The sequence below is a fragment of the Anarhichas minor genome, unplaced genomic scaffold (genome assembly GCF_050575085.1).
Source record: "Anarhichas minor isolate MPS153535 unplaced genomic scaffold, ASM5057508v1 ptg000073l, whole genome shotgun sequence".
Lineage (NCBI taxonomy): Eukaryota > Metazoa > Chordata > Actinopteri > Perciformes > Anarhichadidae > Anarhichas > Anarhichas minor.
Window position 1 is genome coordinate 890,954 of NW_027466519.1, and position 61,728 is coordinate 952,681.

Consider the following 61,728-nt stretch of genomic DNA (forward strand, 5'->3'; position numbering starts at 1 on the left):
CAGAAGGCACTTTGCTGACTTGATGATAATATGAGATGATGTATTGCGGTGCAGGGGCACTCCTTAATATAATTTAGTTCATTGAACAATGCAGAAAATGAAAGAGGATTATTTTCCAGGATTTTATATTGACACATAAAGCACGTAGTTTTGCTTCAAATTCTATCATCCAAAGTGAAGGAAAGAGACCTCCACGTCATGCACTGGTGAAACTTGCCAATGCCTTCGGCTGAGTATCATAACTTCTTGTGGGAGGTTTGGACTTTTCAGTAAAATGCATAAAGGCAGAGCATATTTTTAAAATATTCAAATGTTCATCACAATAGCAGAGTTCAGTACAGAATGGCAGCATCTGCAGATAGGCATCATGACAGACTGAACAATTTTCCCTCCAGCGATCAGTAGTGCACCATAGTGGGTTTAAGGGAGGCAAAAGGCTACAGTGAGAGTTGCACCCTCCACCGAGTTGGGCGTATGTGATTAAATCTTATCATATGCAGAACCTTGTACAAAAGGTTACTGAACAAACTGGGTGAGCACTGGATGTAAATTGGACCTTTGGATCTCAGCCTGAGCCTTTCCCAAACTCTTAGTCAAGTATAATGAAGAGAGTCTTTGTTTCTCTTCCTCTTGTTAACAGAAAACTATCACGTAAAAAAGCTCTACATAGAGGAGAAAACAATTCCAACGGACTTAGAAAGAAGGGTGTAAAGCTTAAATGACAAGGAGCGGCTTAGGAAGAACACGCAGGGGATAGTTGGAGGTACAGAGGGTTAATTGAGGGCACGGAGGCGTCTAAGCCACCTGGCAAGTTGAAGGAAAATTCTTCCTTATTTAATTCTGTGTACATCCTTGCTTTGAGAAAGTTGACATTTTGCTGACTTACTTACTGATCTGGGGAATGCGGCCACGTAGCTGGATCAAAGTCATACACAGCGGGAAACACAAGTGGCCAGACAGACAGGGTATTCAAAACTGTTGTGATTGTACCATAAAAGAATAGCAAAGAGGGGGAGAGATCAGAGGCTGGACAGAGTGTTTATAGGTTTGGAAAAGATTCAAGGTCCCATCTTGACAAGTCTTCTTATAAACCACTTATTTATATCTACATTGACCTGAAAGAAGACTGAACATGAAGCAGAGACAATTGGAAGACCTGGCTATCATGACTCGAGTCCAGCATGTGAACAACAGAACAGATGTAGCTGCTTTGATTGTTTAGTCAGAAGTATTGGAGGGCTCAGTAAAAAAAAGAGCAAAAAGTGATCTAACCCCATCCATGTTCCTGATTTATTTTTGCTTCTTTATTTCTCTTCCCCGCATGGCAACAAAATAAATTTGATTGCATGAAAGGGGCCCAGATGTGCTTGGTCTTGAGTCAGCAAAACGGATTGGGCCGACTCTGATATGCGTAGGCCCGGTCTCAGCTCCAGAGCAACTCTGCCTTCTAGCTGGTGAAGCTGTGAGCCAGGCAGGAGCTTTTCCCTTTGAAAAATACTTCTATTGCGTGGAAAATATCAAATACAACTCTTTTACTATGAAAATGAGACTGATGGAATAAGAATCAGAATCAGAAATACTTTATTGATCTCCCGGGGAAAATTTGTACGTTACAGTTGTTCTTATAAGCATGAAGAAATATATGTAAAAATAGAAATAAAGGTATATGTAAATGAAGGACTGTGTAAAATGAAATGTACATTGTGTACATACTACTACAAAATAACACCATATATTCTGAGAATACAAGTAAAAAACAAGAAACAAAGAAAAGAGAAATATTATGCAAATATGTTCATCAAACACACAACATACAACCAGAGTGTAAAAAGGTTTAGAAGCGGGATCTGTGTGTTCAGTATAAATGCAAGAATAGCAAAACGAACATTACAAAATGTTTTGATATGTGGAATATGAATGCGGTATTGAAGGCAAAGTATTGCACAGTTGAAGTCAAATAAGTCCAAGGGCCATTCTATTGACTCAGAGTGTTTGACACTCTGAGGGAGGAGTTGAACAGTTTGATAGCCACAGGCGGGAATAACTTCCTGTGGCGCACTGTGCTGCATATTGGCGGAATGAGCCATGCACCGAATGTGCTGCTGTCTTTGACCAGCACTTCATGGAGTGGGTGGGAGACATTGTCCAACATGACACGTAGCTTGGACAAGCATCCGCCTTTCTGAAACTGCCTCCAGGGAGTCCAGCCTTTCGGATTAGTCTATTGAGCCTGTTAGCGTCCCTTACCCTCAATTTGCCGCCCCAGCTCATAACAGCAAACAGCAGATGTTGAAGGACCTCAGCCTCCTCAGAAAATGGAAATGGATCTAGCCCTTCTTGTCGGGCTTCAATGTTCTTAACCTAGTCTTTTATTGAGTTTATTGTCAATGCATACTCCCAAGTACTTTTTGACCTCCACAGTGTCCATGCTGACCCCATGAATATCATCTCATAGTACTGTAATGGGTTGAGTTTGCACAATTGTTTTAATTGTTTCACTATTGATTGATTCATTTATGTAGTCATTGTATCCTCATTTATATTATTTGTAAATGATATGCACACCCGTTTATGTCAAATGTTTCATACTTGGATATTGACATCAGGAATAGAGTTTTCCTTGGAACTTCAGGGTTTAACTGAAAGTCAATCATGTGTGCCTGAGAGAGCGACCAAACAGACTAACAAACAGAGATCTGGGGCAGACAAAGACAAAGTTTCAAACACAAAAGTCTGTCCTGAGCCAGGGTAGCCTCATTAAGAGCAGTGCAATAATTTGGGTCAATTTACTGAATGTGAATCACACATGAATGACATTCAGTCAGTTGTAATCTTTCAGGTGTGATTCTCCTGTCAAGAAAAAAATAAAACTGCCACTGACTCATTGCCCCAGCAACGACATTAGATGTCTTCCAGGTAGAAAGAGGTATTATTCTGTATAAATATCAATCCTAGAAAAATAGTTTTCCAAATTTAAACAACAGCTGAAAATCTCAGAGATAGCGAGGTTCCATGAAGCTGTAAGTTTATTAAATTAGATTGTATAACGTGGCGCTGCTGTTTGGATCTGTGGCACTGAAATCCTGTTTTCAGTTCACTGAGTGGATATGATGGACTTTTGCAACTACATTATCCATAAGTGGCTGTCAGCAGAAAATTGCGTTATACAGAATTGTAAAGATAACAAGATATCACACTGCTATGGGACGACGTGTAAAGTCCTTCACTATATTACAAATGTCAAAGAATATTAATAGAAATTAAATTGTGTGTATTCAAAAGAACAGCCCTTTCCGATTGATCACATTACACGACACGCTTTCAAGTTTACTTTAGAACAAATTATTCACTGCTGAAGTTGACCATGAAATGCAAGCATTTAAGTAGTGTCCTACTCAGTGGGAGAAGCCTGGGTTTGAGACTTTTAAAGATGAACACCTGCTGTCATACCCGAAGGCATTATGGGGGGAAAAAGACACAAATAAAACATGCAGGCACATATTCTATTAAAAATAAAGGCATTATGAAGTTTAAAATATGCTGTACACCAGTTACGGAGATGGTCAGGTCTTCTATCTCTTGCTCTCATAAGCTTTATGATAATTCTGATTTAATGTTTCTTGTTTTAGGTTCTTGATTTTGGATGGCAGTGCTGTTCAGTGGGTTGGTCTACCACTTTATTCCAGCCCAAACAGAAACTACGAGTTGGATTGTTATTATATTCGGTACAGACATTCATTGTTCCCAGATGATGAATACGAATGACTTTGGTGAGTCTCTGATTTTTCCTCTACCACCATGAGCTGACCCTTTATGATTTTTTGTGAAATGTCTCAACACATATTGGATGGATCGCTATGACATTTGTTACAGACTTTCATCTACCCGTCTGGTTGAATTGTAGTCACTTTGGTTATCACTTCATCAGGTACATATTTTCATTTGTCCAATACTTTGGTATATCACCAAATACCTGCAAATCTAATGACATCCCCATCAGCCCCAGCTGTACCTTGTGTTAAGTGCTTATTAGCAAATGTTAGCACTCTATACTAAGATGGGAAACAATACCTGTTAAACACAAGTATGTTATCATTGTCATTGTGAGCAAGTTTGCAAAATAATCTAAAGACTATTTATTCTCTTTCTTACCCTTTTGGAAGCCCTCGTAATCATGAGTAGGTGAGGATTATTGACATGAAATTATAAAACACCCAATGATAGATAATCATCCCAACATGGGCCCAATTACATTTTCTATTCGGGACTTCAGGAGGCAGTTATATATGTACTGAAGATACCAAAAGTGCATTCAGTTCAGTTCATTATCAACAATAACAGAGGGGAAAGATAGGTCAGATGGAAAAAGAATGTATTCAAACATTATCTTTCCATTTCAGAGAAAGTACAGAGAAATTTTATGATGATTCATGCTTTTCCTCCAATCATCATACGGTGCAAATTGTGTGTACCCCAATTTAAACCAAACTCTTTCATGAGGAACATTTCACTGCCTGAGATGGATGACTTCTGTCAAATACAGCTAACCCATCTCTGAACTATGGCCAAGACCCGACGTGCTTTTACATGAAAGTACAGAACAAAAACCCCAACTCCTCATCCTTTTTGTTTTTTCCACATGGCCCCTCCCTGACTGGCTCCTGAGAGCCTTCATGTCGTAGCTGGGCTGGAGCAACTGAATGCATCATCCCTCTCCAACTCTGCCGATTGCGGCTGTCTGATCAATGATACCACTAATAATAACTGCCACGCTGTCACCTCTGTCTCATCATTCCAACTGGCACAGCCGGGGGCAGCTCTCTGCAGATTGCCTCCACAGATTAGGACTCCATTAGAGAAGCCATTTACCCACCTTTCCTCCCCTCGGGCTCCCCTTCACTTTGTTTGCCCACCAAAAGACCCCATGGAGGACATGATAACCTTTTTCAAAGTGAGAAATAGCTGCTTTGTGTATATTGCTCCAAAGGTCTTATAAAATCTGGACTCTGGAGTTCTGTTTGAAGGTACCGCTACAGTATTAAAGTATCAACTTTGGGGCTTATGGCAAGAAATTGCATCCGACATTTCTCTCTGTGAGCGCCATTCATCATTTTGCCATCACACACCTCCATGGCATCACCCACGCTCTCAGTTAAAGGTTAGCTTGGAACAAGGCCACCCAGCTCCCTTTTCTCTCTGCGATAAATATGCATAATCACCCTTTGGTTTTCAGGAAAGATTAATATACTTGGATCTTGGGTAAATAAATATTTTTTTCTGAAAGGTATTACGAAAGAATGGCTGAACTCACCCCCCCCAGGCTTCTCCAATGCCATGACGACCGGAGGGAGTGCCGTAAATCACCGGCCCCGGCACCACAGCCCATTACAGCACTCACTTAAACCAATCATTAGAAAAAGAAGACCCATTGCATCCTTGCCCTCCTCTGCCATTACCACCCCCATATTAATCATCCACTTCTCTGCAGGAGGAGCAAAGAAGAACAAAGGTCCTCATTTACCCCCAAAACAACAGAACAGGGATCTTTTGACCTTTTATCTGCATGAGTAAGCTAGTTGGAGCCGTGGAGCTGCAAAGCACTGCTGCTCAGAATATAAACTGATGTACTATGTTACTGTGGAACCTAAATATGAGTGGACATATGTAACTTTGGGAATGATGAAGGCTCCCACTGGCTGCTTTAATTAAGCACAATGAGCCTTGTAAATCCAATATTCACCCAATAGGGAATGATTTGTGGAAGAATGGCTTCCATTACACAATAGAGAAATGGGTATTTAAGCGGATGCACATGATCTATTATGATAATGTTAGTCCCCTGTCTCTCAAATTTCCCAAAAGGGAATAAAAGTGTTGAATTTCCAATGCCAATCTGCCCTTACGGGCAGAGAGAAATTACTCGAGTGAATCTCGTCTCTGGCAGTCCATTATCGGACCAGCTTCTCTCCAGGTAATTTCACTGGCAAGCGACTAGTCCCGATAGACAGAATGGAAAAGAAAAATGTCATATTTCCTCCACCACTCTTTAATTCATGAGTCCTCTGCCTTATCAGACCACTCGAGTCCTGACCTGTTTTACTTTCTGCCGGCGTCCATTGTGTGTGCGGGTGTCCTTCCCCCCAAAGACTTCCGTTTTTCCCTTCCCCAACACTGTGCAGGCCAAAGTTCCCTTGCTTCCCCCAAGGGACTGATAACACTTCACATATACTGAGTCAAGGGGATGGGGTGGGATAAGGTCTTTCAGAATTCAGAATTGGCTTTCCTAAAATTTGATTAGCATTTCATGGTACTCCATTTTATCGCTGTGCACCAAGGGCAAGCAGTGGGATTATGCAGTCTGCTTCACACGTGCCAGATGTGCATAAAAATAGCATTAAGAAAAATACTTGATTTTAAACTGCTGGGGGCCATCCACACCAGACCATATAAGGAGTACTAGACCGCTTGACTTAAAAATACATTTTGGTTTATTACGACTTGGTCTCAATTGCGCAGTTTTGGCCGTCATTTCTATTGGCAATAAAAACATTGTAGTCACCAGGATAATTGCTGAGATATTGTACAGTTCAGTGCTCAAAAGAAGTCCTGTGGGGAAAGAAACAATAGCAGTCAGACCATCATGTATGTTTAAATGAAGCATGGAACAGAAGCGTGATAAAATACAACCCAAACTGTACTTTGTAATCATCCATGCCATTGCTGTGCTGTACCGTCAGATTTTCTGACTTCTCTGTCCTACATAATGTCTCCAATCACCCAAATGACACAAAGCGGGTTTGTGTTAATGAATCTCCATGTAAAGATATTATCCCTGTCTTTGATTGGGTTAATTGCACTGTGATTGAACCTAATCAAATAAGAGCAGAGCAGTTGAAAGATAATTAAGAAGAGGATTAGATTGTGGATGGGCTTTTAGTTAAACCCATAAGTCACGAAATTGATCAGGGAGGAAGAGAAAAGACGCCGACTGCCAAGGAAGGGAACGATAGATCACAGGTCTGACTGATCACGCTGTGTTGCAGTCATATCCACTTCAATGCAATCAAAACTTGTGGACTTGTCATAACTTTTGACATGTTAGTAAATGGATCTAGTTGTCAATGTGAATCAGTAGAGGAGCGAGAACCATCAGTTTACATCAGTTTTAATATAGAGGGAGCAATATTTTAAATACAATTTATGTTATTCATTCTGACAGAAACATGCAGTGGAATTGTGCGGGTAGGGCAGGCTAGATATCTCACCATAACCGATTACTGCTTGTGTGGAATATGGCAAGAGTGGGGTATTACCTGAATACAGCTATCCATCAATCATAGCAGGCAGACTAATGTTTTAAATATAGGGAGGCACAGCTGACAATACTGCAACCATCTGTCTTGTCCTTCAATATGGTCGTTCTCTATTAGCATTGATTGGCTACAGAAAATGAAGGCGAGCAGTGAGAGGAAGGATTTACGAAAAGCAAATAGTGAAAAAGAAAGAGATTGTGTGTGTGTGAGGGGGTAAAGGAGAGACGGGGAAGAGACAAAGGCAGACAGAGGTTAGAAAAACGAGAGCTCGCAGTAATAGAGGGGAAAGACAGACGGCAAAGGCATGTCAGGATTGGGCAAAAACAAAAGAGAAAGACAAAGTCAGAGTTTCGGAGTGAAAGAGAATCAAACACACACTTGCAGCCAGATAATGATCCAGGTTAAGCACAGGTTTGGCCCTCGTCCAGCAGCTCCTGGTCACAGGGAGGTCAAGCAGGCCACATCCATCAGGAAAGAAACTCAGGATAGACTCTTAAATGACTTGGTTCCTCCCCTTCCAGCCACTACAGAGTGATGACGGCCTTGTCTGAGATAAAGGCCGATCCATTGGTGTGATTTGTGGCCAGTGGGGCAATTTCAATACCCGTCTTTGGCTTGATAGATGAGGCCCCTGCTTGATAAAGGGCCAATTTGCTACGGGGCCAATAGGGATAAAATTGCAGCAGTCGCCTTTATTTTGTCCTCTCCTCAATCCACAGCAAAACAGTGCTGGAGGGAAAGAACCCCATAATGCAAAGCAGGCGCAGTGAATACAGCTGGGTGGAATATCGCTCTTTAGACTGGTGGCAGGGACTGAGGCTGTCTTTGATCATGAGCATGCATCCTGTTTCTTTAAAGAGCAGCAGTCAGATTTTAGCAATGTTAGAAAGGAAAAATCTTTGGGGGAAGGACCAGGCAGCTCAACGGTACACATGGAATATTAACTATCCCGATCGATAGGCTCAGTTCAGCTGCAGAAAAGCACCAGAAAAGGAAAAACACAAATAAGAACCACCTCAGCCGCCTGCCGATCCTGCCTCCAGACTAAAGCTCACACAGGATAACTGTTCATAACAAATGGGGAGAAGCGACAAACTCAGGCTGACAATCAGAAATCTGCAGATTTGATGTCCAGTCCATTCTAATTGTAAGGTGCGTGATGGAGAGGGTACCCGCCATTACTGCTGTAAGTACATGGATCAAGCTCCCTGATTCTAAATTTCACAAAAGGCACCGGCACACCGGCTGGAATCTCTGGAGAAATATACTTCAGAGGCTGCGTATGTATCTTTTCAATTTCAAGAAGTCAAGCACCCAAAATTGCCAAAAGCCTTCGGGAACACTATCTTCTTCTTCGTGCAGTCCCAGAACGTCTTCATAGTAATTAGAACCATATGTGCTTTAGCTGGCAGAATTGAGGACAAGGAAAACCTAGCAAACCTTAACGTAAAGCTTCAGTGTGCCAACTTTCTCTCACCTTTTGAATTTTTCTTTTTTTTGCCATCAAAATATGTAAATCATATTTTGGTGCATGCATTCATCTTGCTCTTGATGGTACAAAGATATAGGCTGTCAAGGTTTTGAAATGTGAGTTAGAGTACACACTTGATGTGGGGGACGGGGTTCATGTGGAATCTCTGCCTGCATTAAAAACACAAAGTTGTCGATAACCAGGAGTTGCAAGCGTGTTCTAGACTCAAGGAAATTTGTGACTTTACAGGTCACATATGATGATTGTTTTTAATGGGAAAAGAGGGAAGCAAACAGGTTAGTTAATTGATTTTTACTGTACATCAGGGATTCCCAAAATTTGAGTCAGATGAACTAAAATAATTTAAGTAGCCTTTTATGGACACGTTTTAAAGTGGCTATTATTTATTAACTATCAGTGTTATAAACGTGGACATAATAGTGGATGTTACCAATATTCTTTTCGATAAATAAACACACCTCTTGGAGTTGCTGAAGTTGAATGTTTCAACCATGTATCCATTACTTTAAGCTAACTCTTTCAACTGTTTATTCATTCATTTTTTACGTATACATGAACCATTACTTTTGGCTAAATACTTCCACTGTTTATCCGTACACTTTTAACCACGCTACCTCTAATCATTTTATCTAATTGAATCATTTATCCATTGCTTCCACTGCTCCTTTGCTATCTTCTTGTCACGCACGCTTTGTGTCCAGATGTTATAGCTGACTCAATATGTGGACATATTGTTTCAATCAAATCATAATTTTATCAAATAAGTTGAGCCACTCTATAATCTTTCCCACGTACCCGCTGGCAACGACATAAGTACCCCCTGTTTAGGGATCACTGTTTTACATGATTTGGGATTAACCACACCAAAAGATGGGAGTAAAATGACTGCTTAAATTGCATAAAAAAAGGCAAATGTAATGACTGTGTGTGAACAACCACACATATTAGAATACAGTGATGGGTGAACGGCCACAGAGATACAAAAGGCTTGTCAAAAACAGTACAGATTTCAAATGGGATTAGAAATTTCTAGTATACTTTCAATATAAAAGATTTGTGATTTTCGTCGGATTTGGACAAACCTTGAGAATACATTGAATACAGACATATTGCAAGAGGCAAAAACGCAATTACACCAACCATTGTTCTGATTGCACCACCTGTGTTCACTGCAGTCATGTCGTGGAGCAATAAATCAAAATTCTGCTCCTCAGACAGCGCTCATCAGTAACCTTGTTTCTGCCTCTTGTGTCTCATTGTACTTGAGAATTCCGCTTGTGTGCAGCCCACAAAACATCAATGGTAAATTCATTTTAGGAGTTGGTCATTGAGCCTATATTTGGAAGCAAATAACTCTTTAGGACACACAGAGAATGGCTTTGCACAAAGGAAAAATAAATACATTGAAGTGCTTCGGAGCAATCATTAGCCACTGAGACAAATGTCTACTAAACATCCGATATCATCTTCTCCGTTAACGGGGATTTGATTTAAAACGCCGGAGCTGGAAGAAATCGTACGTCTCCCATTCAAAATCAATGGTACTTGAATGTGCACGTTAGATCAAAAGCTTTCCTCCTCAAAACCAGATGTGATACCACATAATCACACTTTTCCCAAAAGTAGATTAAAGTGTAATGGAGGATATTAAAACTAATTTTACACACCCAGCTTCTCGTTCAACCTGTTTGCGTGCATGAGTGATCTCTGCTGGATGTTGCGTTATCCAGGCCAATCTTGTTTTCGTCCTGTAATCTTGTGAATCAATTCTGTTTTCCTCTGTGTCATGGCTTGTTGTTTTATCCGTATATGTGAATAAATAGGAACATTGGTGAACATTGAACACATGAAGCCTCTTATTCACGGCCACCAACTGAGAGGACAATCAGGACAGCTATTCCTGGTCGTGAGCCTGAGGGGGCCCTCTGCCTATTACTTTACTAACTAGACTCTGTTCAGTGATAGGGCAATTGGTTTTTATAAGCACAAAGCAGGATGTATTGTCCCCGTTTTCCACTCTATGTACTTACAGTGGCGGTTTTAAAGGTCCTGCACTGAAATGTCAACAGGCAACAAAAAACACAGCAGAGGTCTAATTTGCACACAAAGTGTATTCATTTGTTTACCCCGGGTATTATGTGTCATATTTGCCTAAAATCTATCATTTATCTTAAATCAAAGAGTCAAACATCAGATATGATTTTTATTTCTTTACAAGCTAGACTCAGCAGAAATGTTGTCCAACAACCTGTTTGGCTGGTAACAGCTTAAAATGAAGCTGAGCTCACATTCAATCCTACTCAGATTGGTTCAATGGAAGAGACCGAAAGTGGTGGAGGAAAGCGAGATTTTGTCTTACCCCTTTGGGTAAAAAAAAACAATCTTGCCTCTGACAGATGCTTTCCTTTGAAGATATCTGTGAATATTAGGGAAACCACTGCACACATCTTTTATAACTCGGCCCTTATACGAACAGGCAGGGGGATATTGGAACCCCGACTGGGTTGTGTCAGCTCTACAGTGACAAAATCAGATGTACTTACCAGCTATTTATTAATCATTTTGACCGGCCCACTAATTTCCGGCAGAACCAGGGGACTCCAGTGATGTTTGTGAGGGATGAGTGCATTTAAATCAAAGCAGGATGTAATCAGCCATGCAGGGTGTTGAACTGTCCCCGGGGGATTTAATACTCCATTATTTAAAGCAGGGCGTATCAATGTGCAAATAAAACACACTCTGGCAAAAAACTGTCAAAACATTAAACTCTCCGAATTTGTGATTTCACCAATTCTATTGAGGTTAGTTTCAATTGTCTCGTTCTTTCGTCAAACACTTTGTTTTAGATATTGTCCTATAGATACAATTAGAAATCAATAATTGCATCATGAAAATTCATTGTCCTTCCAAACTTTTCGTTTTCTCTTATCTCAAAATGCACCTTATGAATTTTTATGAAGAATTTACCCAGAAAACTGCACATTTTCCCAGTTTCAGCCTAAAGAAAGGCTGTACGCATATACATCCAGTCTAAAACTCTGCTGTTGCTCCCCCTAGAGTTGGCATATACACATAGTGAATAATTGTTGTCTGTCGGAAGATAATGAGCCTGTAAGCCCTGACCTTTGGTGAATCATCCTAATGTACGTTTTCAGAATAACGGGAGAGTCTATATCCTGGAAAAGCCATTGTGCAACTGCAAGATAGTTGGTGCAGGTCCCCAGATGATCAGGAAGGATGTTAGACTGGCAAAGTGATGTTCTTATCTCACACATTTACGTCACAGGAATCACTGCTGCTCTCCGGTGCGTTTGTCTTGCAAGATTGTAGAGAAAATTGCATGCTCAGCAACCTTCTAGATAGAATATAGAAAAAAATAGACAAATAGGCAAACTGTCAAAAAACTAAAAACAAGTCAAACCACCAAAGTTGCAGGACGTACTCTTAAACTCATCCATATTTGAAGCCTTCTATTTAAAATGTGGGTAACACTGCCATCTATTGAAAGGTAACGTCTACCTACAGTGCATAATGGTGCACTGGACCTTTTGAAGTGAAAATGAATCTATTTGTCTTTCTAGTCCTCATTCTCTTGTTCTTCTTATTCATCTATATATAATGACAATTCTACATCACTGGCTGCTTTTATATCACAAAAGTATTACTTATATTGATCACCCTTTTCTTTTGAAGTCAATTCTGAGGCAACTACAGATATGATTATAAAAAAAAAAAACATGACCGTTGCTTATTCCCAGACATATTTATTTTCTTTGCTGGCAGTTGAGTGGCGAGATGGGCTGCATGCAGTCCCCTATAATCAATGCAATAATGAATTTGACATTTACGGTATGTCTCATTTCCCATAAGGAAATGAAATTCCTCAAATGAACCCACTTTAGAAACAAGAAACAGCAAATGAGCCAATTTGCTGTTGTTGGAGATGATGGTGTTTACTTGAGCTGGATCAAAGTAGCTCAGTTTGATTAACAACTGCTATATTTGTAGCTGCAATAAAGTCTATATGTAGCTTATATTATATTATGTCTTATGTTAAAGAAGGTCTTGTGTGGATCTTTTGGGAATGATGGAAATAGTATGGTAATACTTTGATATTAATAAGACTTTTTGTCAATATCATGTTCACTAGTTTTTCTAAAAATCACACTATTGTAATACCTTTTTTTTGGATAGATGTGAAATCGGCTGTACACCCGTCAGTTATTGAGTGAAATAATGATATTTCATGAGCGTATTGTATTGATTGTATATCATAGAATATAAAGCGAAAGAGGAGGTCGTTAAGTCAAAGCTGCAATCGCCCTCTATGTCTCTCTCCATGGTGCTGAACCATTCAAGCACTTCTGCAGTATACGTTGAAATAGTTCAAGTTCAAATTCAAGCATTTGCATTCTAAACAGAGGCCACTGGTTCAATAGATTCTGATCAATTTCGCTAAATTTCATGAACAATGGCAGAGGAAATAGTCTCTACGTTGATCACCTTATTCTAGAAATGTAGCTTTATGGATATACTGAAACATACTTTAATCATGTTGTTCTTATTGGCTGGCCAGAAACGGTCAAGCCATTAATTGGGACTCCTGAGCAAAGAAACTGCAGCACTTTGTGGACGTACTTAACAAACGCTGCTGGAGGAAAAAGTCAAAGAGTCACTCAAATCAATAATTCTGCTGCTGCTTGAATGTGCGCTGCAAATTCCGTGGCGATAGTTCTGACACAATGTGTGTCACGGATTGAAAGAAAACCAAACAGATAGAGATGAGCGTACAATCTCTGTTCCTCTGAGGTTTTAATCTATTAATTACTTCACTTGGTTTCCTAAATAATAAGGTGCACAAAGTTCAGAATCCCCATTGGTCTGGGAAAAAAAACCCACTGTTGATGCCAGGCTGCAAATAGTTGTGACCCTTGTTACAACTGTCAAAGTCCCAAGAGAGCCAATAAGCCCACGAGCTCTCACTTCAATAGTAACAACTTTCTGATAATTGCTTTAGCACCATGACAATAGCTTTCTACCACCTTGCTATTTTGCAGTTTCATGACTAGCAGAAAATATCGCTAATATGAATCATCAAACATTATAGTATCAGCTGAAGCAACAGCATATTCCACAATACATCAAATCAACACTATGAGCAGCAGACTGTGTTAAACAAGAGTTTGCGAGACAAGAAGGAATGCGTATATGTATGACTGACTGCAGTGGCATTGTCAGCACACATGGGCAGAACATTTTCCAAACAAACTTTTGATGACTGTCGGCATGAACAAACTTAACTTGAAGCAAGCCATCAGGCGCATGTGGACAGGGTTTTGTTAATTAAATTCCCTCTAAAACAAATTTAAAAAATACAGCAGACACGGTCAAATGCACAGGTGAGACCATAGTTTGTGCACAACCTTGAGAATGTAGTTAAGCTTTGATCAGATTTTCACGTTGAGTAGCAAGTGAGTCAGCGAATGCTGGTCCACCTGGACTATATTTTATAAACAGCAGTGCCCAAGGCTCAAACTTGTGTTGGCCTTAAATTCCAAATTACAACATCACAGCATTACTCGCTGAGTTCAGAGAGCCCGGCTCTCCACGTGCATCAGACTAACTTTTATCTTTAGACTATAGGTGAAACGAATACATACAAGCATAGGAGAGTATGTGAAATGTAGCTCCTTGCTGTTCAAGTTACACATGCCTAACCAGAATGTTGTTTTTTTAAGCTAGTAATGAATGACCCTATAGTTCTGACGAGATCTATCTTTAACCATGCTGAAACAAACATAAATAATTCATTTAATTTCTCAGAGCCAGTCACAATCTCCCACTTGATCTTTTTTCTCATCAGACCTTGATGACATTTTTGAGAAAATACGGTGATTATATATCTCATTTCCAGGTTTCTGGCTTCTAAAGGTGCAATTCAATCACAGGTTAGTGTGCACTTTTCAAGACACTTTCTAAAGGGGCCTAATCTTCCATTTCATGGTTAATTCTCAAGGAAAGAGTTGCGTGTCAGCAACTTATTCCCTTTCTCATTTTAAAGAGTATCAATCGCATACTCCAATGGGGTTTCGACCTCAGAACGGCAATGAGACAGCTTTAATCAATGGAACAAATTACCTGCTTTTAGCCACTAGCCAGGGCTCTGTATCTTTTTCCTCCTCTGGTTTCAGTGCTTTAGTCACACAGAGGCAAATGCATGCAGCTTTTTTAACATCAATGTGCTCTATAGCACTGCTTAATGATTTACGCAGCATTTAATAGCATCATTGCGTTGTACAAATGAGACACCCCAGGGTCTCCTACTAGTTGAACGTGCCTTTAAAACCGCCAAAGCGAAGGTGACCAGAACTGCCCGATGCCACCTCAGCTTCCTGTGGCTCTCTGAGCTTCTTACCCTATTTCTAAGGGGGAGCCTAGCCACCCTACTGGATAAACTCATTTAAGCTGCTTGTATCCGCAATCTCATTCTTTCAGTTACTAAACAAAGCTCATGACCATAGGTAAAGGTTTGTAACCTCCCCTCCCATGTCTATCTTATTCGCTTTTTTGTCAAAGATAAATATGTGTTTTTAATGTGTTTTCATTAGCATTTTGCAATTCGTAAAAGCTTTAGGTTCTGTTAACATTTTATAGATAGTGTCAACTAAGTGTCAACTTCTGTGTATGGCTCATATTTACCAAATAGAAGATTGTATACACCTACCTTTGTCCTCTTTCAAATGTTGACAGTTTCTGCAGTCTGCAGGGATGCCAGATGATGGGGGCGATGTGGCAAGGATCATATGCAAAAAAGGCTTTTTGAAAAACGTAGGGTGACAGCAGGATCTGTCACCCTACCCTGGTGTGCATGGAGATACCACCCTCAAGACCTACCCAAGTGGAAACTCCCCCTGATACATATTTGATTAGAACACTCTCTTTTCTCTACATTTATCATGAGTGCCTGTGGGCAAAAAAACAACATCAGTCAGTAAAAGACCTGAGGTGACTGCAATGCCGGTTGAAGCGACAGAGATGTTCCCCGGAGGAGTCAGAGGTGTAGTAGAGGAGTTAAACAGATATATATGAAGGAAATTCAGAGGGCTTTGTCAGGCGACATAAGAAGACGCACGTGATGATGTCAAGTCAGGATACAAATGAGTTCAAGACAATGACATAGTGTGGCTATGTTACCTACATTGCAGAAATTAAAAGATGTATTGATATTTATGAGGATGAACTGGTTCTTTTACAGTTTTGTTGCACCGTGTAATGGAGGAAGGTAACTTGTGATAATGCAGATGGTGAAATGAATAACATCCAGACAGCTGCGAGAATATCCAGTATAATAAATAGTGGTAAGAGGTTAGGAAAAGTGGCCGGAAAACTATAATTTAATATCTTACATTGTTGGTGGCTGTAAAACATGAGTAGTTAAAGCATTGTTGGTTAAAGATGGGTATTAAAAATACAAGTATTATAAGATGGGGACACTATTGCTACATGTAACACAGAGAAAACTAACATATTTCCAGGAAAGTCTGAACTCGTGGGGATATATTAAGGGCTGAGGAGGAGGAGGAGTAAAATGTTGAGGAAACCCAATGCCTGATAAATTAGGAAAGCTCCAAACCATTGCTGGATAAACAGAATGGGTCAATATAAAGCTGGATCATTAAACTAAAAATTACCTTAAAAATGGGATGTTTGAGAGACTGGATGATGTAGTGTTCAATGTCAAGGGGATACATTGCAATTTTTCTATTTTAAAACCAGGAAAGGATGTCACATGAGCTGGCAACTGTTGTGTTTAAGATCATGCAGAGGGTAGTGAATGTTTACAAGCTGGAAAAGCAGGTTGGATCAGAAAGATTATATGCGGTTTCATTTCTCCACCAGTATGTGTTGAAACATGCAGGAGACCGGACAAGCTATAAAAGAAGACAGATGTGAGAGTATAAAACACCAATATGTGACTTCTATGCCATTCACGAAGACCATAAGCCTGCATGTTATATATTTGAAGTGCTATTAAGGCATACGAGAACAGGTGTAAGGAGTCAAGATGTACAACATGAGCCTGAGGTTCACCGAGAGAAACCAAAAATAAAGAAGAAAAGGGCAGCTCTGTGAGCACGACATGTATTGTGTATACAGGTATTTTCTTCAGCAGATGCACTGACAGCACTGCGAGGGGATGATCTTTGGTCAAGTCTGCATCGTTTTAGAGCTTTTGTATTTTTTTGAGATTGTAGCACGAGTAGGCTGTGATGTTGTGGATGTGGCAGATGAAGAATAGAGTGAGACGATGTGGATTTGAAGCTGCCTTAGAGAGATCTGAAAGCGGTAAATACGGAGATGGCAGAAGGAGTGGGGGAAGGCGAGTATAGGGCATGCCAGTGTTTCAGCAGGGGACACATTCTGTCGGCAATAAAGATCATTAAGACTCAGACATTGTTTTATAAGCTGCATAGAGTTGAGCTCAGGGATTTGCTCCCATTTAGCCACAAGAGCAGTGTGAGCTCAAGCACTGCTGTTGGTCAATAAGACCTGGGTTTTAGTTGGCTTTCCAATTCATAACAAAGTTGTTTGGTAGAGTTGAAGTCAGATCTCTGAGCCATAGCCATACATTTCTAAAAAAATTGATTTTGCATTAATTTGATTTATTTAGTTTACTGTTCAACATATTTTCTGTAAGGTTAATTTCCCATCGTGAGGATTCAAAGGCTGTTAAAGCAGGATTATAACTGAGTTTGGGAAAAACGGAATCATTTCAGAGTAATTTTAACTTCTGGTCCCTTGGTGCTGTATCTTCTACACAGGGGTGCAAAACGAGAACATGTAGTATTCATTACAAACGGTTGGAGGCAGTAATGCAGCAATGGAAGTATTGTCTGCTGCTAAACCACACGAAGAAGAATATTTAATAGAGAGTATATTATGCCCTGAGATTTACTTGAGAGGCGGCACATTCTACGCTGTGTGAGCAATAACTTCTAAATAATTTGCCAAAATGAACTGCTGTGTGTATCATCCATGACCCTTTGTGTGACATTAAGTCAGAATCAATCGGTGAAACTCATAGAGGACCAAACAAACCCTGGAAGAAAGGCCTGCCTGACAGGCTATACAAAGGGATTAATACCTCCATGCTATATCACCATTTTTTTTTTTTTCGGCTCATGTTATTTATCGGTCTTGACCACAGAGGCAATAGAGAAAACGTGGACGGTGTTAGCTTCATTCTCTGCCCAATGTTGAATTTAACCGTGTTGACGGTTTGACAGTTAGTTGGCGTTGATCGATACAAGTGACTGAGTCGGGAAATATAACGTTGTAGCTGTAAAATGACGGAACGTTCCTCGTTGTTGTTACGTAAACAATTAGCAGGTAAGTTCGCTCACTGGCGCTACCGGACCTTATTTCAACTGTACATGACGTTACAGTCACACCATTAGTTCATTCGTGAACGTGTTGTTTGATTAGCTTGTGTTCTTAGGTACATATACAGCTGGTGGCACGCACGTGTAACGTTACAGACAAGCGTACCAGACAGCTGTTAGAGAGGCTATGACTAAGGCTAGTTGTTGCTCAATAGCCAGAGAAGGGATTTCAAAATCACTACTGCGCGTGCTTGGATATTCAGCTACCAGCTAAGCATTGCTAGGTGTCTTTTCAGTATATCGGCTAATTTGATCAGCTTACTACTCGTGTTGATAAACCTTGATGTCAAACAGTTTAAGATAACAATGCATCAGTCTAATTGTGACTTTGCATTTTCAGAGCTCAACAAGAACCCGGTGGAAGGCTTTTCTGCGGGTCTCGTAGATGACGATGACATCTATCAGTGGGAAGTGGTGGTCATTGGACCTCAAGACACGTTATTGTGAGAGAAATCACTAACCAGTGGACTTACTTTCCCTCATATTCCCTCTATTATAGATATTAACACCATCCTCTTTGTGATTTGTAGTGAAGGAGGTTTCTTCAAAGTCGCCTTAACCTTCCCCCGTGACTATCCTCTGAGGCCTCCCAAGATGAAGTTCGTCACAGAAATCTGGCATCCAAATGGTAAGAACTAACTAGAAATATAGCCGTAAATGGCCTCATTTCAGGGGAATGGACTACATACTCTGTGTTGGTATTTTAATATGCAAACAGCGGCTACTAGTTGCTGTGAGTGTATTAGTGGTAATGGTATTACGATATTATTTATGGTAGAGATGCCTCGACGAGAGTCTCTTACTGTAACTGTAATTCAATCTGTTGGGTTTGACTTTTGCCGAGTGCAGAGCTGCAGCATGGAACCTGATCTTCTGCTTTAGTACAAACGTGTCGGTAAGGCCGGGCAATATGGCCAAAATCTACAATCCAGTTATCGGTATTTTTAAATTGAATTAAGAACTACATGCATGCACATTAATCCGGTTAAGACAATAGTTTGATTTAACTACACTGGGGTATTCCCGTGAGCGACATGAGTCCATTGAAAGACGATAAAATTGTCAAATTGAATTATCGCGCAGCCCGACGTGTCGGTAATCTCTGTGTGTGTGTTCCTGTTTTTCTACCAGTGGCAAAAAATGGAGACGTCTGCATCTCCATCCTGCACGAACCTGGCGAGGACAAGTACGGCTATGAGAAGCCCGAGGAGCGCTGGCTGCCCATCCATACAGTTGAGACCATCATGATCAGCGTTATCTCCATGTTGGCGGACCCCAATGGAGACTCTCCTGCCAACGTAGACGCAGCTGTAAGTAAAACATTTAATGTTCAGCTCTGTTGGAACCTTTTTGTTCAAAATGTGTTGGCCAAGAATTAGGTAGAAAGAAAGGACGAGGGGAAGTCACGGTCGCACTAAGGTTGATGAGAGTTTGTGTTGTATCCTGCAGAAAGAGTGGCGGGAGGATCCTAAAGGAGTTTTTAAGAAAAAGGTGGCACGCTGTGTGCGGAGGAGTCAAGAGATGGCTTACGACTAAGGCCTGACTGCAGCCATCAACACAGTAAGTACCACCAGCTGGCGGCATTCATCGCAGTGCTAAGTTACTGCTTATCGAGGCGATGTCTTTCCTTGTGACAACCATACATGCATGGTGCCGTAGGTTTACACAACAAACCTAGATGTTAATTTTTGTTTCAGATTGGAACTGCACAGGGGATTTGACAACTAGTTAAGTTGGCTAGATGACCACGGGGCCCTCGGCTAGTCACCCAAACAAGAAAAAGACTCGCAGGAAAAGTTTAAAGACCCCTATCTCTCTACTAATTTGTTTTCTTGCAGTTTGAGGGTTGATATTTATGAATTATGCTGAATGGCAGAGGCTGTCAAAAGTACAACATTTCCACCATCAATTGCACCAGACACTTTCTGGTCAAGCATCCACGTTTCACTCACAGGAAGATTAATGATACAGCCGGAGACTTTCTCTCATGTACATACTCGTCAGATTTGAGGAGAAATCCCCTTTTGATAAATGCATGTTATTTAGTTTACATTTATATTGACCTATTTATTTAGAGTGAGGCTGTTTTAAGATAGCATATCATCTGTTTATGGAGGTTTTTTTGTTGTTTTATTTTCAACCTGCCACACTGAGCCATCCAGTCCACAGCTATTTTAATCAAATATGCAATTTTGCAGTATTTGCAGTCACACTGGCTCTCATTTCCCTGCACACCCCAAGTGTTCTGCAGAGAAAGTGGTCCTCCTCCTCCCTGACGGGCAAACTTCTCACCCAGCGCTGCCTTAACGTTGACTGCCAGCAAAGGAAACGCATCTTCAATAAGGACTGCAACTGAAGGCCTGTTTAGAATCCAAAGAGAATACACCAATAAATATATATATTTTAACAAACATGCTGCTTTGTTTGTTTTTTTTACTCGTGTAAATATAATGGGCGTTTGTCGTTGCTTTGATAAACTGTCAATACTCTTTTGAACACTGCATGTGTACAGAGAAAATGCATTCACCGTGCCTAAGGGAGAGGCGGTATGTTATTGTACAGTAGTGCTTAAATAGGCCTTTTTACAGAAGACATTCTGAGATGCACAGGTCTATATAATGAAATTAATAGTGGCTGAATTCCATTTAGCTGCTCCAGTTTCAGGGTCCTGGTTCTACTCAATTTCACTGTATATATATATTTTTTTTTTTAACAGAGGCACTTGTACAGAATTTAGCCACTTTAATGTCACTTTCTTTTTCTACTATTAAAAGTCAGAATGTCTACTGTAGTAAAGGCTTATACCAACATGATCTGATGATCAAGGGACTGAATACAGTAATAACTGCAATTTGTATGCTTAGTATGGACATCATTTGAACAACAGGTATGGAGTGGCACCCACTTAAAGAACTTTACATTGTGAAAACTAGTAATAAACCTTATTGTGGACATGTGAGTGATTGGTGAAATATTTATACATCTTCATCAGTTCACTAAAATCTAACTTTGCAGATTTAACTTCATTCAGAGCTACTATTAATCACGACTCAGCGAATATGGGCACTGTTTTAAATGTGAGGTGCAATATAAAGAGAACACAGTACCACATCATTTTCCAATCTCCATGATTGCTTTATTGAATTAAGCACCAGCTCAATATGGTCAACATCCAAACAAGTGAAGACATATCCTTAAAGTCAAAGATTATAAAATCATTTTAGCAATGCAGACACAGACCCCCCCCCCCCACCCCAAAGAAAAACCCTTCCATCTTGCAGGTGTAGAACAGAAACTGAGTCCTGAGTCGCTCACTGTCCAGGAGCAGACAGACTTTTGTTCATGAACTGCCTTTTGACAAAGCACACCCACCACTGGAAAGAGAAGAAAAAAAACATATGTTAAGAAAAGTATCTGAAGCTCATGCACTCAAAGTACCTGGGGCAAAACAGGCTACAGATTATTACTCAATATGCATATTGATACAATGGATGTGCTATATAAATGCTCCAACCACATCTGGATGTACTCACAGGCTGATGTTGAGCCTTGAGGAACAGCTATAGCTTTCCTATATTGCCCTCCCCTCGTATAACAATGTGCATTTAAAGCTGTGGTGTAATACTGGACTCACCTTGCTGGGTTTGTCTGTCTGGGGATCAAACACGCGATCACATAGCCTCAAGCCGGTCTCCTGGCGGATCTGCTGGAGGTACGCCCTCATAGTCTCTGGAAAAGGTTGCGCAGCCAGTATTATCATCACACTACTACTACTACTACTATTACTACTACTACGGAGAAATGTCACACGATAACAAAGCATTTAATTTGTTACTAATACATCAAAACTGGGAAAGAGAACCGTAGGATCTAATTGTTGACTGTATAGGAACAAGGTTGAGCGACACCACACAAGCATGATACAGCACTTCAAACCTCAGATATTTAAAGATGATGGGGCTCTGGTCAACATTGCTATTTTTGGATTGATATTACTTCAGACGGGGTTAAATTAAATATGAGAAGGGTACAAGGGTACTGTCTCTATACTGGAGAACAGGGAAGTGACACAACAGAAGACCTGGTTGATTGTGCTGGTTTCTTACCGTCCTCTTGCTTGTTTGCAGGTTTAACATACATAGCATTGAGAGGGAAGCCAGGTTCTCCAGGAATGGGGAAGTTAGTGATGCCCAGAGTGTACATCTCCTTCTCTCCCTGGCTCCTGGAGCTGCACTGTAAACCGCAACCAAACACACCAATGCAAAGGGTTAGATCAGTCACCTGTCTGAAGGAAGTAACACCCATTTCAACAGGCATTGAAGCAGCTAATTCCTCCTCCCTGTGTGTAAAGAAAACAATACATTCTTCTAATTTAATGACTCCTTAAAATCCCTTTGGTAGATCTTTAGCCTTTGGCTGAGAACCCTGACTAACACACTGCTTTAAATTGTTGCTGCTAGTATTATGAAACAAGGGTACAGTGTAGATTTTCACCACTATAAACTCTATATATAAAAAAATATGCAATTTACCTTCTGTAGCCTCTTCAGGCATTCAGAGATGTACAGTGTGACATAGATCAGCGTCCTGTCCGCCTCATTCTGAAAACAACAACAACAGCACACACAAACAAAATAAGTATCTTTTCTAAAAGTATGAATGTTATTAAAATGAGTACAGTTCCAGCCAGGTCTGAACAGTAAAAAGGTAACTCAGTTTAAATCCAGAGCAAATATGCATTGCTGAAGGGGAACAGGAAGAAGCAAGTTGGGGCATGTTGAAGAAGCAAGTTGGGGCATGTTGAAGAATCAACATGCCCAGCTGGTACAAGGCCGAGAGAGACGGAAGAGAGAACAGAGAGCAACAGCCTACTGGTGAGGTACATACTTGTTCCTCGCTGTCAAAACAATTTAAAACTTTGTGGTTTGATTTAGCTCTGTCGGATATCTGCAAGCAACACGGTTCTGAAGGTTTGTGTACACAAATTAGTTAATGTTTCTCATCTTCGGTCACCTTAGATGAGGGATAAATGCAAGCTGCCAATACAAGTGACAGTACATGACTTACCTTGATTTCGTAGTTCTTAAAGAAAACATTGGCCTTGAAGTAGTAGATGGCCTCGTCAATGATGTCCGACTCTATACCTGAAATGGAAAAAAGAGGCATCGGTGAATAAAAAGGCTCTCAAATCAATTCATAATGATGAATTAGAGAATTTACATTTAACAAGTGTTGTCAAACTATGTTTATCAATGCAGAGAGTCATTTCCTGTTTCGGGCAGCACACTTCCTTTTTTGATATGTGGTAAAGCTCTATTTTGGATTTGTGATGACAAACTACTTTAAGAGACCAAGAATTTCCTGACATGTGGCATAACTTGGCACTGATTATTTATCTATGGTGAACATCAATTCATGAGCCCACCACAGACACCGACGAGCTGGAAACGGAGCGTCAAAAGACACGAATGAAGAAGTTGAACTCCTCAGGCCATATATGGAGGTGAAGCTAATCCGTGCATCAGGAACGTGTCACAACAAGGTAACAAACTCAATAACGTACAAACTAAACTCAGCGTGTGTTTCTGTAATATTTGTGTTGATTAGTATGACTGTACAGCCTTACCGTCTCCTCGAGCAGGTCCCTTGAACTGGGTTTTAAGAGGAAGCAAAGCCATGTTCCCCACCAGCCTGGTGTCGGGGACCATCAGCCCTGAGTGATACGCCTTAACAAAAAAGAAAAGAGAGAAGAAGAAGTTGCTTTAGTTATATTTACCAGGTTACATTTCTGGCAGTTAGCATGAGTGAGATTTCAGCTACAGCTCCATCCGCAAGGGCTATGCTATCACGATACCAGTGTGACACTAGACACTAAACAAAGATTTCCACAACGGAGAATTTAAGATATCTGACATGTACAAACATCACTTCATCGCGAGCAAATGCTAACATAGCTAGCTCACGAGACTTGTCATCACAGCTAACGTTCCCTCGGAGGCCCTTGTGTCAACCAGTGGAGTTTATATGCATTTATGTTTGCTCGACGCCGCACATTGGAAGCTTCTGCTGGTCAATAATCGTGTAGAATGTACTCACCGGCATGTTGAGTGATAAATACCAGTCCAACTGCACAGCGAGAGAAAAATACTAGCACGGCAGGACCCAGCTTCCGCCTGTCCCACCCTTCAGCTTTACAGGAAGTGGCCACGTGTCATGTAGCGTACCGTCCACACGGCGGCGCTAGAACACCAGTTTGTTTTCACACAGGAAGTCAAGTTTTATGTAATATTTTATTTTAAAAATATAGCATTAATAAAGGTATTTACCAACGACTCTTTAAAATTAAACATGGCCCTGAAATAATGAAACATGTATGGGTTAAAATCCCAAATATCTTCAAAAAGGACAGCAACAAAAACATATGAGCATAAACGATACAAGGTATTCATGATCTTCTGTCAGTCCTTTCTCTACACGTGTCCATTTCTTGTTGCCCTTGCAGTTCCATGCTATTCTCCATCTGGAGTTGATATAGTGTATCCAGCTCAAGTCTGTTTTTTGCAGAATTCCTGGAGTCACTCTACTCCTCAGCTGTCTCGAAAAGCCTCATCATAATTTAGGTCATCAGGATCTTCATCAGGCTCCTGTAGAAAAGGTAAGGATGGGAATAAAAACAAATGAATAGTAAATAATATTACAATAATGGCTACATGCATTGTAATTGCTTTACACCACATTTTCAAATTATATTTCATTGTGTTTTGTTTGTTTCTTCACCTTTGGCTCCTTAAATTCCAGGTCCTCTCCATACTGTATTGAGAAGTCAATATTTTGCAGTACTATGTTCATACCTTCCTCATCTGTGCGGTCAAAAGGCAGGAATCTCACCATACTGTAGTCATCAACCTGGACACACAGACATAAAGAAACATTTTAAAATTCTGATCCAAAATTGAATGCAGTATTAATATTAAGGCTTTCACTTACCAGACCACAGATGGCTTTAGTCAGATTCTTGAACTTTTTGCTTCTGATGTTATCTGAGTTATCTTCCATCATTGAGTACATGTCTGGGTCCAGGTATCTAGTGGAAAAACAAAGCAAAACACAATGAATGCTGCTTCCACGTGAAAAACTTGTAAACTTTTCTTTTTTAATAGCTTTAAGTTTTGAAAAAATTAGGTTCGGACAATTTTATAAAAGTAACATTTAAGTCACGATAACCCTTAATATATTAGTGCCTTAGTTCCAACATTAAGGGTAATCATTAGTGAAGTTTCACGTGAACTGAAGACACATAGCAGTGTTGTTCTGTACTCTTATATCGCTTACTTCTCAATCTCCTTCTTGGCTTTGGGACTAAGCAAGTCCATTTTCGTCATGATGTTGATTTGAGGGATCTCTAATAACACCATGGCACTCAGGGCGGCAATGACCCCTGAGATGAACTGTATGTGGAGAGGAGGGAAGATGTGAGACTCCATGTTTGCTTTCATTACCACATTAAGTGCACCCCAGTGCAGAAATAAGGTGTGTTCAGGCACAAACGGGAACCAAATGAACAGATGAAGCCACTCAAAGAGATTGCCTGTTACCTTAAAAGACTCCACCATGAACTGGGAGTCTACCAGAAAGACCCCACACACCCGAAACTCCCGCTGCTGGAGCTGCTCCACCAGCTGCTTCATTACAGGGAGGTGTGTATAAAGTTCAATCTGACCTGCGAAAGAAGCCACATGTCAAAACTGTGCTAGAGCTGTAAAAACATAGCTCCAATGCTGTATCTATACAGTGCTGACAGTAATTCATAATCACATGTCATCCCATCTCCCCACCATTTACTTTCAACTCTTAACATACTGGGCCGGCACAAACAAAGTGGGTAAATCCACCTTGCTCTGGCTTCAGCATGCGTCTTGCCAAGATATTTACCTGGGCAGTCGAACAGTATGTAGTCATCTTCTACATGACCCAGGCTCTCGTCTAGCCAGTCAAAGTTGTTGGCGAAGTACTCCATGCAGAAGACCAGGCCTCCGTTCGGGCCAAATCTGAGAGAAGGGTCCTCCATGACGTCATCCACCTGGATGAGCTCACGGATGTCTGCGGACACAGAAACAGTGAGATTGTCGGGTCGAACGAAAGAGCACCTGCTGTAAGTGTACTAAATGTAATAGCAAGTAACAAATATTAGCGTGTGAATCACGACATACATGTCATAACATTGTGCTGTGGTATTGTTTTGTACTTCTTTTGTCTTGTTAAGATTGAACATTATTAAGCCACATCTCAATGTTTTCACTGTAAAGCTTGGTTAGCCCTAAAAAACAATCTAAACCCAATATGTGCATGTAATAAATTAACCTAACTCTTGAATCTCTTCTTCCAGTTGTGTCTTTATTGTGTAACCCCTTTGTTCTGGGTTACATCCGGCTAAGATGTTCTCTTTGTAATGTAATAATGTTATAAAACATGCTGTATTCACCTGCCATGACAGGGTAGTCAAAGTGCTCAGCTGCTGGGTCCAGATTGACCACATGAGCTGAGCGGTTAAGGGACCCTAAATGCTGGACCATGGTGGAGCAGTAGGTACTCTGAAATGACAAATAAAACTCCAACAATGACAAAATGAAAAGGCAGACACAACTTCAACTTGATCTATGTGGATGTGGTGATAACACAGCCTCATGCCATAGCACATCGCTTTAGCCGCGTAGCATAACAAGGCATTTCAGCACGTGTGACCAAAGGACTGATGACTTACCTTACCGCTACCCGCCGGGCCCATCACTAGCTGCGCGTAACGAGGCATTTTGCCTCAATGAGAAGGTGTTGTGGTCAAGTTAAATAGCTTTTTTTCGCTAACTGTAGCTAGCTATGTTGTGTACTGATGCCTGAGTACTTCTTCTTCTTCAGGGACATGCACACCGGTCGTAAGACTCACTACTGCCACCTACTGGCTATAGACAGTACGACTAGAGACGTTGATAAGAGCAGAAGAAGAAGAGGGCGAAGAGGAGGAGGAAGCAACAAACTGACACCAGCGTGCAGGACTGCTGCAAACCTGCTTCTTATATACAAACCAAAACTGCTGCAAAACAAAACTCGTTACCAAACCGTCTTCTTATACACCACAGTCTCGGCAACGGTGCTGCTACTAGCTAGCTAAAAGACAATGTCTCGATAACAGTACTCATTGGTAGGTCCTCGTCACACTCCGTCTTGCACTCATATATTGCACCCTCGCAGGTCACGTAGACTTTATTTGCTCGATTGTGCTCTTGTGTTATACGTTGACTCTTTAGCTGCTAACCGCAGTGTTTAGACCCAAGTTAAGCGTCGGTTTAACCAGGCAGCAGCGTAGCGTTAAGCTATGATTTAACTACGAGCGACACTTCACAGGTTGAGCTCGGATTTAGAAGACCAGCCATTTGTCTCTCTTTGGTGTGTAATAATAACTAGCCAACGCTACTGTCCAGCTGTGGCTGTGCTTTCAAACGTTGGCTATCAGCGTTAGCAGTATTTATTTATTACAACGTGTTATGAGCAAATCGTGGCTACTCTACGCTAACGCTAAACGTAGCTAGCAGTGCGACTACAGTGACTAATTGTAAGCTTAAGGCAGACAGTGCTAGCTGATAATCTCAGGAAAGTAAACAACAACGGCTTCCCTAGATAAAGAATGTTACTACTACTTACAGCATTAGACATCGCGATACTTCAGTAACGTTGTATTATTAATGCACAATGTTTTCTTTTACTCTTCGATAGATAAGGATCAGAAACAGAAGACTGTCCAGAGAAATGCTAACCTCTTTCTTTTTGTTGTGCCTCTCTTTGTTTTGCAGTGTTTGTAGGGCTATGAGTGTGGGTGATGGAGGACAGTCAATGTGAGGACTTGGACTACCTGATCCAGGATGAGGATACGCTCATTGAAGGCATTAGCAACCAGGTCTTATTTGTTGTGGTGCTAAGCATCACCTTCCTTGCAGGCATCCTCACTTTACTCTGCAGGTAAATTAAAATAATTCAAATTAAAGTGGCCTGTACGGCAAGCTTTAGTTTAGCCTTTTCTTTGCCAGGTGTGTGTGTCACCTTTCCAAATAATTCAAGTGAAACTTGTCTCGTCGGTGTGCATAGCTCTATGTGCTGTTATGTGTCTATAATGTCTGCCTTTTCCACCTTCTTGCAGACAAGATTCGCAGAACATTCATCCAGAGAATCAGGAGCACGTTCGAGCCGTCCGACAACAGCTCCAAACCGAGCAGGTACGCAGGCACACGCAACGCTAGCCTCTCCGCCAATATATGGTTAACAAAGCAGACAAACATTCAAATCCATGAGATACACTTCTTATTTAAGTTCTACACATTTCAATGACATTTTTACTCAATTTTGCAGCTAGAGAATAAGGTCTTACCCTGTATGGTTTTGCCGGATTGATGACTGTTTTTTTTTTATTTTTCATACATTTGTTTAACGTATTTTTTTCAGTCAGGAGATGCATTTCAAAATTGTGTGCTCCATGACGACTCACATATTCAGCTTTCATATGTGTTTTTGATTTTTATGCATTTGATTTTTTTTTTTTTTTTTTGTCAGGATGAAAATCCTCAGGCGGAGGCCAGGCAGCAGTACTACACAGACATGTCTTGTCCTGTGTGCTTACAGCAGGCCGTTCTGCCTGTGGAAACCAACTGTGGACACCTTTTCTGTGGTAGGACAGTTGTACAGTTTCTAGTAATGTACTACTTGTTTACGTAGCTGTATTCTGTTAGCACATGCTGGCATATCTTTAGATAATACACAGAAGTCCCGATGACTATGGAATCCAGTTGCAAAAGTAAAAAATAATAGTTTTAGTTATATTATTTGTACTTATGCTATGTTCATGTTGTAAAGCGATGTCTTTTTTCCTGTATAGGATCCTGCATTGTAGCATACTGGAGGTATGGCACATGGCTGGGTGCTATTAACTGCCCCATCTGCAGGCAAATGGTGAGACGTAACACATGTTGGATGTAGAATGATTAACCTGAGCTTTCAAATTACAATTTCTAGATACCAGGCTTGCAGGATAGCTGTTAACATTGCTATCTTCCAAATTTACCCAAAGAGATAAATGCTGAATTCTCATCTCTTAAGACTTGTACTCACGTTTGTCTCCGGTTTAAATATTTCATTTTCAATGTAATTGTTTTCTGTTAGTTATTGTCAAAATCGCGGGGACACAGTGTTACTGTCTCCTCAGTCAAATATTTGTATTCATGTAGGTGTGCGGCACACATTTAATTTTTTTACATGAGTATTGTCATGTGCTAAGTTTTCCTCCCCCTTGCCCAGGTGACGTTGCTGTTCCCACTGTTTCATGAGCACACCACTCCTGAGAGGGTCCAGGATGGGGCGGCAGAGCCTCAGCTGATACTAACGGACATCATCGATTACAACCGCAGGTTCTCAGGCCAGCCGAGATCTGTGAGTATACCACAGCGACAATACGATATTCATATTTAAATGACTTGTTACAAAAGTCATTCAAGTATGTTAAAAGCTTTTGAGTGTTAAAAACATAAAGAGATGTTTCTTATGAATTTCCCTCCAGACTATATAATCTGTGGCCCTACACGTATGAGATACTAGTACGCAGATGAACTTCTCATAACATATTTTGTCCCCTCTGTCTTCTCAGTATATGGACAGGCTGCGAGATGTGCCCACCCTGCTTCGTCATGCCTTCAGGGAGATGTTCTCTGTGGGTGGCCTCTTCTGGATGTTCAGGATTCGGATACTTCTCTGCCTCGTGGGAGCAATCACCTACCTGGCCTCGCCGCTCGACATCCTCCCCGAGGCCCTTTTCGGTCTGCTGGGATTCATGGACGATTTCTTTGTGATCCTGCTCCTCTTTGTGTACATCTCTATCATGTACAGAGAGGTGGTTACACAGAGACTGAACGGCTAGAGGTTCACTCACAAGAGAGGCTTGCATCACTGCGGGCTCCGGGAGGAGTGAGCGCAGCATCTGAGGTGGACTTGTAAAGACGGAATGAATGAATGAACACAGTCGAGAGGTTTATTTTGAAGCCTGGAGAGGGGGTGTGAATATTCACTCTGTAGATATAATTCACCATTAATGCTTCATAGATTGAATGAGATCAAGGGGAACAACAATCCTACATAAGACCTATTAGACTCTGCGGTAAGCCAGTGGAATCGTTTTGGTCCATTAAATGACTTGACGGGCACCCTTAACTGAACACTTAACAGCAAGCTCTGTGTCAGCATTGCCAGTTATTTGGTTAATGAGCATGAAGACAACTGTAACATAATGTGGTCTTGAGTGTACTGTATAAACGGCACTGTCTTGATTATATGCATTTAAAGTTGGCTGCCTGCATTGAGATTGTTGTAGAACCATCTTCTTGTGGCCATTGCAGCCGGTTTGGTCCATTAAACTGATGTTGCATTTATTTAATTAACCTGTGACTATGCATATTCATGATGACAGCTTTTTGTGCTTGTGAGAAAATCATTTTTGCTTCCAACCGTTTACATTTATTGCTCAGATCTGAACCTCTCTGCATGTATCCACATGAACTGAGGATGCACAGGACAACCAGACTGGTGTGTGGTAACTTTTCAACTGGACAATTTTTATTCAAGACAGTAAAAAGTAGTGTTTTGATCATCAGAAGAAGGCAAACCAAAGGTATCGGATTAATTATTCGTCACGTTGAATGTAAACAGGCTCACGTCATGAATGTTAACTTACCTTGCCACCTAAAGGTAGTTGTGTGTTCGGAGTCGATGGGTGAACCACAAAGCTTTTCAGATTCATCACTTAATGTTTTGGAACGTCAGTGTCCTAATTTGTAACCTGTTAGTAAATTAAAAAAAGTTTATCAATATCTCAAAGTGAAATTAATTAACATGCGATATGTGATTCAGTTTTGTTTTTTTGGTAGATATTTTGCCACTTCTGCTGGCTCGCACTAAAGATGTAGTTCTCGTTCTCAACCTTTTTACCTTGTGACCGCTTACCTGTTAAGCTTTGCTTGGCACCCTAAAGTTACTGCGAGTCCAATCCTGATCCTCTGAAAACGGCTGCTTCAGAGTGGCGACTGAAACTGTATCCAGGCCATTTGCCTTCTTGAGGCTCTTATTTGCTGAGCAAGCACTGGCCTTCATGTTCATGAGAAGTAGAAGAAATATACTGCGGTTAGGGCTAATGTGGCGGATTAACAGTGAAATGTAAAATACATTCAGTGTGATCGACAGCTTCAGTTCCCTCTTGGAAATGTCATGTTTTAAGGTGTGGCACATGCCAAGCTTTGTCATTCCTTTACCCAGCCCTTACTGATTAGCATGTCTTCCAGTTTGTCTCATGGGGTGTTTGAGCAACCTCCACCCTTCTTGTTTTTGACAGCCAAACAGAAGCAGCATGTGTTGTAAAAGCTGCTGCTCATCTCCAGCAGAGAACCGGTCAGGTGAGAGTCTAACCCATGTGGGAAAATACTGTAGCTGCTGGAAGAGTCAGTGCTCCAATGTGACTGAGACTATGAAACAATATCATTGTCCTCTTCGATGGATTCCATAATGAAGTGTCAGTCAGGATACTTGCCATGACAATCACCATCTATTGAGTTTGGTGGTCATATGATGCTCCAGACCATTCTGTCCAAGTGTTACAGACTTGTCTTTGAGCGCAGCCCCCCAATCTTCCTTCAGAAGGGAGTCAGCTGTGCACTTTCCCAAACTTGAGTCTGACACTGCTCAATGAAGGGGAGGTAGACGACACAGCTATTAATACCATAGGCCACTTCCGTTTTTGCTGTAAGTCTATGGTGTTATTTTAGAAACCTGGAGATGTAAAATGATCTAGTAATTCGCAAGAATTAGACGAATGCCATTTTAGGGTTTTGGTTTTCTGCTTTCCTATGTTGGTAATCCACTCACAACCATCCCTATTTAGCTTGGTTGGGGATCACTACCTGACATTACCAGTTTTGCACCCACAGAATGCATTTTCTTTGACAAGCAAGGCTGGGTTACCTACAGGGCCTCGGGCCAAAGTAGTCTGCACGGCAATTACTTTATGCTTATTCAATACATTACAAAAGTCCTTGTTTTTTGCCTTTGAAAGTGGCTGTAAGTGCAACCTTCAACACACAGCTTCATATTTGTGTTACCAAGCTTGTTGGGCTCCATGCCATTGCCATTCCTGTCCCAAAGCAACATTTCAGATGATGGATTTTTTTTTTTCCCTTTATATGAAGTGCAGACTCCGCCCACCCAGCCCTCCCCCGGCAGACGCCGGACTTGCGAAGCAGCGAACCCAACTATTGGCCGACGTGACTGAGAGGTATCGGGAGTAACGTTACATGAAGCCGACTGTTAACTTCAGGCTCTGTACACCACGCAAAGTCGGTTTACGTTAGTTAACGATGACTACATCGGGGCCCTTGGATCGAATGGAACTCTGTGAAAGCCTCTTGACATGGGTAGGTGGTCAAACATGAAGTTCGGGGGTTTATTTCCACTGACTAGCTAGCTAGCGTACGAGGATACTCCTAGCTCGATGAGCTAGCGGCGGTAACGTTGGCAGGCTAGAGGAAAATGACACACAGGCTCACGTTGGTTACGTATACAGGCCAGCTGTTTGCTGCTTTAGCCGCTGATGTGTTGTCTGCTAGCTGCCAGGAAAGCCTTCTACCCAGCCATGAACATACCTTTGGTTCTAGCCCTGTACAGCCGGGTGTTTAGCTAGCTCAACTTTCTGATGCTCTGTCTGTGTGTTGTAACGGGGTGGATGTAACGGCAGAAACATTGGCCTTGTTATGGTTTATCGCTTTCTTAGCGACGTCTTTTTCCTCTGGATTGAGCATACAACGTTACACCTCGGTGTCTGAATTCCTGCCATTGTTGCCTAATGTATAAATATGTCTGATCTCTCGTCCCCATTGCTCCTGATAAAAAAAAAGAAGTGAAATACAGGATCGCATCCCGGGCTTGGCTTTGTAACGATACCCTAAATCTTTGTATGGATGTGTAAGCAACCAAGTGGAAAAGGGGCATCAGATCAGGATCACATGATACATATTTGTAGCATGTTTGTATTGTGGACACAACACACACGCATCTAAAGAAAAGTCCACAGTCTCTTAACTGTAATGTTGACTGTTAGACAGGGAAAAGGCAATACTAATACTGACTACATCCTTTGTGATGCTTCAACCTTCATCACACACATTACTCAGATGTGCACAGAACTGTGAATGCTGACATATCATTTGATCGAAACTGTGCATGGGTACTTCCATGTTTTCTACCATCCACTACTGGCTCAAATGACAGCAGTGCATGCTGAAAACATGCATGTAGGGCTGGTTTTAGTTAGAGCTCAGTACAAGCCCCTTACATGCCACATAGTCATACTGGAAATCAATTTGTGAGATTGAGACGTCAGAGCTTGTGGGTTTAAGCTTGTGGGTTAATGCGACATGTACATTCATCTCTGATGCCTCCGCCTCTTGTTTCCTTTCTTCATGCTCCTCGTAGTGATGTCGCTGGCAAACATTCCTCACATACCTGTTAACTGTGAAGTCACAGCACTGAGTGTGACCGATTGTTGCTGACGTGCATGAGGCTGTACCTCTTGCGAAATAGCAGTGGAGATATCAAGGCAACTGTCTTTAGACTTTAGTATCTGCTGTCAGCCATGTTATTCAGCTGATGGCTCTTGAAAAATTATCTCTCACGACATTGTAGTCACTTGGCAAAACACGATGCCTCATTTTTTCCCCCCACATAAACCTCTGTGGAATAGTATGTTTGGTATAGAAAATTAATTTCAATCAAGCAGAGCTCTTCATGTGGCCCCAGCTGCATCAGATATCTTGTAATTTCAGTTATCAATACTCATGCTAATGTAAATTCACCAGGTGTGTTAATAACTGTATTTAAGCTTTTCCTACAAATGTGCCCTATAACTTTAGTAACTAGTAAAGCAGCACTGCTGAGAAAGAATCATGTCTGACATTTACACCGAAATGATGCACTGGATCACACATCAGCAAAGCAACCAGGTGCATTGCTTGCATTTTGTTGTCTCTTGGCTGTTTTTGTAGCACATCACTTTGTAGCTGAAACCCCTTTAACTGGCACCTCAAGCACGTTCGTTTACTGTTACCGTCAAAATTGTCCATGGTGGGCATGTGTGGCGTTGGTATGCTGGTCTTCCTTTTGGACGCATACAATCAAAACAACGAGCTGACAGATATGCGGTATGATGAGACCTAATGTGGACATTATAGTTGAGAGGTAAAAGTATCTGCTTCCCTTTGATCGCTCGTCCTAGTCATGTGACACAAGTGTTCTCCACAGCTAGACTGTCTCCTTTGCAACTGTTTCCACAAACGCTTCCTTTTTTGTCATTTCAGCAGTTATTGTGCATGTGACTCAGAAAGCTGAAAGGGTATTAATGGAAAATGCAGCTTTTGGTGAAGCTTTTTCTGCGTGAAATTGTTTAGGTCTCACACACTGTCAGACATGAACGTCCTTCAGTTAAACTCAACTTAGCCCTCTTATCTTCCCTTTAAGCAGATTGCTATGGATGATGTGATCAAAGTGGACTGAATGTAATCTGGGAACATGAACCAGAACCTCAAAATCCCTCCGATCACATGATGCTCTGTATCCAGATTAATTGGTTTTCAATCATCACATTGCAGCTCACACACACAGAGTGGGCATTAACAGGACACTGTGCAGATAAAACAGTACAGTATGTTATGCGGTGTATGCTGCTTTATAATTGAAACAGAGCTGGCAAAAATGGGGCTTCTTTTACAGACAGCCAGTGCCGACACAATGTCCTACACACAGCATAAAGGAAGTCACCAGCACTGCTCCACTGTGGCTTTTCAGGAGACATCACATGGGCATACATTCTGTTTAAAGGCTTTGTATTCCAGTACAGCATGTATACCACAGGTTTGTTGACCGAGCATGCAGTCCAAGCATGGGGGAGCTGTGGCAATGCGAACCTATTTCTGCTTGGGGACAATAGTGTAGGGTGTAAAAATAGAGCTCTGTCAAAGGGGGACGCAATACTGTTTGTATGCAACAGAGCTGGATGTGTTGGACCTCAACACATGCCTCGGTTTAATTTGATTTAATTTAACAGTGTTGCTTACTATTGTGTTAGTATCCAAACACAGGAAGTCAGCATGTAAACCCACTCCACAATACAACTTGGCATCACAGGAAGGGTGTAGACTTGAGTGTGATGAGTCGTATACATTTTAGATTTTAGTTTCAATTTGGCAGGGTAATTGGAGTGGGTCAGGTATTCTTCAGTCTCTGGTAACCTGTGTTATGTAATCGGACATAACAAACGGTGTATCAAACAGTGATAGCTAGTTAGTTGAAATATGAATAATGATACAGATGTTTTTAGATCGGGTGCACCGAGGGTGTCCTCTTGTTGACGAGTCAGTCATTTGAAAGCTCTCGCAGTCATTCAGGAGCAGTACAACTTTGAGTGGAGGTTCCTAGAAGACGATCTCAACCACTTTAGGATATTTTAAATGTTTTTGTTGTTATTGGGTCAGTTTACTCCATGTTTAATAGTTGAAAGGCAACATTTCTTAAGGTTCACAGTTGAGCAGAGGTTGTACACTTGATGTCCAGTGGAGAATCTAAATTAAACATTTAGGTTGTCTGAACTTATCAACTGATTGGGTGTGTACTGTTTTGTGTGTCATGTTGACTTCATGCCATGTGAAGTGTGTCCTTGATTGTGTACCGTGTCGAATGTCTTCTTGTTTCCTGACCTCTGTCTCTGCTAATAAGGGATATTATCGAGCACTCGGAAGTGTTGCTGCTCAGATTACGGCCACACAGTCATTGGAGGTGTTCTTGCATCATCTTTATTTCAAGAGGAAATGTTCTACAGCCAGTAGTTTAATATTAGTGGACACAACACCAAGCAATTGGCATATTATGGCCTACTCAACACTTGTAGCTGCTTTTCACAGGGAAATATTTATACTAGTTTAATGTCGAACACAATGACGAGCTGAATATGTGTCCGGATGCATTAACGTCCAGCTTGAGTCTCGCTTAAAGCCCTCTGCTCCGTTCTTTTCCACCCAATAGCTTCATGTGGAGAGCTTCGTCAGGGTTCAACCTGTGTTGATAGGCCGTCTCTCGGACACTTTTGTCTGAATACCTTGTCTGTCGCCCTCTGCTCTTGGTAAGTCTGTGACTCGGGGCTCGAGAGCTGCATGTTGAGCCACGTAATGAAAAGTGAGACCGACGGAACGACGTGCAGGCAGAATTGAAGCCTCGTCATTTTCCTTCTGTCAGAATTCCAACATTCCTGCTCTCAATTTCCCCTCCTTTTGGCACGTGGCCAGAAAAATATGAACTTGTGTGTCTGGGCAACAGACTTTAAGCCTGGAGGAAAAGTGATAAAGAAGGATATAAAGGATGGAAAGGGAACAATGACTTGCCAAGTGAGAATAAAAGGATCGGAAAAAAGAGATGGAAATGGACCAAGAAGGACAAGCAAAGTTGGGAGAAATGTAGCAGGACCCAGCACTCAACACGTGTTTGTCTGTTTGTTGTTTAGATCCAGACTTTTGGAGTGGAGGCTCCATGCAAGACAGTAGACGACTTGACGGGCGGTATCGTCATGGCCCAAGCGCTACAGAAAATGTAAGTTGTCCTCTTCATCCTCGGTGTATGAGAAAATGCATCTTTCTAAAAAAAATACTTCTCTTTTTGTGGTATTTTACATTGTTGGTTGCATGATGCGTCATTGCCGAGCAGACTGAATTATATGTTAGAATGTACAGTAAACACAATAAACGTATTGAAACATTCAGTGAGACTCCGTCACTGTCGGCCTTTTTCTCATTCAGCTTCCCTAAAGCGCTATTCTCTTGTCCATCTGAACTTTCTAGAGATGTAGTGCATTTCAACGACGCTTGGATTAGTAGAATCAAACCAGAGGTTGGGGACAACTGGAGGTTAAAGGTAAGAATACGTTGTATTAGTGTGTGTGGTTTATGTTTTGTGAGGCCAGTTTCTTCTTCATCAGCGAATGACATAGCAGACTTTTCCAAGTTTGAATGAAACTTCTACATAAGCTCTCTCTTGTTTCAGATCAGCAATCTCAAGAAAGTTCTGAAAGGCGTCCTAGACTATAACCAGGAGGTAAGAAGAATCTACTGTATTCGTTTTGATTTGAGCCCATGTGTCGCTCGTCGGGACAAGTTGTGACTGCAGGCACTACCCTTAAAACCTTTAGCACAACCACAGACCATGATAATCCAGTTTTGTTTATTAAAATGCTTTTTGCTTCCCGTCTAGATCTTAGGCCAGCACATCAACGACTTCACGCTACCAGATGTCAACCTTATTGGGGAGCACTCTGACCCGGCAGAGCTTGGGAGGATGCTTCAGCTTATTCTGGGCTGTGCTGTCAACTGTGAACAGAAACAAGGTACGCGTCCCGTACTCTATGTGCGATGTGTAGTTAGAAAACAATGTTCGGTGATATCACAATGCTGATACCAACTGACTCAGATTCTTGAATTTCCCCCCATTATTTTGTCGACTTCTCTAGAATACATCCAGACCATAATGATGATGGAGGAGTCGGTGCAGCATGTTGTTATGACGGCCATCCAAGAGGTGAACTAACCTGCTTTTTACAACAATAGATTAATGATGAGAGTAAGGTGGGATTGATCAGATTTGGTTGTCGTCATGACTGAACCGAGGCGTAACAAGTTTGCTGCCGTGTACACGTAACGTCTTCCAACCCGTAAACCTGTTTTTGTGTGTTCCTGCAGCTGATGAGTAACGAGACTCCAGTGATGGGAGGAACAGACTCGTATGTGGATCTAGACAGACAGGTATGGAGACTATAAAACCTCACCGTGGTGCTTTTTATTGTCTGTTTTCTAACGGCGCCACCACAATGCTCTCAGATCAGACAGAGTTTAAGTTTGAATGTAACTTTTAAGGTAAAATATTGAACATTCACACGTCAAAGTCTTTAAACTCGCACACAGACTCCCTCCAGTATCTGGATTTTCCACTGAAACCTCAACACCAACGTGATCTCTGCCTCTACCGATGTTATACCCTCCTCCCTTTTGGCCACAGACCTGTAAAACAGCTGGGTGTTTCAACAAGCTGGCATCAGCACAAGCGCTCTGCTGTTGAGCAATCATTAGAGTACAAACTGCCTCAAAGGCATCTCACACTGTTATTTGGGGTAGATGTTTGTTTAGTCCTTGATCCAACATCTCCTTGAGGTTATACATGTTTGTTTCTTTAGTCTCATCCAAGTAGACAATACATTGTGTGGAAATGAAACAATCTTTAGGGTTTTTATTGTTTCGTTTTTTCTTTTGTTTCTCAGCTGAAGAAGACGGCAGAGGAGCTGAATGATGCTTTGTCTACCAAGGAAGAGATTGCCCAGAGGTGTCGTGAGCTTGACATGCAGGTCGGTTTTAATGCACTTGTAATCCTCCATGTTTTAGGCTGTTTGACTGCTGGTCGTAGACATCATCATAGCACAGAGTTCAGATACTCCTATCCTTTAACCTGAAAGACACAACGCCACCAGTGAGCCTGGCGAGGTCAGTTAGTTATCACAATGGCACACTATTAAAATGTGAGTATGTGAATAATTGACATTAATAATGTTGGACAACATTAGTATATGCAGCCGGTCATTATGAGAGGACTATTTAGGTCTATGTCTTATGGAATGATAATCATATAATGTCCAAAGTGTTAAAAATATTGGTATTGTTAAGAAAATACAGCTGCATAATTTTAGCTGTTGAGTGTCAGGCATTACTCATTAGCCTTGAGCAATTATAACTGTGCAATGATGATGCAATGTGACACTGAAAAGATGAATGAGCACTTATGTACAGTAACTGTATATTTAGCAGGAACATATTCAAGGTATACATACAAATAACTAACTTTAATTCACTTCTTTTAGCTTTATTTTGTAACTCTTTTGCGTCTAACTGATTGTGTCGTACTTCTTACAGCTATGTTTTGGTTGCACTTTAAAAGCAGCTCCCTTTTTTTGCATAATTACACTGTAACGCATCTGGTTTGAGTTCCCTATACTTACGTGATAGCATGTTGCTAAAATAGATTAACTCACTTTATGTCTCTATCTTCAGAGCAGATGATCATAATGAACATCTTTATTTCCATTTACGCACATTAAGACACATATTGCAGAAGAAATGGAGCTGTGATTTAAAGGGTTACCTGCTCTCCTGTCTTGAATCGGTTTCCTCTCATTTCCTCACTATTTCATCACTGTGTGCCTTGCTTTAAAGGCCCTCCATGTCCAAGAGGAGCGTGATAGACTGAGGTTAGAGTTTAATGAGCTAGAAGAGAGGGTAAATCCAAACTTTCTTTTCTTTCTGTCTCTTTTTTCCATCCATCCATCCATGATGATGATGATGATATGTGTGTGTGTGTGGTGTGTCTAATAGTCCTGGTTTTTTTTCAGTCTGCTTGCAACAGCATCCCCCTGTGGAACCCAGATCCCCCTCCTACTAGTTATCTGTGCATGTGTGTGTACACATGGTCCTCATGGGGCACACCAGCCACAACTGCAGTTTGGTGTGGGTGTGTCAGTTGTCCCCTCTTCACTAATTGTCCTTTGTCTTCTTACCCTTGTGTGTTTCATTGCTCTCCCACAGCAACAGTAGACAGAGGGGGGGAAACCCACTGTCCACTTGTCTTTTCTTGGCAAAACTGTTGAATACATGTCAAATGTTACAAATATCACACATACTGTATATTATTGTTATGTGACGTTACCATTTTTTTTTCCTGAATAAAAAAAAAAAAGTGCACATCAAGAACCTTTTTATCAAAATAATAATGTTTCTATTTCCTCTTAACAAAAACATTAAGATCAGTTCCTGTGTTTGGAGATGCAACAGACTCAGTAATGCATTTCTATCATTGGTGGCACATTTAAAAGCACAGATGAGCTTCTGCTTTGCTTGGTGTGGAGTTTGATGCCCTGTCTATCACGCTGAGAAGGCAACATCAAACCATATGTAGCCCTCTTTGGAGTTTGTTGGTTTGCCCCGTTGAAGTGTTTTTGGTGTGCGCTTGCTTTGTTACCAGAAGCGATGCTGCGGTATAATAACCTAATGGATTGAATGCCGTAAAGAAAATGCTGCGTTCACATATAAGCAGTTTGAGAGATACAATTTGAAGAACTAACTTATTTCCTTCTCTTCTCTTTAACATTCCATCCCTCTATCCTCCATTCCACCCCTTTTTTCACCTTTCCTGTTATCCAAATCCCCGTCTATCTCACGACTGGACCCATGTCTTCCTGCCCTTTCTGGTTTCTCTTCTTGCGTTCCCATTCTTTGCCCTCCTGTTCGCTCGCGTCCCTTCCACAGGTGGCAGCCCTGCAAGAGGAGAAGAGCAGTTTACTCGCAGAAAACCAGGTCCTGATGGAGAGACTCAACCAGTCCGACTCCATAGAGGACATAAACAGCCCTGCGGGACGCAGACACCTCCAGCTACAGACACAGCTGGAGCAACTACAGGAAGAAACGTTCAGGTATGGAGTTGATGGAAGGAGAGAGTTGAATTGACTGATGCTGGAGTAAAAAATCAGATTTTAAAGATGATTACTGCTAATTCTGTGTAGGTTGGAGGCATCAAAAGACGACTACCGGATCCGTTGTGAAGAGCTTGAAAAGGAACTTGTGGATGTGAAGTCACAGAATGAAGAGCTTGCGTCTCTGGCTGATGAAGCGCAGTCTCTCAAGGACGAGATGGATGTCCTCCGGTAAGAAGGGGATGCAAAATCTTGGCTCTGAACACACTGAGAGTACCAGAGTAAAGCAAGCTAAACGCTAAACAAGTGAAGAGATGCCAAATGGAAATAGAATGAGTTAGAAAAAAAGGAGATGAAGAAAGACAAATGTATTGTTGAACAACTATCCTGTTATTTCAGACTTGTCTCCTTTACTTCTTTCTAAATGTAACGTCACAAAATGAAAGTGCCCGTTGTTTCCCTCCCCAGGCATTCATCAGACAAAGTGTCAAAGCTGGAGGGCACAGTGGAACACTACAAGAAGAAGCTGGAGGACATGGGTCTTCTCAGGAGACAGGTACGCAGACGGCAGCAATAACTTAATGCCTCTCACTCAGTGTCCATTATTTTTTAACAAACATTTAGTTTCAATCAATATCTAACGAATCACCGAGTGTTATTCTAACAACTGGCAGTGTTTGTGTGTCCGAGTTACGAACAAATCCAGTTTACATTCCTGTGGCTCTTTTCCAGAATAAGCTTCTGGAGGAGAAGAACACGGTGTTGATGCAGAGCAACGTCGGTTTGGAAGAAGAGCTACGAAAGGCGAACGCCACCAAGGGCCAGCTGGAGACATACAAGAGACAGGTAAGCAACCAGCGGCCGTGTTGACTCGCATGGAACGAGCCTTGGCTTGATGTACCCCAACTTGTAAAGCTGTTATTATATAATACTCACACACATATATTTTAAGAGATAATGTATTTCCATTGTCTGCCCTTTCTCTGCACAGGTGGTTGAACTTCAGAACAGACTGTCAGAAGAGTCCAAAAAGGCCGACAAGATGGAGTTTGAATACAAACGCGTCAAAGAGAAAGTGGACTCTCTACAAAAAGAAAAAGATGTATGTACAATTCATTGTATTAATATAAGAACTGGTACAGTATTTTTGATGAGTATACATTTTTCACAGAGATATCCAACCATATGTTTTTGCAGTGTGCCTAACTTTGTGTTGTATCATTTTGTTCTACAAGAAAGACCAAAGGCTGAACATAACTTTCACTCTAGTAACTAAACAGAGTTACTAGAGTTACTTGATTGACAGATGCACATCTTTTGGCTTCAATGCAAACCCTGCACTGTTTCTCATCATATTTTCTGCATCACGTGTTTCTCTCCCTCTGTAGCGTATGCGTACGGAGAGAGACTCTCTGAAGGAGACTATTGAGGAGCTCCATTGTGTCCAAGCCCAGGAGGGACAGCTCACATCAGGTACAATGGGGGAAAAAAAACATGTGGCTAAATATGAATAGCTGAGCTGAGCTACGATGTACTTGGTCAAGCCTAAATATTTGGTGTCACCCTGTACTCACGGTACCATCTGTTTGTTAAAGGCTTGTTCCCGATGGTCAGCAACGACGGCTCCGACTCACTGGCTGCTGAGATCACCACCCCAGAGATTCGGTATGCCACTTAATGTTGCAACTTGCGTGCCAGACACACATCAGACTGTTCGTGTGTGGATGTGGGTGTGTGTGTGTGTGTGTGTGTGTGTGTTCACTCTGTAGCCAGATGGTTTCTGGGCGTCTCTCTCTGCTGTTTTTAAGTGGATGATTTTTGGCTTTAAAAGAACCGTCTCTGTAGCGAGTTATGTAACAGTTGTGTGTGAGTTACATCAGCCTGACTGCTGCTTTCCAGGGCGGCTGGCTTCTCTGCCGGCAGCATATTGTGCCTGGATTTTCTTCAACGTGCGTTAACCAAAATACATATGGATTTACTTTGAAATCCTTTTAAAGTTACTAATAGAAAAATACAGTACTTGAGTTAACCCAGTCCAGACTAATTAGTACTCTCTGGAGGTAAAAGTAAGATTCAACTGTTGTGGCCTGAGGTGATGTCATATCCTGCAAGCTTGCAGGGGTGGAAGTTAAATGTTGCAATAGCAGTGTTTCATGTGAGATATCTAAAGAGAATAACTGTGGTTGAAATACAAAATTGATGATTCATGCTCACTTGTGATTGTCAGTTCAGCACCCAACCCAACAGTGAGTGTGTAGACTGAACCAGGATGTGCCTTTTTGACAGAAAGGCGCCTGTGGCTCAGTTTCCTCTAAACTATAAAACAGCATGAACAACAGCTGGAATTTAGTAAGTCTCTCACTTTCCTGCAGGGTAGGATTCCAAACTCCACCAAAAGAAATCCGGTCCCGTCGCTGTAATATTTTCCCAATAAGCTGTTTTGGAACCTCTTCTCTAGTCTTCCTTTGCCTTCCCTGGCCCGACCTTTGCTAGCCCAGCGGCTGTGAGTTCATCTGGAAACATTCAGTCAGTGCTTTAGTTGGAAAAGGAGTCGGCAGCCACGCCCTAAAAAAAACACAGGAACCAGGAGACAGACTGTGCTCAACACTATCAAAAGACAGATCCGAGACATAACACATCTTATCTGTTTGGGGGGGGAGTATCTCAAATACCTCTGCCCGTCTTTCCACCTTACAGTTGAAGGAACAGAGCGAGAGTGGGCATCTCAAAGTGTATATATTTATATTTTTTGAGGATGCACTGTTGGTCAGTCTGAAGGCATTACAGCAGCAGTACAGTAGTCTCGTTGCTGCAAATATTTTAGTATTAACGAGACTAAACCAGCAGGTGTGTTGCATCTATTTGCATAAGGTGTCTATGTAGAATCTATTGAGTTTCCCCAGTGCTAATAACATTATAATGTCTCACCTTATATTTACTGATTGCTGCACAGTTTGTGTCAAATAGTAACTTGGGACAGATATGATAAATATACAGAGAACAATGCATGCAACAATGTGTTCTCACAATATTCTGTATACTGCTTGTGAGTACAGGTATAGCAATCAATACTTTGTTTGATCAGTGTTGTTTGGAATTAATACTTGCTTCGGTCCCAATGTGTTTTTCCAGAGAACATCTGATTCATCTTCAGCACGAGAACAAGATGCTGAAGCTGGCCCAGGAGGGATCAGACAATGAGAAGATCGCTCTGCTGCAGAGTCTACTGGAGGATGCCAACAGGAGAAAGAATGAACTGGAGACGGAGAACAGGTCAGCAGAGAGCACAGAACCTGGGAGCATTTAGCAGCGACGGCAAACAAACTGGAGGCTGACTTATTTTTCTATTTGCCTATGAAAACACGAATGCATCTTCTCCTTCTGTGCTCACTATCTTATTTTGAGGGCTGATTGTGTTTCCCTGTGTTGGTTTTTATTTATTTAATTTGTCGATACTGGAATTTGAGTCGATGACCTTTTAGTCAGCGGCCTGCTTCTCTGCTCATTGCTGTGTTTAAACTTGTTCGTCAAACTGGTCTTTTGTGCTTTTTTTCTTATCTAGGTTAATCAATCAGCGCCTGATGGAGGAACAGGGTCAGGTAGAGGAGCTGCACAAGAATCTCCAAGAGCAGGGTTCCAAAGCAGATGATGTAAGGAACGATACGCTTGTTCTGCTTTGTGGAGGCATGACTCTGATACCAGCTGAAATGTTGGCAACAACCACACATTCCCATCAAAACAACAAAGATGTTCGACAAGACTGCAGTACGCCGCTCCTCTTGAAGGCTCACGGCTTTGATTTTAAAAAGTAACATTAAAAAGAGAAAAGGCCAAATGAGTATAATTAACATAATTGACCATCTGTCTTTTTAACCTTTTCTACTTATTTGTAGTATTTTGACTACTTACTTTCAGTGTTTTTAGAAGCAGTACAGTTTATAAAAACAAGTAAGCAATATGCAGAGAATAGAAATAATTATCTATATTTAATACATCACAATTATGGAGGAATAATCTAGGAAGACCTTTTATTTAAGTACATTTTTAGGTACAAATATAGTCAGTGAAGGAGCCGGTGTGTCAAAGGTCGGGTGTAAAAAATGTTGACAGATTATGGCGTGGATGATTATTGCCTCTCGGTGAAATACTTGTGCGTTTTCTTTTCAAATAATGCTTCCACTCACAGACCATAGTAAGTATAACTTTGTGATTCCTGACCAGTTCCCTCTCTTAGACTTTGTTCTTTCAAGATGTCAGCTGTTTGACTTCATGAAACAAACGTGTAATAACTCGCAATGTAACACATTTGCATACGTTATAGGATGACTTCATGCATTTGTTACACTGAGTTGTTGCACTGAAGGAGTACGTAGTTACTTTTTTGCTCGCTATGTTTTTTTGGGATTCTGCATTCTTCTCTTTCCTGTTTGCAGTAGAGAGGCGTCTGTCATCACTTCTTTGGTGTCTTCTTTGTGTCTCTCTAGAAACCCAGCTTTCCTCTTTCCTCCACGCCGTTTGAATTCTTGTTTAGAGATACTCTGCAGATTTCTGCTCTCTCATCATTTTACATACAGAATCAAAGAACATACAAAAAAATGAACCAGAACAATCCTCAAATTGTAAACATTCTTTGTGATCCTCCAACCTGAAGAATCACTTCATCACCCAGCCCAAAGTATTGGTTTTAGGGTCTGTTGGTTGCCTCATTTACTGAAATTCTAGATGTATTAATGTAGTTAAATACCACATGATAACATTACCCAAACATGTTGTGTTCCACACTTCCCCCTGTTGGATGAGAAGGGACATGTGCAGGGTCTTCTTACATTGTGGTGCCTTTTTAATAACAACTTTTCAACGAAGCGAGAGAACAAGCCTGGCACACACACGTGTGGCTGCAGGTATACAGATGGACAAGACTGGAGTTTGCAACTCCTGCATTTATCCAACAGAGTCTCTTTGAATGTTTCTAGTCTTTTTTTATTTTAAGTTGTATCTGTGGGTTGTGTAGGTTGGAATATGTTGTAAAATATATCCATTATTTGTTTTTCTTTTCATTCAGTCTTCCATCCTGAAGAAGAAATACGAGGAGCACATGTAAGTTCCCTGTTTTACAAACCCAGAAATATGTTTACATATAAACAAAATCGAAGTAAATAGATTAGAAATGTCCTCTTCATTCACTTCTGGGATGCTTAGTATGAAATAATCGACAAAACCGGGCCTGAAAAACATGTTTTTGACGTTGGTGCTTTGTACTCTTCATCAGGGAGAAGCTACGAGAGTTGAACAATGAGTTACTGAAGAAGAACGCCTTCATCGACGACATAGAGCCCAAATACAACACCAGCTGTGAGTTTGAACTCTCAATGTGTGAAGTGCGGTTGAAGCCCGTTGACCTCCATCCTCTCTGACCACCTCTTCTTATCCTTTTAGAATGTTAAATGATTCAATGTATGATGTGCTACAGCTCAGTGCATTCTCGTAGCAAAGGACAAATAAACAAAAAAAATAACTTTCATGTTGTTGCCTCTCAGCCCAACGAGTGGAGGAGCTGGAAGACGCTTTGAAGAAGAAAGATGAAGACATGAAGCAGATGGAGGAGAGATACAAGAAATACCTGGAAAAGGCCAAGAGTGTGAGTATATTCATAGGTTTATCTCTTGCACGGTGCATTGTAACCAGGGAGGCTTGCTGTGGGTGCAGGGCAACAAGAAAGTGTACGTGACGTGATTTGAATGTGTCCGCTCCAGGTGATCCGGACCCTGGACCCCAAGCAGAACCAGGGTTCAGGTCCAGAAGTCCAGGCCCTTAAGAACCAGCTGCAGGAGAAGGACAGGATGCTGCACTCATTGGAGGTAATCAAGAATTAGAAGTTGGATGATCCGGTAAGGGAAGCGGTGGACTCAATTGGGTTAACCGGTCACCTTTTATAGATGAGCAGTGACTGGAGAAGGACGCATGTTTAAGTGTGTGAAAACATAAAGAAACAACTGCATTGCTTATTTTTGGTGTGTGTTTTTATGTTTTCTCCAAACAGAAAGAGATGGACAAGACAAAAACCCAGAGAGATTACGAGGAGAAACTGATCGTGTCAGCCTGGTACAATATGGTGAGAAAGACCTTCACAGAGAATTAAGTATCTCGAGGTTTTGGACTTTTGATCGGACAAGAAAAGACATTTTATTAAGTTATATTTATTATATCTAGGACAGTGATGGGCATTTTTCACATGTATAATTAACCAAATATCTACTTGAAAATAAAAATTATTATTTATTTTCAACTCATAATAATACATAGCTCACGCAAGGATAGTTATTAGCAATAACACATTAAATGAGGCACTGAAAAACAGACACAATATTTCAAAATAATTGTCCAGAAATCATTTGCGGTCAGTTATTCCTTTGATAGACATAAATACATGTGGGTGGAATGCTATGTGGAAGAACAAAGTGTGATGTTTGAATTTGAATGCCTTTAATGTTTTTTTTTTTTGTAATACCCTCTTGTAGTAGGCCAAGTATTGCATGAAATGGTGTCATTATTTACAAGTCATGCAAGAAGGCATTTCAACCACCAGAGGGCAGCATTGCTCTTCTATATTTGACATTTCCTCCGTTAAACATTTGATCGATAGCTGGTGTTAATGCTCATGAGTTGTTAAATAGGAACTGATATTGTGTTACCGCACTGCTGGTAGCTGATTCTGTGGTGACTTAAAAGCTCTGGCTCACACGCTGCTATTGATTCTCCACCTCCTCGCTGTTATGTTTCCTGATGAAGACCATTAAAGGGCAATAATGAGACTTCCTCCGTATCTTTTCTCAGGGTATGTCTCTGCAGAAGAAGGCGGCTGAAGACAGACTTGCCAACACCGGTTCTGGTCAGTCCTTCCTGGCCCGGCAGAGACAAGCCACCAGCACACGTCGCTCCTATCCAGGCCACGTCCAGCCAGCTACCGCAAGGTAGATGGGGGCAGCAGGGCAGAAAAATAACGCCACAAACCACCATACAAATCCCCCGAACTTACACACTATAGACCTGCCCTTTTTTTTTGAGGCACGCTATTTGCATTCATTTCTAATGGACGTTCTTGTTTTCCTGCATTCCGCCTGTTGATTTTCTTTTTTTTTTTTCTTCTTGATCAGATCCCTGAGGTAGAGATGCCAGGCAAGGCTGCCCAAAATCTCGCACCACTTTTTTTTTTTTCTCCCCTCACAAAGCATATTTTTTTTACCCTGACTCCTGTGATGCCAGGCTCCAACCCTTTTAACACCCCAGCATACTCCATAGGGTCTGACTAATCACCCCAAAACCTCCTCTCTGACCTCCCTGACCTCCCTCAACCCGTACTCTGTGGCAAACCTTTGTCCGGCAGGTCATTTGAACCCCGAAAGGCAGAGAAGAATCGCATCTTCTTGACAAGTCACGGTCATTTCTCTTTCGAGGAACCGCTCTTGCCTGTTCATGCCGTATTCACGCACATCTCTACCTTCATCGGGTTTCTCTCTGTCCTGCGATATCTGTTTAAACTCTTACGATGTAGCTTTCAGCAGGCGACAGCAATTCTCAATGTGTTCAAATGGAGATAAGTTGCTCTCCTGCCGTGTCATGTTATATTTGTTATTTGAATTTAGATGCACTATTGAGCAACAAATACATAGGAAGATAGGAAGATGTATAGTCATCTCATCTCATGTAAATGTTCCATTTGCTTGCTAAATGGTCTTAATGATCTCTAATAGGACTTCATGATTTGGAAAAAAAACAGGTATCAGTGCAGCAATAATTGTGAGGAAAAACGTAAAGTTACTGCTTCAGCTGTTGAAGTTTTATCAGAAGTTGCAAATCCTCAAAGATTTCTACATAACTGTGTTGACTGGTTTTCACTATCTTTCTTAAGGAGCCACCGTCAAGCAAACTGGGAAATGCATCAGTTCATGTAGCTTCACCAGCATTTAGCAGGTAGTCTCAGACGTCACCGTACGTGCCATAGTCTTACATTTCAAATACATGCGCCGCAGTATTTGGTCGACAGCGCTCAAGGAAAATGTAGTCGTGAGATAGTTTTAGATCCTGGGATGGAGACTTGGTTGGCAGATCGCCCCTTTCTGCTAATACGTCAACAACGAGAAGTTGTGTTTAACTGTGTAGCTCGGTTCTTTTCCGTATCATTTTAGAATCCATTGATTGCTATCGTAGTGAAAAGGTTGTTCAAGGTGTTTTGAAAAGTACACCGTGCTTCCCATGTCAGTTTAAACAGACATCTTGAATAGGTATGCTTGTTGCAGCTGTTCCTGTCCTTTTCTTTTAACCATTCATTGTTCCACTCTGTTTTCATTGTCATTGTTTTTAAGCCGCATGACGAACGATCTCTTATGAACACGACGGACTTTCAGAAGCCTTGGAATTGACCCTGTTCGTTTGCTTGTGTTTGTGTTTAGATCAAGGCCAGAATCTCAAGCTAACAAACCCCGCCGTCTGACCGTTGTCTCTCTCTCTCTCTCTCTCTCTTTCTCTCTCTCTCTCCTCCCTCAACAGCAATGTCACTGCATGACCTGCACACCAGTGAGCTGGCCAAGCCTTGAGTGGCCTGGCCCGGCCTGTCTCCCCCCCCCCCCCCCCCGGGCAGGGCTAGACTGAGGCCTGCGATGCATGAACTACCTGCCTGCCTACTGTTTGCATGCCTTTGCATTGACTCGAGTCTGCGAATAACCGGCACACCAGTAACAACAGCATGAGCACTAACAACCCTCTGCAGTGTCATGCGTTGTAACGCCCAGACAAGCTCAAGGAGGCCAGAAACTAAACTCCTTTCCCCACCCTTCCAGCTCCTTGCTCCTCATGTTCTCCTGCTCTCTCCCTATTCCCCTTCTCTCCTCTCCTCCCTCCACTCGCTCTTCGTGGACATGCCTGCTTGTGCTTCCACACCGCGTCAAGTCTGTTACACTTCAATGCATGTTAACACCAAGGACAGGGGCAGCATATAGCAGAGTAGTCTGCCAACCAAGCAGTTGATCTACAAATAGGCCTTTTTCTGTCATGTGTAACTTGACGTTGGCCGGCTGCCTCAGGATACCTCGATGTCATATTCCCACATATCTGTTTCTATTTACATGGGAGAGAAATATTTAAGAGGTGTCGCCTGCAAATCAGTCTCCATAACACAAAAAAACGCTACCCATTAAACTTGTAGATGTGTGTCTCCTGCAGTGGTCCTGCCCAGCCTCTCCTCCACATGTTGCTAGATGGCATCTTAGAAGTGGTTTTACCTCAAGTATTGGTTGGTACAACAAGGAGAGCGGACAGGGCATTGCCGGGACGTCCTGGAGGCTTTTGGACAGATTGCAGTCGGAGCATAGGACGGCAAATTAAGTGTTTTTAAAATGAATAACATTGTTACAGATATATAATATGGGATAAAAGCCCCCATTAAGCCGACTTATAACTTTTCTTTCAATGGAATTGAATGTCCGCCTAGCATCTGTTTCTACTCTGTTGTCTGTTAAGCCAAGAGCAAGAGGCTCTGCGGACGGTGCATTTTGTCACACGTTTTATACATTTTTACCATAAAACATGAATGCTAATTTAATAGAATGATATCCTGACAAAAATAAGCGAATGGAACCGTACATTAGCTCACGCAGGCTAATGTACGGTGCATTCAATTTGTTGCCTGGAAAGGGCTGACTATTTAAAAAGAACGTAGAAAGGGAAACCACTGCAACAGTCTCAAAGGATCCTGTTGATCACAGATCAAACCTTTATTCAATAGGCAGTTCATAGTAACCCTGCCGTCCTCTACAGTGGTCTGTTAATGCAACTTAACGGAAAATATGTGATTTTGGCATTGAGTGCTTACACATGCAGTTTACAGAATGAGTTCTACGAGACACAAATGATAGTACCAGTAATAAGGAACCTGAACCTGGTGTTGCTGCAAGACATACTGTACACTGTGTGTAGCTTTTTTTAAATACATGTCTTATTTATATTTTATTTTCAGAGCGTAGTATAGGTATGTTGACAATTAGGGTGAGAGAGACTTAAAACAAAAAAAAACACACACCTGGAGCTAAGGATTTATGCATATTATAGGCATAAGTGCATACATTTTTCACAAGAGAGAGATGGTTGAATCCTCCAATTTTAATGCCTTTGTTTAAAATATATTTAAAAAAAAAAAGACGGGCCGGTCTTTTTAGGACTAAAGACAGCAAGGCATACTACCTTTTAAAGACCAGTTTTATTGTGTTATTTGAAAAAAATACAGTTTTTAATCTCATATCCATACATTAAGGAGGCATAACGAGGGCTTTTCTTCTCTGTACTTTCACCTATTTTACTCATAAATGTATTATTGTGTAACCTTGGTTTAATTCATGCCGTGCATTTTTATCTTAATGGCTTATTTATTCTTTCGGGCACTTGTACAGCAGTGTTGTTACATTTAGTTTTTTTTTACATCAGTATTATTACATCACCACTTGTACTGTTACAATGGAGTTGAAGTTACCGTGCGACATCGAGATACTGTTACATACTCGTCTTATGCAACAAAAGGAGGAGATGGTTTGAAATAGTGTCGTGTTTTTATCCATCTATTGACGGCCGCTGAGTGTCGGCGACAAATGGATAAAAACTGTGCAAGGTTCCATTTACCTCCAGTCTTTTCAGGAAGAGGAGTTTCTTAGAAAACGTGTCCTGTTTGAAACGGAATGTTTTCTCATCATCAAAAGAAAGCACATTTTTACACTTGACTGTGACCCTAACCCTACAAACGATCATCAGTGTTTTCCAGCGACGGCTACAAAGACGGCGGCCACGTCTGCGGGAAAAGGCTCATTAGCTGTTAGGCATGCATGCGTAATTGCATTCAAAATGAAGTCGGCTCAGATGTTTGATTAACTTATCTCGATCAAATTTAGACTCTACATTCGGGCATCAAATAGAGATTAGTTTTCCGGGAGGGAGCGGCGACACAGTATGCCGTTGCAGTGTAAATTGAGTTGCAAAGTAAAAGGCGTGCTGTTTCGGCTTGTTCTCTGCTTGTTTCTGTCCAAATCTGTGTTTAGGAAACCACTTTCCATTAACATCCAGCTGTAAGTTATATTACACAGAACTCTTTTTATTAACCGTCCATCCTCGTGAGTCATTGGTTTGGTAAGAAATCTGTATATAATGGAACACATCCACATTGTGGTTGACCTGTTTAAAATCATATCAGGGATGTTAGGGAAAACATTTTCTGTTGTGTAATATCCCCTCAGAGGAAGCATATGTTCTCCTCTTTTGTCCCCCATCAAGTCAGCCACTGTAATTTGTCGGTATACGTGTCTGTGTAAATAAATAAATGTTACTGGCGAATACTGATACCGGTGGGAAAGATCATCACAGTAGTATAACCTGAGAAAACCAGCTAGTTTGCGACATTCTCGGACCTTATTTATGCCCATTTCTTCTCAATAAAGAAGGAAAGGTGACATCTTGATGTACTGTTCAATGCTATAACCCCAAATCCTCTCCAAATATTCATTTTTTGAGAACAAAATAACGATTGCAGTATTCTTTACAAAACCCGGTCATAATGTTGTGTATTACTTACATGCCGAAGCTAAACATGAGTACCCGGTTTCCCCCCTAGTGTTACCTGACTGCTAATTGCACCGTCACAAGTGTATCAGAGGGACGAAACAAACCACACAAGGCTGTTAACAGGTCCCAATCGCATCACTACGCGTGCAATGTTTGCTGTATTTTTTTACTCATTGAAAACGTTTCTTTACTTATTGAAGTAGCAAATAACCTTCCAATTTGCCAAGTTTTATATTGCTTGTATACAAACACTATGTACATACTAAATGTGGCAGTGCTAGAGGAGGTGTCTGGCTATTTGAGGATGAGAATATAAAACTCATGTCAAGTTGGATGGATTTCATTTAGCATCTGTCCGATCAGGACCCGTTGATGAAAATGTGCTTCCTACACTGCAAAACGTGGAAATTACATTGTAAATAAAGCTTGTATAAAACGGGCTGCTTGTCTGTTTTTCTTATTTGTGTGAAATCATGCAATCTGATACCACACACACACACACACACACACCCAGAGTGTAATGTATTAAATGACAATGTGGGGGCGTTGTGATGAACCGGCAGAGAGTTAGTGCCTGAATGTGCAGCTCCCCTCGGCTTCATGGAGCTTTAGCTGACCGGCCTGAAGCACCAATACTTGCTTCTCATGTAGGGAACTGTATTAGCACACATTCTGTTCTTCAAACCTCTGGATGAACATAAATATTCCATCTGCTGAATGATGAAAAAGTGTTTCTCCAAAGCTAAACCTGTTTTGGAATCGCAAAAAAAAGATGGCCGCTCGCCAGCTATACCTGGATAAGAAACGGTTTATTGTTTTAGTCTCCTCTCACCGTTCTCATATCGTAGTGTCAGACGAGTCATTTCCCTCAGCAAAGTGTATATTTGGACTTCCATACGCCAGGTACACAGAAGTACGAGGTAATAAGTCAATGTTGTGCACCTCTCTGACCCCAAGTGGCCAAAAAAATAAAGAAATCATTTAATGGAGGGACGATGAGCCAGATCCAGTTCCCATGGCCTGCTGTTGGAGATCCAGCCACACGCTCAGGAAGAGATCAGGACAAAAACGTTTGGGGTAAGTCTCACACACACACACACACACACACACAAACTCCTTAGGTTGCAAAGACCACAAAAGACAAAAACAGTCAAATTTAGGCCTGTAGTGAATTTGAATCCTTTCTTCAGCTTCTTCTTAAAACCTCCTTCCAGCAGTGCGTCTTTGCTTTCATTAGATCATCTGACAGATGGGACAGTATCCAAGTCAGGCGTTCATATTCATAATGCGTAATTAAGCTTAGCCTTATAGTTACAGAATGCCGATTAGGTTTTCCCTCATAATAACGTGCCTTACCCGCCATCCTAACTGTGGCCTAAGTGCGATAACCACTCTGGTTAATACAGAACAAATTTAGTCATGTTTGAGCTTTGTGTCACGGTGAACTCTGATTTCCGGTATCTGCTTCGCTTATGAATTGAATCTGTGCACACAAACGCATCCCTGCCTGGGAGATGAAGCCTGGATGCCCCTCGAGGCTGCGGATGCAGGAACTTCCCCCTATCGGTGCCTCGTTCTTCATTCCTGAGAGCTTCTTCTTCTCTCTCCGACCTCAGCCTCTGGGTGCTTCCTCCTGACATCCAGAGTCGATACAAATACACTCCTCTGGTTTCTCACTCACTTCCATCATGACGGGTCTGATTGAAAGGAGCGGAGAGGATGGTTAAAGTCCAGTGTTGATATCACTTTCCATACCTGGGTCGAGTCATGTGTGCCGATGGTGAATTTCCTCCCAGTTAGGTACCAAAAACAAATGGCTGAGAGTTTAGAAGGTAACGGGTGGTTGTCCCTATTTAATCCACTGTTTACGTTGACGTGTTTGCACATTAGTGTGATATTTTATAATGTCATGTACAGTGCGTGTCCTGGCAAAAATAGACACTGAAAATGACACTTGTCTGCCTTGTAGTCAATGTAATAGTTTCAAAAAAACATCTCCAGGATATTGTTACGTGTCCATTCGACCTTGAAATGACACGCTCCCGCCTCACATTTTAACAGGTATTCACTGTGTTCTAGCTCCAGTTTGCTCCATTTTGTCATCGGGATTTCAAGGATTCAGAGCAGAAAAAATGAATGCACCACAGGCAGAGAGTGAGTCATGAACATTATGAATAGGGTGGACAAGCAGCAGCACTAACACCATTCCACTCGTGTGGTCCAGACACAAGCTCCCAATTCTTCTACTGTTATTTGAAACATGACGGCAAGTTGTCTGATTCATTAATATTCCATTTTGGTTGGACATTCCCTCAAATATAACAGATGTAGAGATGAATTCATCTTAAACAACCAATATTCTGCATAGATAAACCTATATATAATTTAACTTGAGATGCACTAACGGCATCCGTATTCGTGAGAATTTCAATTTGTATGGCTTGGATGTATTTTCTTTGGAGGAAGAGTTTAATGCTTTAATGCTTCGTCAGCTAAATGGCGATGCTGAAGGTGCAAAGATTGTACAGTACACCCATTTCACTGAACATTGTTGCTCTTACCAGCGAATGCTGCCAGAGTCAGAACATTGTTTCTCATATCCAAAGAAAATGTTGTCATTGTTCCCAGATGTTTTTGTTTTTTTTCTCTTTTTTCGACTCTCAATATTGAAGTAATTACGGAAACATTCCACCGGGAGGAAAATCAGAGCAAACAAGAGCTGTCATTTCCCTAATGAAAGAGCCTGTTATTATTCCTCATAACTTAACGTCTGGCTGACAATATGGGCTTTATGACACTTTCAATTTCCATTTCAATCATACTAGTGGGGGGGAGGGGGGGAGGCCTGATAACACAAGGCTCTCATTGATGCACACACTCCAACACGCACGCACACAATCGGACACACAGATCAGGTGGTGTGTCGGCGCTTTGGTTCGGAGCCCGGCGGATACCTGACCTGAGGTTTTAACACGGACGTGCACACAGAAAGCACACAGGGTCCAACACACCCACCCACCCACACACACACACACACACACACACACACAGAGCACTTTCACCGTCAGCCAAGACACAGGCAACCACTCCACTTTTACATGATCTATTTTGGCACGACTTCAATGAGACGCAGGTGAGAAGTGCACTGGCGAAACTGAAACCTCGTGCTCAGCCTGTTGACACAGTCAGAGAGTCAAAGGAAGGCAGAGTGCCTCTTTGGATTGTATTGACCCCTGTGAGCGAGGAGAGTTTGAGGGGAGCTGTTTGACTGACAGCCGCTGTGATATATTTGAGACACAAATCTCTTTCATTGAACATGAAGATGTATTTATTTATGTGTTAAAACACCTCTCGTTAAGCGATAGATTACCGAGGTCTCTAGTAGAACAGAGATGATTTTATTTCCAACGTGAAGCCTGAAATTTCCAGCCAGATTCTCAGGCTTGCCGCCATGTTGCATCCCCTCTGATATAGCCGACTGATGGGTTCACCATCAGAATCCGTGACCTGAAAGTGCTTTATATTTTTCCACAATTTCTGGGTTCATGATTTTGCTATTTTAGCCTCACATCCAACCAGGTTTTCTTTTTCCCTTTTCTGTAAATTTATTTTAAACACAGTAGAATCTCAAATAAATCAAAATTGCTTCACTTCACATAGATTATGTATAAGACTTTAAAGGTGGCCTCTAGTGGATGGGTCAAACAAATGCAGGACTATTACTCAGGAGACAAGCATTCGTGTCTCATGTGAAACAAAAAGAGTGTTTTTTAACTGACGACTTTGTGTCAAGAGATGCTACACCACTGAGTCACGTGACGTTACATCCGTAGCTTACATTGCGCCACAAGAGTACTTGTTTTAAGCCAAACCATGGTATTTAGTCTAACCCCAACCAAGTAGTTTTATTCCCTTAATACTTATGAACACTTATGGCACAGCTGAAGTTGAAAAGGTTCCAGGTTCGCCTGAAAAAAAAGCACTTTTATTGACATTTATTTGGAATTATTGCAGAGTGAAGCCTACAAATACTCCTGTGTCATAGCACAACAGGGTTGTGGTCTCTCTAAGCTCATTTTACTTAGATTGAGTGAAGCAGGCCAGCATAATAGGAGGTCAGAGAAATGAGCATTCGGCTTGAAATTCTGTACTCACTCATGCTCTATTCTAATTTTATATACTATATAACTATATATTTCTTAACCAACCCTTTCACAATATTAATAATTTGTTACACGTCAGCTACAATTGTTTCACAGCATTAACGAAGCACGGACCTTCTGCGTCAAGATACTACGCACAATTGCTGAGTCGATGAGATCACGTTTCACACTATTCAATTGATCTACAGGTGGTGCTGATGTGAAACGCTGCAATGCCCCGGCAAAGGCGGGGAAGAAGAAGACTACTACTAGCAGGTAAATGTGAACGTAAACAACGCAGGCTTCAAATGTGTTAACTTTGTAAATGTTTTATCAGAGTGTAAATGCCTTCAACAGGTGTGTCAGGCCTCATACACACAATGGGTTTTAGTGAGAATTACTCAATTTAAACAGAAACTTTGTTTGTTGAGAAGAAAAGGCAATTTATCATTTGTTACTCATAAAAAAGGTTACTCTCTCTCTCTCTCTCTCTCTCTCAAACATGCACACACATACATGCACACACGTACATGCACACACGTACATGCACACAGAGTCCCGACAGAGCAGAAAACCTTCGGACCAGAGGGATGAACGTCAAGGGGATCTCCACGGTGTTTGAGCCAGAGTGAGTCACGCTGGGCTCCGTGACCACCAAATCAAAGAGGTGTTTGAACAGCTGCATTCCTTCATACTCCTTCATCCTCTCTCTCTCTCTCTCTCTCTCTCTCTCTCTCTCTCTCTCTCTCTCTCTCTCTGGCTCTCGGAGTGCAGGAGTGAGGTAAGTCATCCTTTCACTGTGGACAGGTGTCTATTAGAGGTCGAGCGTAAAGATGAGACAGAGGAACTCTGTGAGGCTTCACAGCAGCAACTGCAGCTGATTTATGGACCCATGACAGCCCCGAGTGAGTCATTATGCAGCTTCCATTTCTTTTCTCACATACAGCTGCCCTCCTCCCGAGTCACATACTGTTGGGCCATTCGTTTTCAGTGGCAGGCACGATAATTGCAATTGTATGGACAAACTCGGCGCTGAATTTGTTCTTTTGACTGAATCCTAACATTTCCAAAGTTGTGTCGATTCTCTGAACTGCCACCCTTGATTTAGTTCACTTCTTTAACCATTGTATTAGTACAGTGGACTTCATCTAATATAATGGCAATACAAATGCATTGATATTGGTGGATGTTTTAACAGATTGACAATAAAATGAAAGCGAGACAAGCGTGGAAACTCACAAGTCAGGGTCAATATCAGAACAGTCGATCGCTTTTCTTTCTTTTTTTTCTTTGAAAGTGGAAATAAATGTTGCTTTTGAACACGTTTGAGCCTCTGGCAGTGACAGATAACTGAGACATCAATTTAAGCATGTCATCATGAAACTTAATGATCTGAATACACACGCACACACTGCACATCAGAGAGGGAAAGAGAGTCTTCATGGAACGGGCTGGAAGTCGAGGGTGGAGTTGGAATGATAATGATAGGAAAGATAATTGATATTTTTTTTTAAACACTGGCTGAGAGCAATAAACAACTCAAGATCAACTTTTGACCTCAACTGGGAACAATCTTTGGAAAAGCAACAGGATAGATTTCAATTGGATTTTGTTTTCAGTCCATTAAAGCAACAAAAGTGAAGATGTTTCATGTGACTGTCTTGGTGTTAAACTCATCACGATGCAGCGTGATACAAAGGTACTGAGAAGACACAGTTGTGTTGATTTTTTACAATTTAACTGTTCTTTTTAAAAAATATTGTTTGGTTATTGTTTATGGTATGTCCGTTGTAATGGACATCAGGACATCATTTTGGAACTTAATGAAATACAATACAATATATTTAAATTATGATATTTTGACACTGTTTCTACATGACCTCCAACCCTCTTATATGCAGTCTATGCCTCGATGACATTTCTCTACTGACATTTCTAAATACCTATTGGCCGACATATATAGTGACCGGCCATAAGCTAATGTTATATATATACCAATATATAGGCCCTGGCAATTTATTGGTCTATACTCGTCATGCATTGGTTGCCAGTTGTTACAACTTCTTGCATTGTCCTCTAAGTTAGTCCATCTGCTCAAGAGTAGATCAGAATCTAAGGTGAAAAGAAAAAACACTGGGGAAACAATTTCTTTTATTTTCATGGCTTTATGTTGAAAATATTATTATTATTATTAGTAGTATTAGTGTAATGTCCTAATAAATAGAGAGGGGAAACAGGACAGTGGTGGTGGGGGTTGGTAATTAAGTGAGCTGGAGCAGACATTTGGATCTAGTGTACGTGGTATGTGTGTGTGTGTGTGTGTGTGCGACCACAGAGCCGCCAGGACTCCCCGGATTCCAGTAAATGTTTTTTACCATGAACACCATTTTCTCTTTGATGCTGCGACTAAAGGCTCAGTCACTCGACCACTTCCATCACAACTTGCCGTGCCGTCATGCCTTCTCTGTGTGTGTGTGTGTGTGTCGTTTGGAGTTAATGTCATGTTTGTTTTTGAAATCTGAAGCTATAGCTGTTTACAAGAAGCGGATAATTGAACGTGTTGTGAATATCAAACACAGCAATCATGTGGTTTGTGTCGGTGTATGAAACGTACTAATGTTGAGTTATCTGGAAGGATTGTTTGTTGTCATGATCAGAATAGATGGGATTACTGTAAACGGTCACAAAAACACCATTTAGATCATTAGTGCGGTCAAGTTAGATTATCTATTCAAAGGGCACATCTCCTTTTTGTGAGTGACTCTGGCAGTGTTGCTGTTAAATCCTGATCAGGATTTTATAGGCCTAACCACCACAATGTATCTGACTCCACACAGGAAACTGAAGGAAGTCACTGCTTTACTGAGATTACATGGATCAAGATTCGTCTGCAGGCCATAACACAAGGTAGCTTTTATGTTTTTTACGTAAACAATAAAATGTCTGAGTCATTGTTTTGGTTGTGAGGGATTCCCGAAACGTCCCTCAGCAGGAAGCCACCTGATGAAAGACCATCATTAGACATCAGACACTAAAGTGTCTGTCCTGGGCATTTCTTTAGTAATAATGCACATTGTTAGTGAGCTTTTTTGTAAAGTCCTCTGATGTTTAAAATGAATATACAAGTACAACAGGAAAACAGATCATTTAAATTTTACAATGTTGTTGTATATCTGCATCACTGAAGCGGGCAATATGATGCTGAAGTCAGTAGAAACTCTCAGGTGCTAATTGAGGTTATTCAAGTGTGGCTGGTACCTTTTATGACACAATCCCAAATTACACTTTCTGCAGGTGAAGACAAATGCCCCCACTCTAACGTCTGTCCATTAAATATGAATCTGCAGGCAGCAGACAGTTAGCCTAGATAGCATAAAGCAGAGGCTCACTCATTAAGAAGCTATATCTTGTTTGTTTAGTCTGTAGAAATCAGCTAGATAGAGCCATCTCTGCCCCCAAATACACCGAGCTAAACTAAGCTAAGCTACTGTCTGCTGGTTGTATATTTATGCCAGCTACTTCTAAGTTTAGTAATAGGCTACTGCACAATTACCAATAACATAAGAATAACAATAAGTGTAGCAACAGCATGAGCAAATAGAAGGGCTCTCGCAGAACGCAGACCTCCACTAAGGCCAAATGCCAGATAGTCAGTCATTCTGTTGCATGCAGTGAGACACTCAGTACACACACACACACACATGCACGGAGAATTGCAGAGACTAGTGCCAGGTCTTTTCAATCAGAGTTTAATGGGGTGCAAAGGAAGTAAACCATGGTCGATATGAATGACCATCTGTAAAAAGACTGAGTCATATGAACTCAAGCTATTACTGGAAGGCTTACACTGCTTCTCCTCGTCTCTTCTCGTGTGGAACATGAATGGATACATCTGTCCAGGAGTCTGCTAACTGACATGTCATGTCTTCTGTGGTCCATTTTTTTTTAGGATTATAAGAACATCAGGAATGCGTAAACCAAGTGTGCACGCAAACATACAAATACTGTGAACTACAGATAGCAATCTGGAAGCACTTGCAAGTTTGCACACACACACATTTGCACTCTTTGTTTATTGCTATGGTTTTTTTCCAACTTTACTTTCGGTGTGACCAATCAGATATCAGGGTTGCGTTATGAAGAAAAGTATTAAAAGATAATCTAGTCGTTTTACTCTTCTGAAGAGTTGTATGTGTCCACCTGACAGGATCAAATGCATCCACCTCTTTATAAAATGAAACATATGTGGTGATTTCCATATTGTCACATCCTTTTGAAGATCTCTCTAAAGAGGCAGAATCAGATGTTTGCTCGGAAACCCTCAGTAGACCCCAGCGCTGTTTGATCTTCACAAACGCAGCCACTTTAAAGTGGAAATGTACAGATGTGCCGGAGTATCCGTATCGACAGGGGTCACTGAAGTCCATAACGGGCTTCAAACAGACTCCCCTTTCATAGAATAAAAGAATTAATACTTTTGAAAGACATTAACATGTTGGAGTTTGTTGGTTACGGATCACTCTGAATTTCAACAGTTTCATTCTTTAACAGATATTGTTATACGTTTTGAATGAGTTATTACACAGCATGTAAAGGGTTGTACAAATACTGAATTCAGTTAAAATGTTAATTAATGAATGAATTCATATTAAAACATCAACAGCAAGAAGTGGACTTTTTACGATTGTTGAATCTATTTGGAAAAAAAGCAAATGTCCAATTTTTTCACAATGTGTCGTCAAAGCTTAAATTAACGTTCCCTTTCAAACTAAATAACTATCAATTAAAACAGGAGTCATCACGATAAAAGAACAAATCTAAACTAAAAGGGTATCACAGCTTCCAGTAAAATAAATGATTTCAACTCATATGATGAGACCAGGTTTTACTCATCCCCCCCCCCCCCCCCCCCCCCCCCCCCACGCTAGTGTGTCATATGCTTTTAAGTTATGAAAACACTTTGCTCATGAACCGCAGACTTCATGCCACATTTAGTATGAGAGAAGAGCTGAAATATGTGGTTTCACTTAACAGCAGTCAACAGGTCCTTTGCCTCAGACATACGTAGCCTAATGCTACACAGAGCTAGAGAGGATGATGTATGTTG

The 61,728-nt window shown here is 41.3% G+C and overlaps 5 protein-coding genes across 7 annotated transcripts; 3 read left to right on the top strand and 2 right to left on the bottom strand.

Annotated features, from left to right (window-relative positions):
- Positions 1–17,984: 17,984 nt before the first annotated feature.
- On the top strand, positions 17,985–20,659 carry LOC142935334 (ubiquitin-conjugating enzyme E2 G1-like). Its single transcript, XM_076079634.1, has 6 exons — positions 17,985–18,195; positions 18,589–18,691; positions 18,779–18,876; positions 19,380–19,558; positions 19,698–19,808; positions 19,946–20,659. Exons 1-5 carry the CDS (start codon positions 18,153–18,155, stop codon positions 19,782–19,784), a joined length of 510 nt encoding a protein of 169 aa, XP_075935749.1. The 5' UTR covers positions 17,985–18,152; the 3' UTR covers positions 19,785–19,808; positions 19,946–20,659.
- A 703-nt stretch (positions 20,660–21,362) lies between these two features.
- On the bottom strand, positions 21,363–24,459 carry arpc3 (actin related protein 2/3 complex, subunit 3). The gene is made up of 7 exons (XM_076079633.1): positions 24,345–24,459; positions 23,875–23,974; positions 23,316–23,392; positions 22,781–22,849; positions 22,355–22,481; positions 21,883–21,977; positions 21,363–21,622 (listed from the first exon to the last, which is right to left on the bottom strand). The coding sequence occupies exons 1-7, from the start codon at positions 24,348–24,350 to the stop codon at positions 21,560–21,562; spliced, it is 537 nt and encodes a 178-aa protein (XP_075935748.1). The 5' UTR covers positions 24,351–24,459; the 3' UTR covers positions 21,363–21,559.
- A 60-nt stretch (positions 24,460–24,519) lies between these two features.
- Positions 24,520–27,196, bottom strand: gpn3 (GPN-loop GTPase 3). The gene is made up of 8 exons (XM_076079631.1): positions 27,010–27,196; positions 26,731–26,839; positions 26,181–26,348; positions 25,844–25,968; positions 25,581–25,696; positions 25,236–25,332; positions 25,026–25,154; positions 24,520–24,892 (listed from the first exon to the last, which is right to left on the bottom strand). Exons 1-8 carry the CDS (start codon positions 27,055–27,057, stop codon positions 24,836–24,838), a joined length of 849 nt encoding a protein of 282 aa, XP_075935746.1. The 5' UTR covers positions 27,058–27,196; the 3' UTR covers positions 24,520–24,835.
- Positions 27,197–27,219: 23 nt separating this feature from the next.
- Positions 27,220–31,150, top strand: rnf170 (ring finger protein 170). Its single transcript, XM_076079632.1, has 7 exons — positions 27,220–27,444; positions 28,094–28,259; positions 28,438–28,513; positions 28,848–28,962; positions 29,170–29,243; positions 29,589–29,720; positions 29,935–31,150. The coding sequence occupies exons 2-7, from the start codon at positions 28,120–28,122 to the stop codon at positions 30,202–30,204; spliced, it is 807 nt and encodes a 268-aa protein (XP_075935747.1). The 5' UTR covers positions 27,220–27,444; positions 28,094–28,119; the 3' UTR covers positions 30,205–31,150.
- A 1,426-nt stretch (positions 31,151–32,576) lies between these two features.
- hook3 (hook microtubule-tethering protein 3) lies at positions 32,577–52,918 on the top strand. Of its 3 annotated transcripts, XM_076079503.1 has the most exons (25): positions 32,577–32,743; positions 36,877–36,962; positions 37,211–37,283; positions 37,413–37,463; positions 37,620–37,752; positions 37,876–37,943; positions 38,105–38,167; positions 38,680–38,763; positions 39,626–39,688; positions 40,715–40,878; positions 40,969–41,109; positions 41,347–41,434; positions 41,611–41,724; positions 41,870–41,980; positions 42,267–42,351; positions 42,474–42,543; positions 44,011–44,151; positions 44,441–44,528; positions 45,941–45,975; positions 46,148–46,230; positions 46,416–46,516; positions 46,632–46,736; positions 46,919–46,990; positions 47,713–47,849; positions 49,426–52,918. In XM_076079503.1, the coding sequence occupies exons 1-25, from the start codon at positions 32,687–32,689 to the stop codon at positions 49,439–49,441; spliced, it is 2,229 nt and encodes a 742-aa protein (XP_075935618.1). In that variant the 5' UTR covers positions 32,577–32,686; the 3' UTR covers positions 49,442–52,918. The 3 variants fall into 3 exon arrangements, with proteins under 3 accessions (XP_075935618.1, XP_075935619.1, XP_075935620.1); XM_076079504.1 differs by lacking the exon at positions 39,626–39,688; XM_076079505.1 differs by lacking the exon at positions 39,626–39,688 and having other exon boundaries at positions 47,713–52,918.
- The last annotated feature ends 8,810 nt before the right edge of the window (positions 52,919–61,728 follow it).

Excerpts from the sequence above, each read along its gene's own strand:
- hook3 (XM_076079503.1), top strand. The coding sequence starts at position 32,687 with ATGACTACATCGGGGCCCTTGGATCGAATGGAACTCTGTGAAAGCCTC. Across the intron at positions 37,284-37,412 it reads GGGACAACTGGAGGTTAAAG|ATCAGCAATCTCAAGAAAGT; the intron begins GTAAGAATACGT and ends CTCTTGTTTCAG. Across the intron at positions 40,879-40,968 it reads CTACAGGAAGAAACGTTCAG|GTTGGAGGCATCAAAAGACG; the intron begins GTATGGAGTTGA and ends AATTCTGTGTAG.
- rnf170 (XM_076079632.1), top strand. The coding sequence starts at position 28,120 with ATGGAGGACAGTCAATGTGAGGACTTGGACTACCTGATCCAGGATGAG. Across the intron at positions 28,260-28,437 it reads ATCCTCACTTTACTCTGCAG|ACAAGATTCGCAGAACATTC; the intron begins GTAAATTAAAAT and ends ACCTTCTTGCAG. Across the intron at positions 28,963-29,169 it reads CTGTGGACACCTTTTCTGTG|GATCCTGCATTGTAGCATAC; the intron begins GTAGGACAGTTG and ends TTTCCTGTATAG.
- LOC142935334 (XM_076079634.1), top strand. The coding sequence starts at position 18,153 with ATGACGGAACGTTCCTCGTTGTTGTTACGTAAACAATTAGCAG. Across the intron at positions 18,877-19,379 it reads AGAAATCTGGCATCCAAATG|TGGCAAAAAATGGAGACGTC; the intron begins GTAAGAACTAAC and ends TTTTTCTACCAG. Across the intron at positions 19,559-19,697 it reads CTGCCAACGTAGACGCAGCT|AAAGAGTGGCGGGAGGATCC; the intron begins GTAAGTAAAACA and ends TGTATCCTGCAG.
- gpn3 (XM_076079631.1), bottom strand. The coding sequence starts at position 27,057 with ATGCCTCGTTACGCGCAGCTAGTGATGGGCCCGGCGGGTAGCGGTAAG. Across the intron at positions 26,840-27,009 it reads GCCCGGCGGGTAGCGGTAAG|AGTACCTACTGCTCCACCAT; the intron begins GTAAGTCATCAG and ends TTGTCATTTCAG. Across the intron at positions 26,349-26,730 it reads TGACTACCCTGTCATGGCAG|ACATCCGTGAGCTCATCCAG; the intron begins GTGAATACAGCA and ends CTGTGTCCGCAG.
- arpc3 (XM_076079633.1), bottom strand. Across the intron at positions 22,482-22,780 it reads GCCTGAAGAGGCTACAGAAG|TGCAGCTCCAGGAGCCAGGG; the intron begins GTAAATTGCATA and ends TGCGGTTTACAG. Across the intron at positions 21,623-21,882 it reads AGACAGACAAACCCAGCAAG|TGGTGGGTGTGCTTTGTCAA; the intron begins GTGAGTCCAGTA and ends TTCTCTTTCCAG.